Source organism: Spinacia oleracea, chromosome 1, assembly GCF_020520425.1.
Source record: "Spinacia oleracea cultivar Varoflay chromosome 1, BTI_SOV_V1, whole genome shotgun sequence".
Lineage (NCBI taxonomy): Eukaryota > Viridiplantae > Streptophyta > Magnoliopsida > Caryophyllales > Amaranthaceae > Spinacia > Spinacia oleracea.
Genome location: NC_079487.1, coordinates 21,041,187 through 21,105,090, shown reverse-complemented (window position 1 = coordinate 21,105,090; position 63,904 = coordinate 21,041,187). Strand labels below are relative to the sequence as shown.

General features: G+C 38.8%; 1 pseudogene; it reads right to left on the bottom strand.

Moving 5' to 3' along the window:
- Positions 1-12,537: 12,537 nt before the first annotated feature.
- LOC130466556 (uncharacterized) lies at positions 12,538-12,638 on the bottom strand (annotated as a pseudogene).
- Between the last annotated feature and the right edge of the window lie 51,266 nt (positions 12,639-63,904).

Genomic DNA, 63,904 nt, shown 5'->3' with positions numbered 1-63,904 from the left:
TGGTGCTTGTGAATTCAAAATACAATGTAGTTTTGAGATCATAAAGCATTGGGTTTAAACGCTCAGCTTTACCAATGGTTAACAACCTAAAATCTTTTTTCCATTTAATTCTCGAATGAGTCTAGTCCCTAGACATTCGAATAGATCGATGCTTAGAGAACTTTAGAAGCTTCTGGTAAGATCATCTAGTTGAAACAAAATATTCAACATAAATTAAAATGGTAAAGAACCTTGTTGGTGACATTGGACATGTCTAACAAAGTATAAAAGTCAACACTAAAGAATTCAATTCTTAAGACTATAAGAAAGGGTACAAGAAATAGGAAAACAAGGAACAAATGAAAGGAGTTTACGATTCCGTTTCTACCTATAAGTTTATGTTTAAAGAAAAGTGACCTAGCAATCAAACTTCCTTGGTATCATATACCGCTTGAGGTTCTTACTTCGGTAATAACTCAAACAATGGAAGCTAGGCTACACTAATGACCTACAAGTGGGAAATGAAGCATGGCAATGCTACATTAGTTGTAGGGTCATCTAGTTTGTTTTAAGTCCTTTCAAGGCTGGAACTAAATGGCTATTTTGTTCCATAATCAGCATACCTAAATTTCTGTTTTTCAAACACAGAAAGACTCACATTCAAGAAAAACAAAAACAATGTTTGTTTGTTTATTTGAGTGAAATGGTCAATTACGGGTTGAGTCAATATGCTTGATTAAAACAAACAAGTCTTTAACAATAAAAACTTTACTAGGTTCAAATCAACCCCTTGATTTGAGTTCCACTAATCTTTGGCATTGTTGCTTAGACCATATCAACAAGTTAACATTCAAAAGCTCTATTTTGATGGACTTTTGAAAGTTCATTGATTTCTAGATCAATTTAAGACGACTAGTCTTACTTGTTGTAAGTAACAAAAGATATGAACTATTGTTAGAACGCCTAGACAATAGAGTTCAAAGCTAAAGAAAGATTTTATGACTTTATTATTTCACATGGATTTGAGTGAATATAGGTTTATTTACTCAAAGTGATATAAGTTTGAATCTGTTTGACTAGTCCAAAGATTCAGAAGTATAAAATCCACTTGGCAAGAAATCATAAAGATCTAGGTTAGATCATGTTGATGATTACTTGAGACCAAATATGATCATCAATGATTGTGTGTTGTAATTTCACAATCTAGCTCCATAAGATATGGCATATCTACGTTGGAATGATCGAAGTCAATTAGTACTTGATTCGATCAATGATGAATCATAAAGACTTTTCCTATAATTTCTAAAACAAAATGCTCAACTACCACCAAACTAAACCAAATTCGTCAAAGCTATTGAAAAGTAATTTCAGAATAACTTTTCATAAAATATATCTAGAGAGTTGCAAAACTCAGTGGGACCTTAGTGTTTGTCATTCAAACTAAGGCTCAAGTATAGATATATGTTTCATTATGATTTATTCAAATGAAACACAAGGGTATTGTTTCTACCACGAATTTTTGAGAACATAATGTTTGTTTGCTCGAAATAATGTCCTTTTGGAAATTCGTTTCCAAAATGACAAGTGGGAGAAAATAGACCTCGAAAGTTTTCGAGGCGAACAACAAACATAAACGGACATTCCGGAGGCTTTTCGAAGTGCTTCAGAAAATCCGAACTTATTCTTTAAGGACTTTAGAAGTGGCTTTAAAGAATAGACATCTCTTAGAAGACTTTACAAGTGCTTCAAAGAGAATAGAATATTCAAAGGACCCTCAAAGTGCCTGTTGATATTCTATTGTTTGATGTTCTATACCCAAGTAGGCATAGAATTCAAGTCACTGAAACTATGAGATTCTTCTATTAGATAGTGAAGAAACATAGAGACCAGGTCAATGAAACTATGAGATTCTTCTATTAAATAGTGAAGAAACCTACAACTTGCAGTCAAACTATTATCATATAGGTTAATGAGTTTGTGACCTGTAAGAAAGCTATGACGAAACCCAGATTCCCTAAAATGGTTAGAGGCCATATATAGACTCAAATGTTTTAGATGGTTAAAGGCCATAAAACATAACCAATGTTTTGATGACAAAATTGAAATTTTGTTGATTTGCAAGAATAGTTTCACACCTATTGGTTGCAAGTTTGTTTTAAGGATAAAAACCATCAAACATGGAATTGTGTTCACACACAAAGCTAGATTAGTTGCTAAAGGTTACAAGAAAATTCACGGCGTGGATTGTGTTGAAACCTCATGCATAATCGTAATGCTCAAGTCTATAAATCAAGCAATGATTGCATATTGGTACATATGACAATTGGATGACAAAACGTATTCCTCAATCAAATGTTGGAAGAAAACTATGTACATGGCATGTCATAGGATTTGTGGATCCAAATAAATGCTTGAAAAAGGAATGCTAACTTATGAAATCTAAGTATAGATTTAAGCAAGCAATTGAGAATTGGAACTGTATTTTAAGTGAAGCTAATAAGCATTTTAGTTTCATAAAATATACATGATTCTTATAGATGTATAAGAAGTTTAGTGGGAGTACATAAAAACTTATTTGGTCCTATGTGTATCACACACATATCTCTCTATTGTGAAATAACATTCAAATGCTAATGACTTAGATTTGAAATTATTCATCAATAATGGACCATGGCAAAACTTAGTACATATTGGGTATTAAGATCTATTTACAAAGATCTTATAATATTGTTTTAGATTAAGTAATGGCATTTACTAAATCAAACACGAAAGTCTCCATTGGAGATATTCGACCCATGTGAATAAATCTAAGTAAAGGATGTTTGAACTATGTATAAGCATTTACTAAGTTAAACATCAAAGAGTCTAAATGAGATTCTTAACCTATATTATATGTCAAAGAATTTAGCTGAATTTAGTATCTACTGAAACTAGATAAGCTAAAGTTACACGAATAGAATTCAATTGGGAAATATTCTGCAAAAGAATTTATCATGTATGATATAATATGAGGATCGCCAAAAACGTATCGTATGACTTTAGGCATGACGAACATATACCAATCTCTATTGATCTAAGTGAAGATCAACTAGATTGAGATCAAGAATACTTATGGTACTTGAAATGGTACATAGGAATAGTTCTTGATTCAAGGAAATAAAGATATGCTAAATATTGATGCTACACGCATAAACACTGGAAAAGGATCAAGCAAGACCCTTTGGAGTTAACCATTGATAAGGACGAGCTATAGAGCATCGTGTTTTGAAATGGCAACATGGATTGGAGACCATGAGTTGTTGCGTGGGAAATTAAAATATTAATTTCTATGTTCTAAGATACAGCTTGAAAGTCTTCCACATATCTGTGAACTACTTGGATAAACAAATCCAAACAAAGCATCACTAGCAACCTAAACAGTTGAAGTAAAAGTACTTATTGCCTAAGAAGCAATAAAACAGAGTTGTTTATATTAATGAGTTCTTCATTGAACTTTGGTGGATCACATGTCTGCTAACTTGATGGCTCTTCATTGCAAAATGCGTAGAACCACTATCGAAGTAAGAAAGACTAGATCACATAATAAACAAACACAAAAGATCTTATCATCCTATCTCGAATATCATTCGATGAAAAAGATATTAAGATTGGCAAAGCATGATAACTAAACCTATGCAACAAGTGAAAAAGCAACACTCACATTGTAGCACTGGAAATCAAGCATGGCTTTGAATTCCATGAAATGTTTTAAAGATGGGTTCGAGGCCCATGGTTGTAAAACATTGGGGTTGAACATTTATCATATATGAAATGCATTTTCATATTCCATTTAATCTTGGTTTAGTATTAAATGATGAGTCCCTTCAATTTGACGATATATTCAAGATAGACTGTCAGGACCAGTCCTGTGACTAAGAAATGTCTATCAAGTGAACTTGAATGTCAAAAGTTGAAAATGGTCCCTAGTCGGAGTTTTCTATAAAATTGGACGCATAGAAAACGTTAGACGATTAGAATGCAAGATGACTAGTAGTTCTGTTTCTTGAACTATGTGGACATGGCAATGTCATAATCATTTGCATAGATACTTACTTTGGGAAGACTAGTATCGGACAAGACCTATGAAACTTTACTGTAAGAGATAAAAATCTGTCATAAGTAAATTTCATTAAAATTATTAGACACTAAATCCTCAATACCTGAGTGATTTGAGATTACTTGTTTGAGAACTGGTTGCTTTGACGTTGACCAACCGTCGCACCGTAAAAGGAGGCTATAAAGGCAACACTCAGGTAATCACCTATCAAACGAAGTCTAATCTCAAGATCGCAAGATTGGGATTGTCCTCCCATAAATCGGGATGAGATGCTTAAAAGTTGTACAAGGCCACTCGGAGAGCTAGAAACTGTGAAATGCATGGCCGTGCTCGGATAAATCATAGGCTATGATTATCTGTTTATTTGATCAGTTGAACTCTGAAACCGAGGAACACCTCTGGACATAATAAGGATGACAACTCTTACCTTATGTTCAAGAGCAAGCATCGAGCGACAAAGGAATTAGGAAATGCACACTTGTCCCTAAGGACAAGTGGGAGACTGAAGGAAATAGTGCCCTTGGTCCAAATATGCATTCGATGTTAAGTCTAATAAATGCGGTTCAGTATTAATTAACAAGTTAATAATTCAGTGAGATCAAGTGAGCTGAATGCCTAGCTAGAGGCCGCTTCAGTTCAAGTGGAATTAATGATATTAATCCACAGCTTACTCTTGACTGAGCCCGTAGGGTCACACAAATAGTACGTAAACGGATCAAGTATTTAATGGCATTAAATACTCCAACTATGGATATTCGGAATCGACGGATCTTGGTTTTAGTGGGAGCTGAGATCGTCACAGGCAAGAAAAGAATACTCCGGAAACGATGATATTCCCGGAAACGGAAATATGGATCGTATCGGAAATATAAATATTATCCAAGTCGTAGATGTTGCCGGAAACGGAAACATGGTACGTATCGGAAAATATTATCGGAAATAGAAATATTGCCGGAATCGGAAATATTGCCGGAAACGGAAATATTGTCTGAATCGGAAATATTATCGGAATCGAAAAATAATTCCGGAAACGGAAATATTAAATATTTGTTCGAAACGGAAATGAATTCCGGAATCGGAAATGTTAAATATTGTTCGTATCGGAAATGAATTCCGGAATCGGAAGCGCGTCGTACGAATTAGCATCGGACGAGCTTGCTAGACGAAGGCCCAGCACGAAGCCAGGCCCACGTCCATCAAGGGAAACGCGCGCCACAACACGCCAGCCCAAGGCTGCGCCAGGCTCACCGCAAGGCAGGCCCAGCGCGCGCCCAAGGCTGCGGCAGTCGTGGGCTGCGTTGCTCGGGCTGTGCGCGCGCGCGCATGGCGCCCCTCGTGGGCTGCTGTGCGTGCGTGTGTGTTTGTGTTCACATACGAAACCTAAAACGTACAGGATTCGTTTAATGATTAAATTCCTAATTCTATTTGATAAATTAATTAAATAAGAGTTTCACTAGGATTCTAATTTAATTAATTCGTATCCTAGTAGGATTCCAATTCTCTTTCCATACCCCTATAAATATGTGGCTTGGGTTCACAATTTATAACGAGTTTTCAAGTATTCAAAGTGAGTTTTTGAGAGAAAAATTCAGTCACATACCTTGCCTAAAAGTGCCGAAATTATTAGTACCTTCAGGGCGATTCTAGTTGGTCAATCTTAAGGCGGATCCGGACGTGCTGTGGACTATCTACGGAGGGACGACACTTGGAGTCCTAAAGACTTGTTCTTGTTCGGTTCGGGCGCAGCTAGGGAAGGCACGCAACAAAGAGTATGCATCTAAACTATGCTATATGATTATGTGTAAATAATATGTATTCCTGGCTAAATGGTTTTTCCGCATGATTTATGAATTGTCATATGTATCATAACCTAACACTATATTTGTTAGAGATGATTAGGATTTTTGAATTTTCTTTTCTTTTCCGGGGAACTCACGTGAATAGTGTTTTTAGTGGGTTTTGAAATTTAGGAGTTTATCTTTATCCTCTAATTCCCGTGATGTTTATCCTTTTCGAATATTTCGTGTATTTTTTGTTGGGTATAAATTTGACCAGAGTCTTTGGTTGCTTCACGCAATTTTTCTTCTTTTGTGATGTTAAATGCTCTTTTTCTTTTTGTTACCCATGTATGAATTTTGTTGTGTATTTGTAGTGATTTGCTCTGATTTGTTTGATATTGGGAGCTGTTAAAATTAGAAAGCTATTTTAAGGAGAAAGGGGATTTCCCCTAGATGTATGTATTAAAGAAACAGGGTTGGGGTTATATTTGAGAAACTTTTAGGGATGCAAAAATAGGGGGTTGTAGGTGGTTTTTGGGTTTTATTAATGGAGATGATATGCATTTATATGTTGTTTCAATTTTGAACATGACGTGATGGGTTTGAGGTGTTATTTCAGTGCTAAATGCTGATTGTGGAGATTGTCTTGAGCATTTTGAACACTTATATGTTTGTTTGAATTTTGAACATGATGACAGGTTTGAGGTATATTTGAGTGCTTAGTGCAGTAAGCGTACACGATATGAATCTCATGAGGGATTCGTTTTTTATGGGATATTTACTGATATCTTTATTGAACATGGAAGATTGTTATTTTTTTCCTAGGGGTAGGTAAGGACATATAGTTTTAGGCAAACATTTTGGAGTGGCGGGGACACAAAAATTTAAGATTCTTTCAGGTTAATGTGTGAAATGCTAGTTATAGGAATTTGGTCCAAACCCTTCACTAAGTTGATACATATTGCATTTATGGTTGTCTTTCCCCTTGATGCACGAGTCTATGTCTGGTATTGGTGTAGGACTGTAGGTGCTTGTTACTTAGAAATTACCAAGTGGGACTCCATCAAATTGCACATTAATACATGGATTTAGTAAGGGGTATGCTGGGAATGATGTAACTTGTAAGAGTATTATTCACCTGGTTGTCTTAAGTTTAGGAGAAGGCACACATGCAAAAGGGTTCAAAAGTTGGTCATGTTAGACTGATTTAGCATGACATGGATCTCGGATGAGTTGGATTTATGCAGCCTTAACCTAGATGAATGAATATTATAACAGACAGAGGTTGTTCTCGTTAAACTCCTGAATCATAGCATATAAACAGTTTAATGAGCCATCTGAAATTACATAATTCCAAGTGAATCTTTGTAAATCTCCATAAAACAAAACAACAAATATTTGCAACAAATGGAGTATGTATTAAGATACATGTGATTTCTACCGTTCAATGCGTATCGTACTGGTTGGGGTAGCATATGACTGGTTTCTTGCGAATACGATGTGCGTGTGTTTTTGTTGATTTCATGATTCACATATCATCCCTTTTTTCCCCTCAAGTTTTCTTTTAAGCTCACTGATATTATTAATTTCTTGTGCAGGTGTATGTTGTGATCCTCAGCGGAAAGCAAGGAACATATCCAGTTTGCATGTAAAGGGGGGCAAAAGAGTTGTTGTTTCAGTTGTGTTATTCTGCATATAATTGAACATCTGATTGAATGAGCTCTTGTTTTAATCCAAGTCCTTTAAAGCTCAGGTATTTCAACAGTAGAAAGCTGTTTGAAGATCTAGCTTTTCAACCTTTTGAATCCTGGACACCTTTGTAGCTTGTGCCCCACTTGAGCATTTTTTTGTGACCATTCAACACAGTGATAATAATGTCTAAGCATACCAAAAACCCTGGGAAAAAGAAAGGTGGATTCACCTGATTTTGTGTATATCTGGTGCAAACAGGAAATGGTGGCTAATGATGCTTGATTTTATTTGTGTCAGAACTTCTAGGAGTCAAAGTACTTCTGCTAGGTTATATTGGTAGAGATTATCGACTATATCAAGTCGAAGTTGGATGCTTTAAAAGGAGTTTGTTCATTGCTTCTCATTTCTTTCAGGGTCTTAGCCTTTCTGGGGTGTTTGCCTTTTCAGTTTTTGTACCTAGCAATACTCCTATATTTTTAGTATTTTAGTGAATGAGGCTAACATTAGCTTCTAGCTTGTATTGTTATTTTCAACGTACATGTGTATTCGGAATCTAAAATTTGTTATCTTTTGTGTTGGGAAAAAATGTTTCTTTTACTTCTTGGCACTACTGCTCTTAGCTTGGTAATCTTTTATTGATAATATAATATATACCGCTTTAGCTTTTATTACATACTTTTTACAGTGAAAACTTGTTTCTGCTGAAGGTTGCAACTCCGGTTCTGTTTAACTTGATGTCGACTTTGACACATTTGGGAGTTCTCATCATTGGTTCCCACCAGAATTCAGCATACAAAATGAGATGAGGTCCACTTCTCTCTCTCTATGTTCTATTTCTTTATCTCAGGCATGGTGGGATTTGCAGTTCACATACCTTGATACAATTCCCTGCCTTTAAGTTGCTGTGTGAATTTCCAGATACAGTGAATTGACAACTGGAACTTTGTATAATGTAGTTCTTTGTCTCCTTAGACCCCTGTATGACAACTTAAGCTTTGACATGTTTTTCTTGAAAAATAAAATGATATCTTGTTTTATAACACAATAGAGAGGGTATAGTTTCGAATTGGGACAACTATCTCGTTTATAGAACCTTCAACTGGGTCCATCCTTTTTGAAATAGTAGACTGGATAACATCCTAGGTGATGTAGGATTATAGAGGCTCAAGATGGTATCTACTGTTTATGCCCATCACTTGAAAATGGAGAATCACCTTAAACACATATCCTCTTAGGAGCATGACCTAATAGTTTACCTTGATGAAAAGTCGAATAAAGTTACTCCTACTAACTTGTCTACAAAAATGTAGTAAGTTACTAACCTTCTTTTAAGTAAAATGTGTCACGTGCTTCACTTTAGAGCTTTAATTGGAGCCAAAGCTCGCATATTTCAGAAGAAAGCTGAAGCCTTAGATGTTTGTATCAATAGAGTTCCCTGCAACTAGGCTATGGACAAGCCCATTTCATTACCATTTCCCCAAACTGATTGTTCATTTTGTATTGCAATTTATTTCCTTGTTGTCTTTACTGCAGGAGTGGACTACAATGATCGATGCACACAATAGAATGTTGTGACCTTCAACTCGTACTATCTTTAAAGAATTAAACTCAAGTTTTTGATAAGAAGTCACAGAATTCATAAGTTTTAGTCACCAGAAAGGTGCTTAGAGTCCTGAGTCACCAACTGTGTTGTTTGCTTAATCCACTAATTTTATCCAGTTTTTGGGTCTATAAAAGGGGGTAAAGGCAAAGAGAGAAAGTAGTGAGAGGAATTAAGACTTAGAGAGGGAAAGGAAAAAGAACATCATTGTTGTCTGTCAGAAAATGGGACACTCTGCAAACTTATATACTATGGACTGGAATGGTAATCCTCTTGACTCTTGTTGTTCTTAGGAATCCTGAAGGAGCTTCTGCCAGGGTAATAATTTCATCCCTTGTTTTTATTTTATTTGGTTTTAATAGTTGCTAATCTTGAATTATGTTTTGCCTTAGCACCCTCATTCTTCTCTTGTTTCCCTCTACTAATTTGGTTGTTTCTTGAGTCAATCAAATTGATGGTCATCCATGGGTCTACATAGAACTTGTCAGAAATTCAATTGTACTTGATTAGTAGTTTTTTCATGGGGAATTTTACTTCGCATGTACTTGATTAATTTATATCCTTTATCACATACCTATTCGAATAATTTTTATGTCTTGTATGTAGTACTTTCCTCAAGCTTCTGCCACTTATTCTCAAGCAATGATTGACGAGACACGGGATACTTTGGTTACGTATTTTTTCATGCAAAAACAAGTTATCAATGATTAGATTCGTGAAGATGAAGAAAATGATCTTCTGGATGTTCATCATGAATGATCTTTGTAGCTAGTGCATATTGAAACTTTCTAACAAATGTTTTGGGAATCTCGTAGCAAGTTAGCACATTTGAAGTACTTTGAAGAATTTTATGTTACAGTAGTTTTATTTAATTTATTGCTTTGGAGAACAAGAAGTTTGTACATTGGTCGGTTTGGAGAATTTTTTTGGATATATAGAGTTGAAGGATTATTTTTATACCATTGAGCAAATATGGATATTGGATGGAATCTAACTGGTATAGTCATGTAATTTGGAAATATATTACCTGATGAGCGACATTTATGTCGCTCTTAGCTTAGGATTTTATGTTAGTTTTTATGCTTTTTTTATAGTTTTTATAGCTTTTTGTGTGCATTTTATAAGTTTCGTTCCATCTTATGCTTTACAGGTGATTATGATGAAAAGTGATGACAAACAAGTAGAATCGAGCCAAAACAGGGCTTGTGCGATCGAGTGATGGTTTGTGCGCCCGAATAGAGCAGTGAAAATGGACTTAAGGAATTTCCAGTTTTGTGCGATCGAATGCCCTCTGTTGTTCGGTCGCACAGAATGGATTTCTGAGACAGAATGTCCCAAAATTGGAAAACGACCGCACAAGGCCTTATGTTCGACAGCACAGCATTTGTTCGACCGCACAGCTTTTTGAGTTCGACCGCACAAAAGTTGTGCGCCCGATTAGTTCTTCTTGTTCGACCGAATAGTGCTGCAAAGGAGACTTGAGCCAAAGAAACCCCATTCGACCGAACAGGATTTTACGTTCGGTAGCACAGGACGAAGGAAATGATCTTCGCTGTCTTCGCTCGCACAGGACTGCATTTGGTCGAACAAAGTCATTTACGTTCGGTCGCACAGTGGGTACGTGCGACCGAATCGCTGCGCGGGCTGCTATTTTTTGAATTTTGGCTTCTATTTGGGGAAACTTATAAATAGATTTTTTGATTTATTTTGTGGGAGGAGAATTTTAGTGGATAATTTTAGATTCTCAAAATTAGATTTTCAGCATTTCTAGAGAGAGAAACTCTCCTCCATTCAAGCTTCAATTTGTAATCCTTGTTAACTCTTCTTCAATTTTGCAATTTAATTCTTAGTTTCTTAATTCTTTCTCTTGCTTTGTTGTTGATTGTTCTTCAATTCCTTAATTTCTTGAATTCTTGATTTCATTTATTGAAGTTACTTTGATTCTTAATTCCTAGTTGATTGTGTAATTGAATTCTTAAATTCTCTTCTCTTACTCCTTCAATTTCATGCTTGCTAGCTTAGAATTAATGGATTGCTTAATTTCTAGAATGATTAGTGAGTAGAATTAGGTTAGGGAAAGGGGAGAATCTAGGGGCTCAATTAGGGGAAATTGATGATTTATTGTTGATTGATTCATGTGATTAAATATGATTTGATGATAGGACATCCATGCTAATTGATTGGTAGTTGCAAATGCTATTCGATTAGAATCACGTGGAACCATAGGTTAGGTTTGGCAAGAGATTGTGGGCCTATCTTGTGTGATCAAATGGCGGTGCCTATTATATGCTAGTTAGTTTAATCTAGGATTAGGCGAAAGCTCTTCCGTGGATTAGACGCTTAGCGTTCCCTATCCGAGAGGTGGCGGGTTCGTCTTTAGATGCTATTTGCCTAATCGTCACTTTGTTGCATGATCATCATTGCTAGATAGTTGAATTCATTTCCCCCGATTTCCCTAGTCTATCCCCGACTCCCTAACATCTCCCTTTCTTGATTCAATTTAGCATAATTCGTAGTTTTTAGATTCTTAAAAGTGACAATTCAAAACCAAATTCTTGTTCGAACTAGATTGACTTTCAAACTCGATAACCACCGTTTCTTTGGGACAATCCCTTTGCTTACCGCTAGCCGGTTAGTTGAGTGGTTTTATAAATATTGTTTGCATAGATTATTTTCTGTCAACGACGGAAAATACACTTATCAAAATGGCGCCGTTGCCGGGGAGCGGTTGATTGTTTTTGAGTTTTAGTTGAGACTAGTTCATCATTAGAAAATACAAAAACATTGCAATTTCGCTTAGCTTTCTTTTTCCTTGGCATTGCTCACGGTTTTTCTTGAGTTTGTATGCTTGTTAGGGGGCGTGCTCGTCAAAGGATCCTCCATCCTCTTGACCTTGAATTGGAGAGGACACATAGGAGACAAAGGCGTGTACGGTCTAGCTCATCAAGCAATAACAGATTTGCATCGTTGAGTGTTGGTGAGGAACAACAAGAGAGTGAGAAAGTGTTTGAGAACATGGCGCTCCGGTTAAGAACTTGGGAATTCTGGGGGCATTTGAAGCTACATGTGGTATTCAAGCCCCAACAACGGGTGCCAACAACTTTGAGATCAAGCCCGCCTTGATCAATTTGGTGCAAAGCCACCCCTTTTGTGGGAAGAGTAATGAATCACCTCACGAACATCTCAAACAGTTCGAGCACTATTGTGACACAATCAAGCACAATGGTGTCACATCGGATTATGTGAGGTTGACATTGTTTCGGTTCTCTGTACTTAAGCGAGCAAGTGATTGGCTTGACAAGGAGGTCAAGCCCAACTCACTTTGCACTTGGACCAAAGTGACAAGTGCATTCTTAAACAAGTTCTACTCGCATGGGAAGTTGGCGGAGTGTCGCCACAAGATCCAATCCTTTGAGCAAAAGCGAGATGAGTCACTCTTCGAAGCTTGGGATCGTTTCAAGGACTACCAAAGGGAATGCCCACACCATGGGATTCCGAAATGGTTGTTGCTCCAAACATTTTACTTCGGGTTTAGTCCAAGTTCGAAGACAAGTCTTGATGCGGGCGCGGGAGACCCATTATGAATAAAACTGAGGATCAAATAGAGGAAATCATTGAGGATGTAGTTCAAAACTACCAATCTTGGCATGTAGGCACAAGGAATTATGATTGGGAAAGGTAGAAATGAAGATGGTAAGGGTTTGGTGTACGCCATAGAGCAAGCACGGATGATAGAGAAGCTTACCTCACGCTTGGAGAAGCTCGAGAACACACCAAGCCAACCGCCATCACCGTCTACAATCCCACCTCCTCCGGCCACTCTTCTCAATAAGGGGAAGGGCAAGGTTAGTTCTTATGATACAATGCCTCCTGGCACCTCCTTTTGCGAAAATTGCCAAGACTATAGTCATTCCCCCAATATATGCCCCTTAGTTCATAACTTGTCATTTGTGGATTATGGCCCTTCATATGAAGGTGATTTTGATGTAGACTATGCTAATGCCGTCAATGAGAGGTCTAGGAATGATAACCCTAACAATCCTAATTTTGCTAGGCAACCTAGAGGGCCCTCCATGTATGGTCCCCACCAAGGCTATGGCCAAGAAAGTGGGTATGATAGCCAAAATCGAGGTGGCTATATAGCACAAGGCTATCAAAGCCAAGCGCCCTATGGTCAACCTCAAGGTTTTGGAAATCAAGGCCAATACAACCAAGGTAGTTACAATCCCAACCATCAAGGTGGAGGGGGTTATAGCTACTCTTATGGGCAATTTAGGGGTGCCTCTAGTGGGGGTTATCCGTGAAGGAAATAATGCCCTTGGTCCAAGTATGCATTCTATGTTAAGTCTAATAAATGCGGTTCAGTATTAATTAACAAGTTAATAATTCAGTGAGATCAAGTGAGCTGAATGCCTAGCTAGAGGCCGCTTCAGTTCAAGTGGAATTAATGATATTAATCCACAGCTTACTCTTGACTGAACCCGTAGGGTCACACAAATAGTACGTAAACGGATCAAGTATTTAATGGCATTAAATACTCTATCTATGGATATTCGGAATCGACGGATCTTGGTTTCAGTGGGAGCTGAGATCGTCACAGGCAAGAAATGAATACTCCGGAAACGATGATATTACCGGAAACGGAAATATGGATCGTATCGGAAATATAAATATTATCCAAGTCGTAGATGTTGCCGGAAACGGAAACATGGTACGTATCGGAAAATATTATCGGAAATGGAAATATTACCAGAATCGGAAATATTGCCGGAAACGAAAATATTGTCAGAATCGGAAATATTACCGGAATAGGAAAATAATTCCGGAAACGGAAATATTAAATATTTGTTCGAAACGGAAATTAATTCCGGAATCGGAAATATTAAATATTGTTCGTATCGGAAATGAATTCCGGAATCGGAAATTTAATCAGAAGCGTATCGTACGAATAAGCATCGGACGAGGCCTGCCGGACGAGGGCCCAGCACGAAGCCAGGCCATCGCCCAGCAAGCCAAGCGCGCCACACAAACAGCCACGCCAGGCCCAGCGCAAGGCCAGGCCCAGCAGGCCATGGCAGCGCGCACAGTGGCGCAGCGCGCGCGGGTGCTTGCGTGGGCTTGTGGCTCGCGCAGGCCTCGCTGCGTGGGCTGCTGCTCGCACGCACGCATGGGCGGCCCATCGTGGCTGCCGTGTGTGTGTGCGTAAGTGTTTGTGTTCGTGCACGTTTCCTAAAACGTGCAGAGTTCGGTTAATGATTAAATTCCTAATTCTATTTGATAAATTAATTAAATTAGAGTTCTTGTATGATTCTAGGTTTAATTAATTTGTATCTGAATAGGATTCCAATTCCCTTTCCATACCCCTATAAATATGTGGCCTGGGTTCACAATTTATAATGAGTTTCAAAAGTATTCAAAGTGAGTTTTTGAGAGAAAAATTCAGCCACACATCTTGCTCAAAAGTGCCGAAAATTCTAGTACCTTAAGGGCGATTCTAGTTGGTCAATCTTAAGGCGGATCCGGACGTGCTGTGGACTATCTACGGAGGGACGACACTTGGAGTCCTAAAGACTTGTTCTTGTTCGGTTCGGGCGCAGCTAGGGAGGGCACGCAACAAAGAATATGCATCTAAATTATGCTAAATGATTATGTGTAAATAATATGTAATCTTGGGTTAATGGTTGTTTCCGCATGATTTATGTAATATCATATGTATCATAACCTAACAGTGGTATCACGAGCCCCTTATTATTTTCATAATCTAAATTGCATGAACATGGTTAAATATTACAAATTTGCAAGAATTAAAAGGGGTGATTAATTTTCGTAATTGTTAATTAATTGCAAATTGCGTTTATTTAATTATACGTACGCAGTTTTTCGGCAGTTTCTTCGTTACTCATCCAAATCGAGTGATTTTTGTGTCAATTCCGCATGTAAAAGGCATTCTAAAATTTTGACAAAAATAATATTTTTCTGCCGAACCCAGAATTCTCAAATTCGAAGCCTAACTATGACTTTTCGAAGGTTTTAGTTTTTCGAATGCAAAATTTCGTAAATTTAAGATGTTAAATTAAATATTTGCGATTCTTGTTGATAAATCTTGAATTTTTGATTGACCTACTGCATATGTTTAACAAGTTTGAATGCCTAGTCTTGTTAATTATGCAATCTAATTTGTAATTATGATTAATTTGTTGAAAATTAGAATAATTTAGAATTAATTTGATTTTCATAATTAATTGTAATTTAATTAGAAACCTATGATTAAAAACCACCATAAAAATTGTAAATTTATGATAAATTTTAAATATTTATGACCTACACTTGAATCCATAACAATCGGAAATCAATTGGATAATAAATTTTCGATTTTTCGCCCTAAAATTATGAAATTAATAATATTTATTAATTTGTCATTAATTTTATAAATTTTAAATTTTTTATGCGATTCGTTCATATAACTTGCACGAACAAAGCAATGGACGCTTCGTGTTACCCTTAAAGGGTGTTGTAAAATGCGGGCATGCGACGACGAGCAAGGGAGCTCGTCGCCCGTGCGGCACGAATGCAATGAGCAAGGGCGTAGTGCACGAGCACAAGGCAACAGCCCTGCCTTGTGTCGTGGGCCACGAGCAATGGACGAATGGGCATGGGCGAAGGGCGAGCCAAGGCAGTCGCGTGTGGGCAGCAAGCGAGCTGCGCCACAACGCGCACTGCCTCGCGCAAGAGCGCGCAGCGAGCGCAAGCTCGCGTGCCACGAGCGCTGCGCCCAGCGTTGCTCACGCGCACAGCGAGCGATGTCGCGCGCCCAGCGAGCGATGTCGCGCGCACAGCGAGCGATGGCTCGCGCGCCCAGCGAGCGATGTCGCGCGCCCAGCGAGCGATGGCTCGTGCGCACTGCGAGCGATGGCTCGCGTGCGACGAGCGCAGGCGCGCGCGCAGCAAGCACCACAGCGTGCGATGGCTTGCGATGGAGATGCAGCAGCTATGCGACGAGCGCATGGGCTGCGCGCACATGGCCAGCGATGGCTGTGTGCGAGCGGCCCATGGGCGTGAAATGCGTAGGGTGTTTGCGTTACGATTAGATCGTTTTGAATGTTTAATTTGAAAATTTCAGTTCACGTAATTTTAATTAGTTTTAAAATTAATAATTTAAATTATTTTCTTGGATTTTAATTTTGAATATTGTAATTATAATAAATGTTATTTATTCTAATTATTTTACTAAAATTAAAATCATGAATTAATTTAAATACGACTGAAATTAAATTAAATTTTTGGATTCAATTATAAATTTATATGAGCTTTAAATTTTAATTAAATTTGTATGTTTCCGGTTAGACTAAAATACATTTTTATGTTTAAAATTAGTAAAGCATATGAATTTATTGGTTTAAGTGGGAGCGCTTTTTAGTCATAAACTCTTGATTAGGTCTACAAATCCTTAAGGTTAAAACAACTTGATTAGAATTAATAAGGACTGAATAATTGGTAGATTATTGGTGCCCTTGATTAATTGCTGCAAATGTTTACGTGATGCATAATGTGTTTTACTAACCAGCTATGTGGGCCATTCATGATAATGAATGGGTGAATGGTATATATTGTATATGTACTGTTTTGCAGGTTATGAAGTGACTAGTATGGCCCAAATAGGATAGAAAATATGGTCTGCGTACCATTAATTTGAATGTAATTGGTCTGAAGTACCAAAGTTATTTTTCAATTCAAATATGGTCTGCGTACCATCAAATAGTTGTAATTAGTTATAGCTTATCCTATTTGAAGAAAATGGTGCCTCCCACGGAGATTTTCAAGACGGACTTTGAAGTTAAAGCTTCAAGATGAAGTCGGGCCATACTAGATCACAAATATCTTATGAATGTTTTAAGTTATTTATTGCTTTTAAATATGTCTTAAAATGCATGAGATCAAAAGCTTGATTATGTTGCATGATTAAGGATTTTAGTTCACTTAAAATCTAACCAACATAGTAAGAGCCTTAAGTTCCAAACTTAAAAATTGAGTTAAAAGGTGCCATGCCAAAATATACACTTGCTTGGATATCCTTTACATCAATCTAGTAATAGTTTTCGCTCAGCGAGGTGTTACTTATTGGTCCTAAAGGGGCAAGGTACACAAATAATTGTGAGTACATGTTAGTTTTGGTGAAACTCAACGATATAAGTAAGGAGTCCTTTTATGTCGTGGCAAATTCGATAGGTTTACCTAATAAGTTCTTAGACGTACCTATCAACCAAGAATAGTTTCTAGACTATTAGCAAAAGGCTTTTGCTTACCTAAGATGTTCTAGGATTAAGTCGACAAACTGTGCTTAGTTCTTCAATGATTTTAGGATCTTGGAATCATTTTATTCACACCTGCCGGAACACATAATTTGAATAAAATGCTTAATAAACATTGAATTATGCATGTATGCTAGAATTTAAGTTTATTAAGAGAAACTGTGAATGGTTATTTATTTGTTTATTCTTTTCAATTGTAGTTTTTAATATGGCAAACAACAATTCATTCAACATTCGATCAATTCTCGAAAAGGAGAAGTTGAACGGGAAAAACTTCCTTAACTGGCAAAGGAACTTGCAAATAGTTCTTATGCAGGAAGAAAAGGAGTATGTCCTAGATGAGGCGATGCCCGAAGCTGCAGGCGACGGGGTCACTCAGGCAGCCCTCAATCGTTGGATTGATGCCAACAAGGATGTGAAATGTCTAATGCTCGCCACCATGAGTGCGGATCTGCAGAAAACGTTCATCAACTCAGATGCTTTCACAATCATCAGTGAGTTGAAGAACATGTTCCAAGATCTGGCTCGAGTCGAAAGATTCGAGACTCATAGGCAAATTCTTGAGACCAAACTTAAGAAAGGCGAGCCCGTAAGTCCACATGTTCTCAAAATGATTGGACTCATTGAGAATATGAGTCGGCTGGATCAGCAATTTTCTCAGGAAATGGCTATAGACACCATCCTCCATTCTCTTCATAGTGGGTATGATCAGTTCAAACTGAACTACAGTAGGAATAGTCTGGACAAAACGCTCACTGAGCTTCACGGTATGCTGAAGACCGCTGAAAAGACGCTCAAAAGTGATAAGCAGGATGTGCTTATGGTGCGTGGGGGCAAGTTCAAGAAATCTGGAAAGAAGAGGAATGCTAAGAAAGGTGGCAACAAGGCCAGCCCAACTAAGCAAACTGGCGCCAAATCTGCAAAGAGGAAGGTCAGTCAACCCACTTCTGAATCCGAATGCTTCTACTGCAAGAAGAAGGGGCATTGGAAGAGAGATTGCTTGAAGCTAAAGGAAGATCAGAAGAACGGAACAGTCGTTCCATCTTCAGGTATTTTCGTTATAGACTGTATACTTGCTAATTCAACTTCTTGGGTATTAGATACAGGTTGTGGCTCACACTTATGTTCCAATCCACAGGGACTAAGAAGAAGTAGAAAGTTAAGCAAGGGTGAAGTCGACCTACGAGTGGGAAATGGAGCACGGATTGCTGCATTAGCTGTAGGAACTTACTATTTGTCGTTGCCCTCCGGGCTAGTTTTGGAACTGGAAGAATGTTTCCATGTTCCAAGTCTTACTAAAAACATCATTTAAGTTTCTTGCTTAGATGCTAAGGGATTTTCCTTTTTAATAAAAGACAATAGTTGTTCGTTTTATTTTAAAGAGATGTTTTATGGATCTGCTAGATTAGTCAATGGACTTTATTTATTAGATCACGACAAACAAGTATATAACATAAATACCAAAAAGGCCAAAAAGGATGATTCAGATCTCACCTATCTGTGGCATTGTCGATTAGGCCATATAAACTTGAAACTCTTAGAAAGACTTCAAAAGGAAGGAATTCTAGAACCATTTGACTTAGAGGATTATGGTAAATGCGAATCATGTTTACTTGGCAAAATGACAAAGAAACCTTTCTCTAAAGTTGGAGAAAGAGCAAATGAACTATTGGGTTTAATCCATACAGATGTATGTGGACCAATGAGTACAAATGCTAGAGGTGGTTTCAGCTACTTTATCACTTTCACTAATGACATCAGTAGGTATGGTTATGTCTACCTAATGAAGCATAAGTCTGAATCCTTTGACAAATTCAAGGAATTTCAGAGTGAAGTAGAGAATCAATTAGGCAAGAAGATTAAGGCACTGCGGTCTGATAGAGGCGGTGAATATCTGAGCTATGAATTTGATGACCATCTGAAAGAATGTGGAATTCTATCTGAGTTGACTCCTCCTGGAACACCACAATGGAACGGTGTGTCGGAACGGAGGAACAGAACCTTGCTAGACATGGTCAGGTCAATGATGGGTCAGGCCGAACTTCCATTAGAATTTTGGGGACATGCACTAAATACAGCTGCACTCACTATAAATAGAGCTCCGTCTAAAGCTGTCGAAAAGACTCCATACGAATTATGGTTTGGAAAGCCTCCAAATGTGTCTTTTCTTAAGATTTGGGGATGTGAAGTATACGTCAAACGATTAATTTCAGACAAACTTCATCCAAAATCTGACAAATGTATCCTTGTGGGCTATCCAAAGGAAACAAAGGGGTATTACTTCTACAATACATCTGAGAACAAAGTGTTTGTTGCTCGAGATGGTGTCTTTTTGGAGAAAGATCACATTTCCAAAATGACAAGTGGGAGAAAAGTAGACCTCGAAGAAATTCGAGTCGAACAACAAACTCTAGAGAATGCTCAAGATGACATTCAGGATGAAACTCAGAGATCTTTAGAAGAATCTGGTGAGAATCATGGTCAATCTAGAAATGTTACCCCGCGTAGATCGCAAAGATATAGATCTCAACCGGAAAGGTACTTAGGTATTTTGACGAACGAGAGCTATGACGTTCTATTACTTGAAAGTGATGAACCTGCGACTTACAAACAAGCTATGACGAGCCCTAGCTCCAAGCAATGGCAAGAAGCCATGCAATCTGAATTAGACTCCATGTCTGAAAACCAAGTATGGGATTTGGTCGATTTGCCAGATGGCTATCAAGCCATTGGAAGCAAATGGGTTTTCAAACTGAAAAAGGACAAGGATGGGAAACTTGAAGTTTTCAAAGCTAGATTGGTTGAAAAAGGTTACAGGCAAGTCCACGGTGTGGATTACGATGAAACCTTTTCACCAGTTGCAATGCTAAAGTCTATTCGGATAATGTTAGCAATCGCTGCATATTACGATTACGAAATATGGCAGATGGATGTCAAAACTGCTTTCTTAAACGGCGTTTTAACAGAAACTGTGTTTATGACACAGCCTGAAGGTTTTGAGGATCCAAAGAATGCTAAGAAGGTATGCAAGCTAAAGAAATCAATCTACGGATTGAAGCAGGCATCCAGGAGCTGGAATATACGTTTTGATGAAGCAGTCAGTGACTTTGGTTTCGTCAAGAACGCAGACGAATCTTGTGTATACAAGAAGGTCAGTGGGAGCAAAATTGCTTTCCTAGTATTATATGTCGACGACATATTGCTTATCGGAAATGACATTCCTATGTTGAACTCTGTCAAGATTTGGCTTGGGAAATGTTTTTCGATGAAGGATCTAGGAGAAGCACAGTACATATTGGGCATCAAGATTTACAGAGATAGATCTAAAAAGATGATTGGACTTAGTCAAAGCACTTATATCAATAAGGTGCTTGATAGGTTCAAGATGGCGGACTCCAAGCGAGGCTACCTACCCATGTCTCATGGAATGACTCTAAGCAAGACTCAGTGCCCAAAAACACTTGATGAGCGTAGACGAATGAATGGGATTCCATATGCATCATTGATTGGTTCAATAATGTATGCTATGATATGTACACGCCCGGATGTTGCGTACGCACTCAGTGCTACGAGCAGATACCAGTCAGACCCAGGAGAGGCACATTGGACTGCTGCCAAGAATATTCTGAAGTACCTGAAAAGGCACAAAGATGACTTCCTGGTCTATGGTTGAGATGATGAATTAATTGTTAAAGGCTATACGGACGCAAGTTTCCAAACCGACAAAGATGATTTCAGATCACAGTCTGGGTTTGTCTTCTGCCTCAACGGAGGAGCAGTAAGCTGGAAAAGTGCTAAGCAAAGCACCATTGCGGATTCTACAACTGAAGCGGAGTACATTGCTGCACATGAAGCAGCAAAGGAAGCTATATGGCTAAGGAAGTTCATAGGTGAACTTGGTGTAGTCCCCTCCATTAAAGGACCTATAGCCCTGTATTGTGACAATAACGGAGCTATTGCACAGGCAAAAGAGCCTAGACACCACCAGAGAGTCAAGCATGTACTTCGTAGATTTCACCTTCTACGAGAGTTCGTTGAAAGAAAAGAAGTCGAGATAAGCAAAATTGGAACTGATGACAACATATCAAATCCATTAACTAAACCTCTGCCGCAGGCGAAGCACAACTCGCACACTGCAGCTATGGGAATCAAGCATATTGGCGAATGGCTTTGATGTCTCTATTTAATGTTTTAAAGTTTTAGAGTTTAAATCTTTGTAAAACATTATTGGTTAATCATTCACAATAAATGAAAAGAATTCATTTTTCCATTTAATTTGTGGTTTATTAAATGATGAGTCCCTTCAATTTGACGATATATTCAAGATAGACTGTCAGGACCAGTCCTGTGACTAAGAAATGTCTATCAAGTGAACTTGAATGTCAAAGGTTGAAAATGGTCCCTAATCGGAGTTTTCTATAAAATTGGACGCATAGAAAACATTAGACGATTAGAATGCAAGATGACTAGTAGTTCTGTTTCTTGAACTATGTGGACATGGCAATGTCATAATCATTTGCATAGATACTTACTTTGGGAAGACTAGTATCGGACAAGACCTATGAAACTTTACTGTAAGAGATGAAAATCTGTCATAAGTAAATTTCATTAGATTATTAGACACTAAATCCTCAATACCTGAGTGATTTGAGATTACTTGTTTGAGAACTGGTTGCTTTGACGTTGACCAACCGTCGCACCGTAAAAGGAGGCTATAAAGGCAACGCTCAGGTAATCACCTATCAAACGAAGTCTAATCTCAAGATCGCAAGATTGGGATTGTCCTCCCATAAATCGGGATGAGATGCTTAAAAGTTGTACAAGGCCACTCGGAGAGCTAGAAACTGTGAAATGCATGGCCGTGCTCGGATGAATCATAGGCTATGATTATCTGTTTATTTGATCAGTTGAACTCTGAAACCGAGGAACACCTCTAGACATAATAAGGATGACAACTCTTACCTTATGTTCAAGAGCAAGCATCGAGAGACAAAAGAATTAGGAAATGCACACTTGTCCCTAAGGACAAGTGGGAGACTGAAGGAAATAATGCCCTTGGTCCAAGTATGCATTCTATGTTAAGTCTAATAAATGCGGTTCAGTATTAATTAACAAGTTAATAATTCAGTGAGATCAAGTGAGCTGAATGCCTAGCTAGAGGCCGCTTCAGTTCAAGTGGAATTAATGATATTAATCCACAGCTTACTCTTGACTGAACCCGTAGGGTCACACAAATAGTACGTAAACGGATCAAGTATTTAATGGCATTAAATACTCTATCTATGGATATTCGGAATCGACGGATCTTGGTTTCAGTGGGAGCTGAGATCGTCACAGGCAAGAAATGAATACTCCGGAAACGATGATATTACCGGAAACGGAAATATGGATCGTATCGGAAATATAAATATTATCCAAGTCGTAGATGTTGCCGGAAACGGAAACATGGTACGTATCGGAAAATATTATCGGAAATGGAAATATTACCAGAATCGGAAATATTGCCGGAAACGAAAATATTGTCAGAATCGGAAATATTACCGAAATCGGAAAATAATTCCGGAAACGGAAATATTAAATATTTGTTCGAAATGGAAATTAATTCCGGAATCGGAAATATTAAATATTGTTCGTATCGGAAATGAATTCCGGAATCGGAAATTTAATCGGAAGCGTATCGTACGAATAAGCATCGGACGAGGCCTGCCGGACGAGGGCCCAGCACGAAGCCAGGCCATCGCCCAGCAAGCCAAGCGCGCCACGCAAACAGCCACGCCAGGCCCAGCGCAAGGCCAGGCCCAGCAGGCCATGGCAGCGCGCACAGCGCGCGCAGCGCGCGCGGGTGCTTGCGTGGGCTTGTGGCTCGCGCAGGCCTCGCTGCGTGGGTTGCTGCTCGCACGCACGCATGGGCGGCCCATCGTGGATGCCGTGTGTGTGTGCGTAAGTGTTTGTGTTCGTGCACGTTTCCTAAAACGTGCAGAGTTCGGTTAATGATTAAATTCCTAATTCTATTTGATAAATTAATTAAATTAGAGTTCTTGTAGGATTCTAGGTTTAATTAATTTGTATCTGAATAGGATTCCAATTCCCTTTCCATACCCCTATAAATATGTGGCCTGGGTTCACAATTTATAATGAGTTTCAAAAGTATTCACAGTGAGTTTTTGAGAGAAAAATTCAGCCACACATCTTGCTCAAAAGTGCCGAAAATTCTAGTACATTAAGGGCGATTCTAGTTGGTCAATCTTAAGGCGGATCCGGACGTGCTGTGGACTATCTACGGAGGGACGACACTTGGAGTCCTAAAGACTTGTTCTTGTTCGGTTCGGGCGCAGCTAGGGAGGGCACGCAACAAAGAGTATGCATCTAAATTATGCTAAATGATTATGTGTAAATAATATGTAATCTTGGGTTAATGGTTGTTTCCGCATGATTTATGTAATATCATATGTATTATAACCTAACAATCCGTTGAACTCTGGAGGTCCGTATGGTGTGTCTCAATTTCCACCTCCCGGACTCAATGGACCAAGGACCTTTGTAAATCAATTTCAATCAAACCTTATGAAGGAAATAGTGCCCTTGGTCCAAGTATACATATAATATTAAGTCTAATAAATGCGGTTCAGTATTAATTAACAAGTTAATAATTCAGTGAGATCAAGTGAGCTGAATGCCTAGCTAGAGGCCGCTTCAGTTCAAGTGGAATTAATTATATTAATCCACAGCTTACTCTTGACTGAACCCGTAGGGTCACACAAATAGTACGTAAACGGATCAAGTATTTAATGGCATTAAATACTCCATCTATGGATATTCGGAATCGATGGATCTTGGTTCCAGTGGGAGCTGAGATCGTCAAAGGCAAGCAAATGAATACTCCGGAAACGATGATATTGCGTGAAACGGAAATATGGATCGTATCGGAAATATAAATATTATCCAAGTCGTAGATGTTGCCGGAAACGGAAACATGGTACGTATCGGAAAATATTAATTGAAATGGAAATATTGCCGAAATCGGAAATATTGCCGGAAACGGAAATATTGTCTGAATCGGAAATATTATCAGAATCGGAAAATAATTCCGGAAACGGAAATATTAAATATTTGTTCGAAACGGAAATTAATTCCGGAAACGGAAATGTTAAATATTGTTCGTATCAGAAATGAATTCCGGAATCGGGAAATTAATCGGAAGCGCGTCGTACGAATTAGCATCGGACGAGCTTGCTAGACGAAGGCCCAGCACGAAGCCATGCCCACGTCCAGCAAGGGAAACGCGCGCCACAACACGCCAGCCCAAGGCTACGCCAGGCCCAGCGCGTGCCCAAGGCTGCGGCAGTCGTGGGCTCCGTGGCAATTGGGCTGCGTTGCTCAGGCTGTGGGCGCGCGCGCATGGCGCCCCTCGTGGGCTGCTGTGCGTGCGTGTGTGTTTGTGTTCACATATGTTTCCTGGCATTATGGTTTTCCCGCATGATTTATGTTTATTCATATGTATCATAACCTAACAGTGGTATCACGAGCCTCTTATTATTTTCATAATCTAAATTGCATGAACATGGTTAAATTTTACAAATTTGCAAAGAATTAAAAGGGTGATTAATTTTCGTAATTAATTGCAAATTGCGTTTATTTAATTATATGTACGCAGTTTTTCGGCAGTTTATTCGTTACTCATCTAAATCGAGTGATTTTTGTGTCAATTCCGCATGTAAAAGACATTCTAAAATCTTGAGTTTTTGATTGACCTACAGTATATGTTTAACAATTATGAATGCCTAGACTTGTTAATTATACAACCTAATTTGTAATTATGATTAATTTGTTGAAATTCGAATAATTTAGAATTGATTTGATTTTCATAATAATTAATAATTTAATTAGGTATCCATGATTAAAATCCACCATAAAAATTGTTAATTTATGTTAAATTTTTAATTTTTATGACCTAGATTTGAATCCATCTTAATCGGAAATTAATTAATTAATAAATTTTCGATTTTTCGCCCTAAAATTATGAAATTAATATGTTTTTTATTAATTTGTCATTAATTTTGAATTAAAAATTTTAAATTTTTATGAAAACGCTCATGAATGTTGCACGCACAAAGCAATGGAAGCTACGTGTTATCCTTAGGGGGTGTTGTATAGTGCGGGCACGCGACGACGAGCAAGGGAGCTCGTCGCCCGTGCGGTACGAATGAGCCGAGCAACAAAGCGTGGCGCGCGCGCGAAGCAAAGGAGCTGGCAGTGTGTGCTATGCGATGGACGAGGGCGAGGGGAAAGGCAAGCGAGCAGTCGCGTGTGGGCAGCAAGCGAGCTGCGCCACAACGCGTACTGCCGCGCACAGCGAGCGCTGGCTCGCGTGCAGCGAGCGCTGGCTCGCGTGCAGCGAGCGCTGGCTCGCGTGCAGTGCTTTGCGAGGGTGAGCAGCATTAGACGCGACACAGCACAGAGGTTGCGCGCATCGTGGCCAGCGAGGGCTGCGTGTGCGTGTGGCCTATGGCTGTGCGTTGCGTGGTGATGTGCGTACCTTGTGTTACGATTAAATCGTTTTAAATTTTAATTTGAGGTTTTCAATTCATGTAATTTTAATTAATTTTAAAATTAATAATTTAAATTGTTTTCTTGGATTTTAATTTTGAATATTATAATTATTATAAATTTCAATTTATTCTAATTATTTTACTAAAATTAAAAACCTTGATTTAATTTAAATCCAACTGAAAAATAAATTAAATAAGTGGATTCAATTATAAATTTATATGAGCTTTAAATTTTAATTAAATTTGTATGTTTAAAATTAGTAAAGCATATGAATTTATTGGTTTAAGTGGGAGCAATTTTAGTCATAAACTCTTGATTAGGTCTACAAATCCTTTAAGGTTAAACAACTTGATTAGAATTAATAAGGACTGAATAATTGGTAGATTATTGGTGCCCTTGATTAATTGCTGCAAATATTTATGTGATGCATAAAGTGTTTTACTAACCAGCTATCTGGGCCATTCATGATAATGAATGGGTGAATGGTATATATTGTATATGTACTGTTTTGCAGGTTATCAAGTGACTAGTATGGCCCAAATAGGATAGAAAATATGGTCTGCGTACCATTAATTTGAATGTAATTGGTCTAAAGCACCAAATTTGTTTTTCAATTAAAATATGGTCTGCGTACCATCAAATAGTTGTAATTAGTTTAATTATAGCTTATCCTATTTGAAGAAAATGACGCCTCCCACGGAGATTTTCAAGACGGACTTTGAAGTTGAAGCTTCAAGATGAAGTCGGGCCATACTAGATCACATTTATCTTATGCATGATTTAAGTTATTTATTGCTTTTAAATATGTCTTAAATATGAATGAGATCGAAGCTTGATTATGTTGCATGATTAAGGATTTTAGTTCACTTCAAATCTAACCAACATAGTAAGAGCCTTAAGTTCCAAACTTAAAAATTGAGTAAAAAGGTGCCATGCCAAAATAACACTTACTTGGATATCCTTTTTCATCGATCTTAGTAATAGTTTTCCGCCATAGCGAGGTGTTCCTTATCGATACTAAAGGGGTAAGGTACACAAATAATTGTGAGTACATGTTAGTTTTGGTGAAACTCAACGATATAAGTAAGGACTCCTTTTATGTCGTGGCAAAATCGATAGGTTTACCTAATAAGTTCTTAGACGTACCTATCAACCAAGAGTAGTTTCTAGACTATTAGCAAAAGGCTTTTGCTTACCTAAAAGATTTTAGAATTGAGTCTAAATACATAATGTGCTTAATTCTTCAATGGTTTTTAGGATCTTGGAATCATTTTATTCACACCTGCCGGAACACATAACTTGAATAAAATGCTTAATGAACATTGAATTATGCATGTATGCTAGAATTTAAGTTTATTAAGAGAAACTGTGAATGATTATTTATTTGTTTATTCTTTTTCAATTGTAGTTTTAATTATGGCAAACAACAATTCATTCAACATTCGATCAATTCTCGAACAGGAGAAGTTGAGCGGGAAAAACTTCCTTGACTGGCAAAGGAACTTGCAAATAGTTCTTATGCAGGAAGAAAAGGAGTATGTCCTGGAAGAGGCGATGCCCGAAGCCGCAGGCGAAGGGGTCACTCAGGCAGCCCTCAATCGTTGGATTGATGCCAACAAGGATGTGAAATGTCTAATGCTTGCAACCATGAGTGCAGATCTACAGAAAACGTTCATCAACTCAGATGTTTTCACGATCATCAGTGAGTTAAAGAACATGTTCCAAGATCTGGCTCGGGTCGAAAGATTCGAGACTCATAGGCAAATTCTTGAGACCAAGCTTAAGAAAGGCGAGCCCGTGAGTCCACATGTTCTCAAAATGATTGGACTCATTGAGAATATGATTCGGCTGGATCAGCAATTCTCTCAGGAAATGGATGTAGACACCATCCTCCATTCTCTTCATAACGGGTATGATCAGTTCAAACTGAACTACAGTATGAATAGTCTGGACAAAACGCTCACTGAGCTTCACGATATGCTGAAGACCGCTGAAAAGACGCTCAAAAGTGATAAGCAAGATGTGCTTATGGTGCGTGGGGGCAAGTTCAAGAAATCTGGAAAGAAGAGGAATGCTAAGAAAGGTGGCAAGAAGGCTAGCCCAACTAAGAAAACTGGCGCCAAGTCTGAAAAGAGGAAGGTCAGTCAACCCACTTCTGAATCCGAATGCTTCTATTGCAAGAAGAAGGGGCATTGGAAGAGAGATTGCATGAAGCTAAAGGAAGATCAGAAGAACGGAACAGTCGTTCCATCTTCAGGTATTTTCGTTATAGACTGTACACTTGTTAATTCAACTTCTTGGGTATTAGATACTGGTTGTGGCTCACACTTATTTTCCAATTCACAGGGACTAAGAAGAAGTAGAAAGTTAAGCAAGGGTGAAGTCGACCTACGAGTGGGAAATGGAGCACGGGTTGCTGCATTAGCTGTAGGAACTTATTATTTGTCGTTGCCCTCTGGGCTAGTTTTGGAACTGGAAGAATGTTTCCATGTTCCAAGTCTTACTACAAACATCATTTCTGTTTCTTTCTTAGATGCTAAGGGATTTTCGTTTTTAATAAAAGACAATAGTTGTTCGTTTTATTTTAAAGAGATGTTTTATGGATCTGCTAGATTAGTCAATGGACTTTATTTATTAGATCACGACAAACAAGTTTATAACATAAATACCAAAAAGGCCAAAAAGGATGATTCAGATCTCACCTATCTGTGGCATTGTCGATTAGGCCATATTAACTTGAAACGCATGGAAAGACTTCAAAAGGAAGGAATTCTAGAACCATTTGACTAGAGGATTATGGTAAGTGCGAATCATGTTTACTTGGCAAAATGACAAAGCAACCTTTCTCTAAAGTTGGAGAAAGAGCAACTGAACTATTGGGTTTAATCCATACAGATGTATGTGGACCAATGAGTACAAATGCTAGGGGTGGTTTCAGCTACTTTCACTTTCACTGATGACTTCAGTAGATATGGTTATGTCTACCTAATGAAGCATAAGTCTGAATCCTTTGACAAATTCAAGGAATTTCAGAGTGAAGTAGAGAATCAATTAGGCAAGAAGATTAAGGCACTGCGGTCTGATAGAGGCGGTGAATATCTGAGCTATGAATTTGATGACCATCTGAAAGAATGTGGAATTCTATCAGAATTGACTCCTCCTGGAACACCACAATGGAACAGTGTGTCAGAACAAACCCTTGCTAGACATGGTTAGATCAATGATGGGTCAGGCCGAACTTCCAATAGAATTTTGGGGACATGCACTAAATACGGCCGCACTCACTATAAATAGAGCTCCGTCTAAAGCTGTTGAAAAGACTCCATACGAGTTATGGTTTGGAAAGCCCCCAAAAGTGTCTTTTCTTAAGATTTGGGGATGTGAAGTATACGTCAAACGATTAATTTCAGACAAACTTCATCCAAAATCTGACAAATGTATCCTTGTGGGCTATCCAAAGTAAACAAAGTGGTATTACTTCTACAATACATCTGAGAACAAGGTGTTTGTTGCTCGAGATGGTATCTTTTTGGAAAAGGATCACATTTCCAAAATGACAAGTGGGAGAAAAGTAGACCTCGAAGAAATTCGAGTCGAACAACAAACTCTAGAGAATGCTCAAGATGACATTCAGGATGAAACTCAGAGATCTTTAGAAGTTTCTGGTGAGAATCATGGACAATCTAGAGATGTAACCCCGCATAGATCGCAGAGATATAGATCTCAACCGGAAAGGTACTTAGGTATTTTGACGAACGAGAGCTATGATGTTCTATTACTTGGGTGATGAACCTGCGACTTACAAACAAGCTATGATGAGCCCTAGCTCCAAGCAATGGCATGAAGCCATGCAATCTGAATTAGACTCCATGTCTGAAAACCAAGTATGGGATTTGGTCGATTTGCCAGATGGCTACCAAGCCATTGGAAGCAAATGGGTTTTCAAACTGAAAAAGGACAAGGTGGAAAACTTGAAGTTTTCAAAGCTAGATTGGTTTCAAAAGGTTACATGCAAGTCCACGGTGTGGATTACGATGAAACCTTTTCACCATCTGCAATGCTAAAGTCTATTCGGATAATGTTAGCAATCGCTGCATATTACGATTACGAAATATGGCAGATGGATGTCAAAACCGCTTTCTTAAACGGCGTTTTAACAGAAACTGTGTTTATGACACAGCCTGAGGGTTTTGAGGATCCAAAGAATGCTAAAAAGCTATGCAAGCTAAAGAAATCAATCTACGGATTGAAGCAAGCATCCAGGAGCTGGAATATACGTTTTGATGAAGCAGTCAGTGACTTTGGTTTCATCAAGAACGCAGACGAATCTTGTGTATACAAGAAGGTCAGTGGGAGAAAAATTGCTGTTCTAGTATTATATGTCGACGACATATTACTTATCGGAAATGACATTCCTATGTTGAACTCTGTCAAGATTTGGCTTGGGAAATTTTTTTCGATGAAGGATCTAGGAGAAGCATAGTACATATTGGGCATCAAGATTTACAGAGATAGATCTAAAAGGATGATTGGACTTAGTCAAATCACTTATATCAATAAAGTACTTGATAGGTTCAAGATGGCATACTCCAAGTGAGGCTACCTACCCATGTCTCATGGAATGACTCTAAGCAAGACTCAGTGCCCAAAAACACTTGATGAGCGTAGACGAATGAATGGGATTCCGTATGCATCATTGATTGGTTCAATAATGTATGATATGATATGTACACGCCCGGATGTTGCGTACGCCCTCAGTGCTACGAGCAGATACCAGTCAGACCCAGGAGAGGCACATTGGACTGCTGCCAAGAATATTCTGAAGTACCTGAAAAGGCACAAAGATGACTTCCTGGTCTATGGTGGAGATGATGAATTAATTGTTAAAGGCTATACGGACGCAAGTTTCCAAACCGACAAAGATGATTTCAGATCACAGTCTGGGTTTGTCTTCTGCCTCAACGGAGGTGCAGTAAGCTAGAAAAGTGCTAAGCAAAGCACCATTGCGGATTCTACAACTGAAGCGGAGTACATTGCTGCACATGAAGCAGCAAAGGAAGCTATATGGCTAAGGAAGTTCATAGGTGAGCTTGGTGTAGTCCCCTCCATTAAAGGACCAATATCCCTGTATTGTGATAATAATGGAGCTATTGCACAGGCAAAGGAGCCTAGACACCACCAAAGAGTCAAGCATGTACTTCGTAGAATTCCCCTTCTACGAGAGTTCGTTGAAAGAAAAGAAGTCGAGATAAGCAACATTGGAACTGATGACAACATATCAGATCCATTGACATAACCTCTGCCGCAGGCGAAGCACAACTCGCACACTGCAGCTATGGGTATCAAGCATATTGGAGAATGGCTTTGATGTCCTTGTTTAATGTTTTAAAGTTTTAGAGTTTAATTCTTTGTAAAACATTATTGGTTAATCATTCACAATAAATGAATAGAATTCATTTTTCCATTTAATTTATGGTTTATTAAATGATGAGTCCCTTCACGAAATATTCAAGATTGACTGTCAGGACCAGTCCTGTGACTAAGAAATGTCTATCAAGTGAACTTGAATGTCAAAAGTTGAAAATGGTCCCTGGTCGGAGTTTTCTATAAAATTGGACGCATAGAAAACGTTAGACGACTAGAATGCAAGATGACTAGTAGTTTTGTTTCTTGAACTATGTGGACATGGTAATGTCATAATCATTTGCATAGATACTTACTTTGGGAAGACTAGTATCGGACAAACTTTACTGTAAGAGATGAAAATTTGTCATAAGTAAATTTCATTAAAGTTATTAGACACTAAATCCTCAATACCTGAGTGATTTGAGATTACTTGTTTGAGAACTGGCTACTTTGACGTTGACCAACCGTCGCACCGTAAAAGGAGGCTATAAAGGCAACGCTCAGGTAATCACCTATCAAACGAAGTATAATCTCAAGATCGCAAGATTGGGATTGTCCTCCCATAAATCGGGATGGGATGCTTAAAAGTTGTACAAGGCCACTCGGAGAGCTAGAAACTGTAAAATGCATGGCCGTGCTCGGATGAATCATAGGCTATGATTATCTGTTTATTTGATCAGTTGAACTCTGTAACCGAGAAACACCTCTGGACATAATAAGGATGACAACTCTTACCTTATGTTCAAGAGCAAGCATCGAGAGACAAAAGAATTAGGAAATGCACACTTGTCCCTAAGGACAAGTGGGAGACTGAAGGAAATAATGCCCTATAATATTAAGTCTAATAAATGCGGTTTAGTATTAATTAACAAGTTAATAATTCAGTGAGATCAAGTGAGCTGAATGCCTAGCTAGAGGCCGCTTCAGTTCAAGTGGAATTAATTATATTAATCCACAGCTTACTCTTGACTGAACCCGTAGGGTCACACAAATAGTACGTAAACGGATCAAGTATTTAATGGCATTAAATACTCCATCTATGGATATTCGGAATCGACGGATCTTGGTTCCAGTGGGAGCTGAGATCGTCAAAGGCAAGCAAATGAATACTTCGGAAACGATGATATTGCCGGAAACGGAAATATGGATCGTATCGAAAATATAAATATTATCCAAGTTGTAGATGTTGCCGGAAACGGAAACATGGTACGTATCGGAAAATATTAATGGAAATGGAAATATTGCCGAAATCGGAAATATTGCCGGAAACGGAAATATTGTCTGAATCGGAAATATTATCGGAATCGGAAAATAATTCCGGAAACAGAAATATTAAATATTTGTTCGAAACGGAAATTTATTCCGGAAACGGAAATGTTAAATATTGTTCGTATCGGAAATGAATTCCGGAATCGGGAAATTAATCGGAAGCGCGTCGTACGAATTAGCATCGGACGAGCTTGCTAGACGAAGGCCCAGCACGAAGCCAGGCCCACGTCCAGCAAGGGAAACGCGCGCCACAACACGCCAGCCCAAGGCTACGCCAGGCCCACCGCAAGGCAGGCCCAGCGCGCGCCCAAGGCTGCGGCAGTCGTGGGCTCCGTGGCAATTGGGCTGCGTTGCTCAGGCTGTGCGCGCGCGCACATGGCGCCCCTCGTGGGCTGCTGTGCATGCGTGTGTGTTGGTGTTCACATACGAAACCTAAAGCGTATAGGATTCGTTTAATGATTAAATTCCTAATCCTAAAAGATAAATTAATTAAATAAGAGTTCTACTAGGATTCTAATTTAATTAATTCGTATCCTAGTAGGATTCCAATTCTCTTTCCATACCCCTATAAATATGTGGCCTGGGTTCACAATTTATAACTAGTTTTGAAGTATTCAAAGTGACATTTTAGAGAGCAAAAATTCAGTCATATTATTGCCCTATAATACCCGAAAATTATAGTACCTTAAGGGCGATTCTAGTTGGTCAATCTTAAGGCGGGTCCGGACGTGTTGTGGACTATCTACGGAGGGACGACACTTGGAGTCCTAAAGACTTGTTCTTGTTCGGTTCGGGCGCAGCTAGGGAGGGCACGCTACAAAGTGTATGCATCTAAATTATGCTATATGATTATGTGTAAATAATATGTTTCCTAACATTATGGTTTTTCCGCATGATTTATGTTTATTCATATGTATCATAACCTAACACCTTAGTGGTTATGGAAATGCACCTCCACCACTCCCGCCTCTCAAGTCTAACCTTGAGGCTCTCATGGAGTCGTTTGTGGGGGCGCAAGTCAAAAAGAATGTTGAGTTTGAGGATGGATTCAAGCGATCCAATACTCATATGAGAATGATTGAGACCCAATTAGCTCAACTCGCTAATACCTTAAAGGAACAACAAGTGCATACTAGTCTCCCACCCCAAGGTCAACCTCCTAAGCAAATATATGCAATCACGACACGGAGTGGGGAGACTTTAGATGACGTTCCTAGAGCTAATGAGGTTTCTAAGTCCAATGGGAAGGATCAAGAGGGTGTCGTTGAGTCTAGAGACAATGATGTGGTAGAAGAGGAGCCTCCCATCGATAATGTGGGTGATACCCCTATACCAAAAGAGGCAACTCTTCTACCTCTTCCCACTCCTAAACTCCCCTATCCTCAAACATTTTTAGGCAAAATATTGGATGATCAGTTTTCTAAGTTTCTTGATGTGATTAGCAAGTTACATGTCACATTATCTCTCACCGAGGCACTCAAACAAATGCCCCACTATTCTAGATTCATGAGAGATATTCTTAGTGGCAAGAGAGGGTGTGAACCAAAGGAGACCGTGCAACTCACGGAGAGTTGTAGCGCTCTAATTCAACACCCCTTTCCCCCAAAAATGATCCCGGGAGTTTTTCTATCCCTTGTAGCATTCAAAAGCTCAAATTTGAGAATTCTCTTTGTGATTTGGGGGCAAGTGTGAGCATCTTGCCATATAAGATCTGTGAGAAGCTCAATCTAGGTGATCTCTCTCCTACCGCTATGTCATTGCAACTAGCCGATCGATCGGTTATGTTACCATTGGGTAGGATTGAGGATGTTCCCCTCGTGGTTGGCAAGCATACTTTCCTTGTTGACTTCGTTGTCTTGGACATCGATGAGGATGCCCATACTCCCATTATCTTGGGGAGGCCATTTTTGGCCACCGCGGGTGCTCTTATTGATGTGCAAGGGGGACTAATCACCTTGAAAGCGGGAGATTCAAAAGCTAGCTTCAAGCTTCCCCTTGGTGAAGGGTGTTTTGCAAAGATGAAAACTTGTATGAAGGTAGAAACTATTGCTTGTATTGAGAGATATTGCTCACATGCTAACCCTTCTAACAACTTTCGTGTTTCTAAGTGTGATGATGAGCCTTCTAGGTCCTCTCCCGATGACAAGAAAGTCCATGTGATCCCAAGGGTGTTTGGTGATAAGTTTGATGATGTCATAACCATCCCCGAGATATTTGGAATGCATGTTGATGGTGATGTTGGGGCTACAACCTCCAAAGTGATTCATGAATCAGCAAACAAGGCAAAGAGACCCAAGAAAGCTAAGAAGCCCAAGAAAGCCAAGGAGAAGCTTGGTGGCGGATAGTTTGGTTGACACCTTATGAATGGTGATGTCGGTACATTGTTTGTGCCCATGGGGGCAAAAAGAAACTTTTTGACTAATGATGACACCAAGTTAGTTGCATTTAACCCCCCATGATTTTTGGGGGGATTCGTCAAGCTAATGACGTTAAACGAGCGCTACCGGGGAAGCAACCCGGTTGCCTAACTCTTCGATTTCATTTGCTTTCGTTTCGTAACTATTGTTCCATTTGTGCATATTTGTGGTGTATTTCATTGCGGTGGGTTCATACTTTCCACCATTTTCCATGCCCGTCTATATTTTGGGGAGTTTGTTCGGGTTTTAACGGTTCTTTGCGGGACTTGCTCACACAAAATTTCCGGTAACATCCTTCTAACTCTATTGCATTCTTTAGGGGACGGGCATACATCTTGTTGGGGAATTTGGTTGGATGGGTAGCTGTGCCCCTCCTTGCTTGGTTTTAGGCCTTGAGGACATGGCCTAATTCTAGCTTGGGGGGAGTTTTGTTGTGTAGTTGCCTATTTGTGATGCTCATGTCTTGAAACCATACCATTATGTGCACTTGTATATGTTAGTTTCTTTGTTTTTAGCTTGATTTAGTTTGATTTTAGTTGCTTTTCTTTTCGTTTGTTTTGATTGTTTCCTTTTGTTTTGACTTTTGGTGTGTTTTTCCTATTTGTTTCCTTTTTCCTTTCCTTTTCTTTCTCTTTCCTTTCCTTTTGTCAAGGCAAGTTTTTCTAGGTTTTCTTAGGCAATATTCTTGATTTGGGCAAATAAAATTGGAACTTGTAGACTAGAATGCTTTTATTCCCAATTGGTAGATGTTTACACGGTTTTTAATGTCTTGGGTCGAATCTAGGATTTGGTGTCAAGGAAGTTGGTTAGAACTTTGGGTAGCATGCGTCTTGAACTCTTGGCTTGTGGTAAGATGGTGTCGATTTCTCTAGTGATTTGAAGCCGGAGAGAATGGTATTTGCTCCCTTGTGAGGTTCATGCTAAAAAATAAGCCCAAACACATTTTCATATATTGAGTGGCATGGATCCTTAGCATTGACTTTCTTGTCTCCCGAGTTTGACCATTTCCTTCCCGAGACCGCGACCGAACTACTTTAGGGAACGATAGAGGCATTTCTTTCGGTGACTATTTTTCTTTTTAGTTTAGGACTCTATTTTCTTATTTTTCTCATATGTTTTTGTTTGCATTTGCCCCTTTGCTAGCCATTTGAGCCTTGACCCTTCATTTCTTATGAGCACATTACAAGCCTAATAGCCTTTGTTTTGTTTTCACCCTTAGAAGTGATAGTGAAGCTTAGAGTTATGATGCTTGTTGTTTTGGAGTAATTATGCAAAGTTGAGGAATGAATGTTGTTTGGTATGAATGGCAAATTTTTGGAAGAATGTTGTATATAGTGAATAATTGTTGCAAAAGCAAAAAAAGAGAGTAAAGTTTTGAAAAAAAAAGCCAAAAATAGAGAAAAAAAACAAGGCATGAAAAGTTTCATTCGAAACACAAAAAAAAGAGGAAAATCAAATCAAGGAAAAAAAGCAAAAAAGAGTTGTAGTTTAGAATTGTTGTTGAATAAGCTTGGGGGTACCCCAAATAAGTGGTACGAGTTTGTGTTTGGTTCAAAATGCTTGAGTTTAGTTCTATCATTGCGCTTCACTTTAGGTATGAGCACCAAATGGCCAAATTTGTTCCGCGCCTTACCCCTAGCCTACGTTACGCCCTAAAAGCCCTCTTGACCCTTTAGAGTTGAGTCATTGTCGATGGAGGGAGGATTTGGTCAAGCTTAAGGAACAAGGTGTTCATGCTAAGTTGTCGGGTAGCCTAATGTTGATTTTCTAGCGCCTTCGCGGTGTTTTGAGACGCTATTCTCAAGGGTGGATAAGATCTAGAGATTTGACGTGGTATGCCCGGATGTAGGGGGATTGACTAGTGCTTTCCCTTAGTTCACTTTGCTTGATGCTCGAATCTTTCACTCGGTTTAGGATATTAATTAGCGTGTACTCATTTATTTGATTAGTAGTATTAGTGTTCTTCTATACTTGTTCCATAATAAAGCCCATCTTGAATTTTGTAGTTTAATTTCTTTTCTTCTCTTTTCTTTTCTTCTTCTTTTCTTTCTTTCTTTTCTTGGTTTGTGTTTTCCATTTTATTCTTGCCTTGATTAGATTTGCTAGATTTTGATTTTGGTAAATTTTTAGAATCTCATTAGTTGCTCATTCTTCCTTAGTTGAGTTTAGTTTGCTAGAGACTAGACAACGCTTAGCTTGGGGGAGTTTCATGAGCGACATTTATGTCGCTCTTAGCTTAGGATTTTATGTTAGTTTTTATGCTTTTTTATAGTTTTTATAGCTTTTTGTGTGCATTTTATAAGTTTCGTTCCATCTTATGCTTTACAGGTGATTATGATGAAAAGTGATGGAAAACAAGTAGAATCGCGCCAAAACAGGGCTTGTGCGATCGAGTGATGGTTTGTGCGCCCGAATAGAGCAGTGCAAATGGACTTAAGGAATTTCCAGTTTTGTGCGATCGAATGCCCTCTGTTGTTCGGTCGCACAGAATGGATTTCTGAGACAGAATGTCCCAAAATTGGAAAACGACCGCACAAGGCCTTATGTTCGACAACACAGCATTTGTTCGACCGCACAGCTTTTTGAGTTCGACCGCCCAAAAGTTGTGCGCCCGATTAGTTCTTCTTGTTCGACCGAATAGTGCTGCAAAGGAGACTTGAGCCAAGAAACCCCATTCGACCGAACAGGATTTTACGTTCGGTCGCACAGGACGAAGGAAATGATCTTCGCTGTCTTCGCTCGCACAGGACTGCATTTGGTCGAACAAAGTCATTTACGTTCGGTCGCACAGTGGGTACGTGCGACCGAATTGCTGCGCGGGCTGCTATTTTTCGAATTCTGGCTTCTATTTGGGGAAACTTATAAATAGATTTTTCGATTTATTTTGTGGGAGGAGAATTTTAGTGGATAATTTTAGATTCTCAAAAGTAGATTTTCAGCAATTCTAGAGAGAGAAACTCTCCTCCATTCAAGCTTCAATTTGTAATCCTTCTTAACTCTTCTTCAATTTTGCAATTTAATTCTTAGTTTCTTAATTCTTTCTCTTTCTTTGTTGTTGATTGTTCTTCAATTCCTTAATTTCTTGAATTCTTGATTTCATTGATTGAAGTTACTTTGATTCTTAATTCCTAGTTGATTGTGCAATTTAATTCTTAAATTCTCTTCTCTTACTCCTTCAATTTCATGCTTGCTAGCTTAGAATTAATGGATTGCTTAATTTCTAGAATGATTAGTGAGTAGAATTAGGTTAGGGAAAGGGGATACTCTAGGGGCTTAATTAGGGGAAATTGATGATTGATTGTTGATTAATTCATGTGATTAAATATGATTTGATGATAGGACATCCATGCTAATTGATTGGTAGTTGCAAATGCTATTCAATTAGAATCACGTGGAACCATAGGTTAGGTTTGGCAAGAGATTGTGGGCCTATCTTGTGTGATCAAATGGCGGTGCCTATTATATTCTAGTTAGTTTAATCTAGGATTAGGCGAAAGCTCTTCCGTGGATTAGACGCTTAGCGTTCCCTATCCGAGAGGTGGCGGGTTCGTCTTTAGATGTTATTTGCCTAATCGTCACTTCGTTGCATGATCATCATTGCTAGATAGTTGAATTCATTTCCCCCGATTTCCCTAGTCTATCCCCGACTCCCTAACATCTCCCTTTCTTGATTCAATTTAGCATAATTCGTAGTTTTTAGATTCTTAAAAGTGACAATTCAAAACCAAATTCTTGTTCGAACTAGATTGACTTTCAAACTCGATAACCACCGTTTCTTTGGGACGATCCCTTTGCTTACCGCTAGCCGGTTAGTTGAGTGGTTTTATAAATATTGTTTGCATAGGTTGTTTTCTATCAACGACGGAAAATACACTTATCATTACCTGATAATAATTTTTTTGTTGTAGTAGCCATTTAACATAAATATTTTTTTTTAAAAAAAAATCTAAGAAACCAGATTTATTAGTTCATACCAGGGGAGTATCAAAGAAACCGTAGATTCTAAAAATACAGTTTCTTAAAAAAAAAAAGGAACCGCACTTTGTAACGAAATGGTTTCCTAGTACAGTCAAAGAAACCGCATATTTCATCAATTCGGTCCCTTATTCTTTGTATTTAAATTCACAGAAAATGATCTAAGAAACCAGTTTTCCATCAAAATCGGTTTATTTGATATATCAAAGAAACCAGGAAAAAACTCCGGTCTCTTATGCTAAGAGACCTACTACATAGGCACCGTATAAAATGAGGTTTCTTTGCCTTGTTTTGCATGGTTTCTTAGGTTATTTTTGTAGTAGTGACATAAGCAGCAATACCAATAATATGCCTTCTGTTTCCACAACATCCACGACAACAGCCTACAACAGCAGTTCGCAACACAAAGAAAGAAATAATAGTCCCTCTCCCTTTGTGTCCGCTTCGGAATGTGTGACTCAAATTGTTTTGTGTTGCAACTTCCAATATTAACAAAATATTTGAGACAGATGGAGTACTAAATTGTAGCTACCACATTTACACGTACCTCAAGCCGCTCTAGTCGTTCTTTCTCCTCCTCGGCAATCTCCTCTTCAGTCTTTGTCCTATCTGATGGACGAGCATGCATCTCAAATGCCATTTTGCTAACCAATTCTTCATAACTATCAGGCTCAACCTAAGGAGGACATTGATTACATGTTTCAGTTAGCTGAAAATCTGAAAACGAGACAAAGACCAAATGGTCTCATGCTCTTTCTTCTCAAGAAGTAATTTTGAGGGGGAGGTTAAAAACCAAAATATCATTTCAAATCAAAGATCACATATACCCTGAGTCTCTGCAATCCACAAGTGCCTCACAGGGACAAACGTTTCAAAAAAATAATTCAATGGGAACTTTAAAAAAAAAACACTTATCAGACAAGCGATTGGGGAATTCATGGCTTCAAGACTAGCCATACTTAGAGTCATCATAAGCAAAGATTGGAAAGATTGCCTCCCTCTCTACATTTTTAAACAATAACTCTTGTCTAAGATTCATGAAATTCAAATAAAACAATTCTTAATTCCCAGTATTTTTGGTTTTTCTTTTAAGAGAATCCAGAAAATAACCAGATAAAAAGAAATGCCAATGGTACTGCTTTGCTAACACAGTCGCCTAATAATTGGATCAAATATATTTTCACAACAGAATTATTATTTTTTTTAAAAAGGAAGAAAATAATTGACCATTTGACCCAACAAAACACATGTCCATTTAGTCCTATCCAACCACAACCTGTGTTGTAGCTACTAACGCTGATTCTTAGCAAGCTCAGCTTGCACAAGCGCATAAGCAACAACAACAATAATACGCCTTCTGTTTCCACAACACCCACGACAACAGCCCGCAGCCGCAGTTCACAACAACAACAAATAACAGCAACAACATGCCACAATTAAACCACTGAACATTGGAAGAACAAACACAACAACAATAAATTTAAACAGCACAATAAGAGCAATAAAAAACCCACAACACCCACGACAACATCAATAACTATACTAACAAAAGATAGAACTCCAGGAAGTGTCTAATTACCTTTGCTCTTTTATTTTTCCTATTTGCTCTTTCTTTTTCCCTCGCTGCTTCCACTCCCGCTTTGAAATGTTTAAATAGGAAGCGTCTAATTACCTTTGCTCTTTTATTTTTCCTATTTGCTCTTTCCTTTTTCCTCACTGCTTCGGTTTCTGCTTTCGCTTTGAAATGTGTACATAGGAACGCCAACTGATCAGATAGAGATTTTAGGATTTTTTCATTAAGTTTTCTTACCACACGTTTTACCACAGGTCTTACCACCCGTCTTATATGGTCAATGGAAAGACCATATTTTACTACACCTGCAGTATGCCCTATTTCCTCTTCACATGAGCTTTCTCTCCACTTACTTGGAAGTGCTACTATCTCCACCGTTCTATTGACAACAGAAGCTCCCGAAGAACCTGTCCCTACAGACATATCGTAGGCGATAACATAAGAAGATACCTCGTTGTCAATATATCCATGTGAAACCCTACCCATGACTGAACTTGGCTTTGTCACCCCATACAGATACGAAGAGAAGTACAAGGTCTCGAAAGTTTCCCAGCCTACATATGCAAAATTGCATATGGCCTTCACATCTCTTGTCCTTATCTCGATTTCTGGATGATAGAACACTAATCCTATATCTTCCATTGCCTCAGTAATGGTGGAAATAATCTCGCAAATCAGCAAAACCGACGAAAATCTTACAATTACCTGTGAACGCACGTGATAGAATATGGCCACAAGTTAAGACCAAACAATTTGGCCCCGAGTTCTGCACTATGGTACCAGAACCACAAATGTTTTCTTTCGGCGAAGCTATAAATACAATATCTATGAAAACAGAGGCGGGTTGTACTAGCTTTATATAATACCTCGTATTTTTATATAATTATAAATATATTTTATTATATTTATAAAGCATTTCGTCGTATTTATAAAGTATTTTTATAAATTAATTATATTTAATGAAAACTAAATGCTTTTTATTTTCAATTGATTTAAATATTAGATATTTCGAAAAACGTATTTTTATTAAATAAATTCAATGAATTTATTTAATCGGAATTTGTTGGGTCGTATTTGGAAAACGAATTTAATTTAATTAAAGACCACTTGATTTCCCATGATCAAACCCAACAAAGCTTGCAAGCAGTTTAATGAATTGAGCCCGGAAATAAGCCCAACTCAAACTACCATAACCTAGCCCACATGGGAGAGAAAAACTATAAATAGACCCTCTCAATAAACCCTCACAAAAATTTCAGCACTCCCTCTCTCTCTCCTCTCTTTCTCTCTCCTTGCGGCACCCCACTCTCCTTCGCCCGACCTTTGCTTGCAGCCCAAGGCAAGCTGCCGTGCCGTGTGTGTGCTCGCCCAGCCTCACACGTCGTGCCGTGCGCGCCAGGCCTCGCGGCCGCAGCGTAGCACACAAAGTGCCTGCGTGCTTGCGCCCCTTGCTGCCCCTCTCCTTGCCTCGTCCCACAGCGCAGCCCTTGCTGCTGTGTGTGTCGGGTGTGTGCCTTGCGTGAGCTGTGTTGCGGTGCGTGCGGTGCTGTTGTGTTGTCGTTGTTGTTGCGTTGTTTGCTCGGCGCACACACACACAACACAATTAATTGTTGTGTGTGTGTGTGTTGTTAATTGGGTTAATCAAATTTTATTTTCAAAAATATTAATTTTTAGTTTTTAAATTGATTTAATTGTTGTGATTAGTTTAAATATTTGGGTTGTTTAAATTAATTAAAGCGGTTATAAACACCGTATTGGGTTAGTATTGTGTTTTAATTAAAGAGATTGGGTTTGATGATTGAATTTATAATTTTCAGATTTAATAAGTTTATAAAGTGTTGATTTTGAAGTCAAAACATGTTTTTGGAATAAACTATTGTTAGGGTTTTGGTTTCAAATTAATTAAGCGATTGATTCACATAATTTAATGACAATTTAAATTATGGGAATCAACTAAAATTTTCAGATTGTTTATAAGCTTTAAAAAGTTGGTTTTTAATGGTTTTATAGTTAAAAAGTCAATGTTTTTAGGTTAGGGCTTGAGTTGACTCTTTGAGGCTATTAAATTAACGATTAATGATTAATTTCTAATTAAACTAAGAGTTTTAGAATCTTAAATAGTTGCTGGAAATTTAATAAACATGGATAATAATTTAGTTCTCTTATTTTGTTTATAGGAGTTGATTTCTAGTGAGTCGTTATTCGCATAGTGGCCCCCGTACTTAGGTATTCCAGGTACGTACAAGACTTTAGTGACCACCCATCCCTTGATGACTTTGTGAAGTGAATTGAATGCGAATCATGTGAACTTATATGTTATTATGAATTCATGTTTGATGATTGGGAATGAATATGTTATTATGAATTCATGTTTATTGTTGAGAACGAGCATGTTATTATTATTATTATAGAATCTATGTGAACGAGCATGTTATGAATTGAATTATGCTTTATAGATTCTGTTGAACTATCATGTTATGGACTTTTATAATCGTTGAATTATGTCAAGCGTGTTGTTCAAGTTGGTTTGCATGTATGAGTAGTGCGCATGCAAGTGTTATTATTATTATGCTATAGTACAGGATGTCTAGCATAATTATTGAGCCAGACGAATATTGCCAGTGAGCAATATATATTCTACTAAAGGGGTAGAATATGTTAGAGAGTCTATGTGAATTGAATTAAGGACAATTCGTGCTAAGGGCACACCCCGCTTGTTAATAGGCAATGTCGGGTTATCTCAAACAGTGTTTTTGAGAAGGAACAATGGGAGTAATTTCACTTGAGTCTATGTTTGATCACAAGTCCTAAAGAAGTAAAATAATGAAGTGTCATTGTTGAATTGTTTAATTGCTCAATTGTTTGTATGTTGTGTCTTGAGTAGAGTCTTGAGTCGCCTTGAACATAATACTAATTAACGTAAAGTGTAACCCAAAGAGCTTCAAAACTCTTGGAACGTATATACCTTGAGTATGAAAAATGAGGGGAGTCTTGCCCGAAAACTTGTACTCCTAGAATGATACAAGACGTTGTTTCATTCTCTTTTATGCCGTTGTGCATTGGAATTCCCATCGGTATGGCCCGACTGTCGGTAGTAGCCCGACTTATTTTGGTGTATGGTTGGCTCCCATCACCCTTTCTTTCCTTTTGAGGATACTTTACTTTACCCGTTCCAAGCTACTTTTTATTAATCGGTGAGTCAAGAGTCGTGTCAAGTGTCGAGTCTTGTCTCCATGTTTTTTTGTCTATTCGTTTATTATATGGCTTTTGCATGTGGACTATTTAATCTGTCGAGTGAAGCATGTTAGGATAGAATGTTATTCTAGCTTGTTCGTACTCAGCTTTCGCTGACTCCGCGCTTCATGTCTTCTGGTCATGGCCATTGCCTTAATGACCCTATGATGATCCATCAATTGCAATTGCGTTGTTGGGGAGTAGATTTTTAATAAAGCAGGTTTGTAGAGATAACTTGCAGGAGAAGTTATCATGGGATTCGAGTTGAGAGTTTTATTCTTCCGTAATTTATAAACTCTATTTTATTTAGTCATGACTACTATTACTAATACTATTTTCAGTTAATGGATTTTAAATGGTTTAATACTTTGGTTTTGGGCCTCGATGGTTCCAGTTTGTTTTAATGACCATTAACTACTTATTTAATATGTTTTTAAACTTAGTTAATTCCGCTGCGTAATTCTGGTAAATAGCCTTAGCCGTTATCACGGCGGCGGTAATATCTTGGTAATTCTTGTGTTTTAAGTTGGAAAATGTTTTATAAAAAGCAAGGAATTATTAGGGTGTTACAAAGTGGTATTTTCAGAGCTCTAGTTTGAGAGCTGCTTTGCATTAATTAATAGTGCAAAGTGGTAAATCCTTAAACTACGATTGCGGAACTTTAGGATTTTCGAAAACTATTTTCCTAAAGTCAAAATGTTGTTTTTTAGTACTCAAAATTTTGAAAAGCCAAATACCAATTATTTCAAGAATTTGAAAATCATTTAATTATTCGATTATTTTTTAAAAAATTCTAATTATTTGTTTTAATTCCGAAATATTTTCGGATTTTCAAAAAAAAAAAAAAAACATATATATATATATATTTTTTCGAAATTTTCCGACTTTTCAAAAAAAAATATATATATTTTTTCCAGAAATAATTAATTATTTAGTCATTTATTTGCTTATTTATTTTAATTATTTTCGAAAACAATCGAATTAATTAATTAAATTATTCGATTACTCATTTTTAATTTTCGATTTTAATTTTAATAATTTCGTATATATTTGAAGTTATTTATTTAAATTAAATTCGAAATTTTTTATTTACTCTAAGTGAGGAAAGGGTAGATTAAGAAGGGTATAATTAGACTAAGTATGCGTTTAAGTTAAGTATGCATTGCTAATCAAATGTTTATGTGATTATGCCTTGACTATGTGATCTTTTACTTAAAGTTTGATCATGTCTTGTTTTGCTTTATGTGATTAATTGCATCACGATTCATGATTAAGCATGTACTTGTGCATTGAAATTGTATGGCTCAACGAACTTACTTTGTTTTTGGAACACTTTAGTAAGACTTTGTAGTTGTTAACTTTCAGGATTTAAGATGTTGATTTCAAAGTACGCAAATCTAGGGAACCTAGAGAAGCTAGATTGTGAAACCCCACACATTTATGTGAAGAAGATCGAGTTTGCTTGCAAATACTTTGCTACAGTAAAGAACCTACCTGAACTAAGGAAGAAAGATGTTATGGCAGAGATGGTTATTCATTGCTTACCTTCCAAGAACCCATACATAGAGCTTAAGAACCGATTTCGTGATATGCATATGGAAAATAGTATTCCTAATTAATACAAGTATGGTGCTCCAGATGGTAGATGGAGATATGATTTGGAGATTATGACCACGATTATAGAGCTTGCGGAGGAATGTTTTGATAATGGTAAAACAGTGGAAATCATCAACCTTACAGGATTAGATAATGATACAGAAACTCAGATGGATGAGGATAGGGATGATGATGTTGTTGAGATTGAGAACCCTAATCCCATCATTCCTGAACCTACTATTGAGATCTCCAGTGATACAGAAATTGAGCCTGAGACTAACAATGATGAAGTAAACACTGAGCTACAACAGAATAATGAGGATAAGGAGTATGAGTCTGATCCAGAGGAAGACTTTGATGACTTTGAAGAACATGAGCACTCTTCACCAGTTTGTAGAGGTGGTTGGATAGTAGAGTAGCATTTTAAAGACTTTTCTAATGTAATGGCTAGCGCTTAAATTTTATTGAAGTAATAAAGTAGTAAGCTACTATTTATGGTTTTAGTAGTTCATTTTTGTGGTTTCTCGAATAAAGTACGATCCAAGGGATGTATTATTTTCTCATTGAAGTAATAAAGTTAGAGTTCTTTCTTTTACCTCTAATTCTAAGTTTACGTTCTCTTTGAGCAATTATCGCAAAAGAAATTCATGTATTTCTTCAATGAAATTATACTTGAAAGGTGGTTCAATTTTCACCACTTGAACTTTGTGATACGGACTAAGAGGAAAAGCGGCCCATAACAGGCGCCTATCTTGCTTACGGTCCGAAATTTCTATGTATGTGTAATAATTGTATGGCTAGTTGGTGCAATGTTTTAGCAAGGCAGTGTCCAAACTCAGTTGTTAAAGTTAGGCTTTTGTTTTATTCAGGAGAAGGGAGATGACTACCCAAGGAATTGCCGATGTGGTTAGGCAACTAGCTGAAGTAGTGCAGAACTTAGCACAGAATAGGAACAATCAGGGAGTTGATCTAGCTGGTGATATGTTTAAGAAGGTGGCCTAAAGTAAGCCTCCTTTGTACCAAGAGGATATATACCCAACTATACTTGAGAACTGGCTAAGGGAGTTCGATAAGCTTATCGTAGCTGTCAATTGCCCGGAAGACCTTAGGGTTAATAGTGCTGTTTATTACCTTAGGGGAGAAGCTGATCTGTGGTGGCAAAGGTGTGAGAATATTTTGAGAGCTACACCTGGATTTGGATGGGAATCATTCAAGGTAGCCTTAAGGAACAAGTTTTACCCACCATATCTGAAGAAGCAGAAAGCCCAAGAGTTCATCGAGTCGAAAATGGATGGTATGTCTGTGACAGAGTATTAATCTAAGTTTATAGAGCTGTCTAGATTTGCACCGGAAGTGGTTGCAACGGAGGAGCTTAGAGCCCAAAGATTTTAGAGAGGATTGACTATGGATTTGCAACTGATGCTTGCTAGAAAGACTTTTACATCTCTTGACACCCTATATGGAAAAGCTGCCCATTTGTATGGCCTGCAGCAAAGGAAGAATGGAATTGGTGTTGGTAACCAAAACCAAGGTGGTGGCCAGCAGAATCAGGGGAACTTTAAGAAAAACAAAGGAAACAACCATTTCCAGTTCAGGGGAAACCAGGGCGGAAACAGGAACAATTTCCACAATAACAATGGAGAGAAGAATCAGTCTGTAGGGAATGGAACGAGAGTCTATGAGTGTAGAGGTTGCCATACTAATCACCCAGGTCGAGACTGTAATGGAAACCAAGTTGTCTGTAGGTTTTGTGAGAAGCTAGGCCATGGAGAATTTGAGTGTTGGGCCAAGAATGGGAAACCCAACCAAGTCAACCAAGGCAACCGCCAGAACAACAATCGGAATAACCAGAACCGGAATGGAGGGAACAATGGTGGAAACCAAAGAGGGAACCATAATGGTAACAATGGCAATAATGGCCAGGGTAATGGAAAGCCCGGAGGGAACTATCAGCAGAATGGGAACCAAAATGCCAATGGAAATGCCAATGGAGGTGGCTATAACAAGGGAGTTGCCCAAGGAAACCTGAATGTGATCACTAGGCAAGAAGCCGAAAACTCGTCTGACGTCATAGCTGGTACTTTTTCTATTAACTCCATTTTAGTTAAAGTACTATTTGATTCTGGTGCGACTTATTCGTTTATATCAAAGGGTATCTTAGAGAAGTTAGGTTTGGAAGAACCTGAAGAGATTGAAGTACCCATAGTGATACCAACCGGTGAGATTGTGAAATGCACTGAGATCCATAGGAATGTACCGTTAACCATAGCCAAGACCATATTCTTGTCTAGCCTAATTGAGTTTGAGTTAGGAGATTTAGATGTGATTTTGGGAATGGACTGGTTGGCCATGTTCAAAGCTAAGATTGACTGTGAGAAGCAGAAGATTCACTTGAAGTCTAGTCTAGGAAAGGTTGTGTCGTATCGCCGTTTTGGGAAGGCTAGGAGTGTAGGAATCGTCACGGCAATGGAACTCGTGAAGTTAATACACAAAGGGAACCCTGTTTTCTTATGCAATGTAAGAGACCTAGACCATGTGATGAAAGAGCAACCAGGGGATATTGCAGTGGTGAGTGAATTCCTGGACGTGTTTCCGGAAGAGATCCCGGGAATGCCGCCCAATCGACCAATCGATTTTACCATAAATTTAGCACCCGGAACTGCACCTATCTCGAAAGCCCCATACCGGATGGCTCCAGCAGAAATGAGTGAGTTAAAAGGTCAACTTGAGGAATCGCTAGGGAAAGGTTATATCAGACCAAGTGCATCGCCTTGGGGAGCGCCAGTCTTGTTTGTGAAGGAGAAGGACGGAAGTATGAGACTCTATATAGACAACAGGGAGCTTAATAAGGTCACAATCAAGAATAAGTATCCTTTGCCTAGGATAGATGATCTATTTGACCAGTTGAAAGGAGCGGGAATGTTTTCAAAGATTGACTTGAGGTCAGGTTATCATCAGTTGAGAATCGCAGAGCACGATATACCAAAGGCTGCATTTAGGACTAGATACGGTCATTATGAGTTCACAGTTATGCCTTTTGGGTTAACCAATGCACCTGCAATCTTTATGGACTTAATGAACCGAGTATTCCATGCATTCTTGGACAAGTTTGTAGTGGTTTTCATAGATAATATTCTGGTCTACTCTAAGAATGAGGAGGATTATGCGGAACACTTAAGGTCAGTGTTGAGTACCCTGAGTGACAACCAGTTGTACGCCAAATTCTCTAAGTGTGAATTTTGGCTGGAGAGAGTTGCGTTCTTAGGACATTTCGTATCCAAGGAAGGAGTTGCAGTAGATCCTGCAAAGATAAAGTGAAGGAAATAATGCCCTTGGTCCAAGTATGCATTCTATGTTAAGTCTAATAAATGCGGTTCAGTATTAATTAACAAGTTAATAATTCAGTGAGATCAAGTGAGCTGAATGCCTAGCTAGAGGACGCTTCAGTTCAAGTGGAATTAATGATATTAATCCACAGCTTACTCTTGACTGAACCCGTAGGGTCACACAAATAGTACGTAAACGGATCAAGTATTTAATGGCATTAAATACTCTATCTATGGATATTCGGAATCGACGGATCTTGGTTTCAGTGGGAGCTGAGATCGTCACAGGCAAGAAATGAATACTCCGGAAACGATGATATTACCGGAAACGGAAATATGGATCGTATCGGAAATATAAATATTATCCAAGTCGTAGATGTTGCCGGAAACGGAAACATGGTACGTATCGGAAAATATTATCGGAAATGGAAATATTACCAGAATCGGAAATATTGCCGGAAACGGAAATATTGTCAGAATCGGAAATATTACCGGAATCGGAAAATAATTCCGGAAACGGAAATATTAAATATTTGTTCGAAACGGAAATTAATTCCGGAATCGGAAATATTAAATATTGTTCGTATCGGAAATGAATTCCGGAATCGGAAATTTAATCGGAAGCGTATCGTACGAATAAGCATCGGACGAGGCCTGCCGGACGAGGGCCCAGCACGAAGCCAGGCCATCACCCAGCAAGCCAAGCGCGCCACACAAACAGCCACGCCAGGCCCAGCGCAAGGCCAGGCCCAGCAGGCCATGGCAGCGCGCACAGCGCGCGCAGCGCGCGCGGGTGCTTGCGTGGGCTTGTGGCTCGCACAGGCCTCGCTGCGTGGGCTGCTGCTCGCACGCACGCATGGGCGGCCCATCGTGGCTGCCGTGTGTGTGTGCGTAAGTGTTTGTGTTCGTGCACGTTTCCTAAAACGTGCAGAGTTCGGTTAATGATTAAATTCCTAATTCTATTTGATAAATTAATTAAATTAGAGTTCTTGTAGGATTCTAGGTTTAATTAATTTGTATCTGAATAGGATTCCAATTCCCTTTCCATACCCCTATAAATATGTGGCCTGGGTTCACAATTTATAATGAGTTTCAAAAGTATTCAAAAGTGAGTTTTTGAGAGAAAAATTCAGCCACACATCTTGCTCAAAAGTGCCGAAAATTCTAGTACCTTAAGGACGATTCTAGTTGGTCATTCTTAAGGCGGATCCGGACGTGCTGTGGACTATCTACGGAGGGACGACACTTGGAGTCCTAAAGACTTGTTCTTGTTCGGTTCGGGCGCAGCTAGGGAAGGCACGCAACAAAGAGTATGCATCTAAATTATGCTAAATGATTATGTGTAAATAATATGTAATCTTGGGTTAATAGTTGTTTCCGCATGATTTATGTAATATCATATGTATCATAACCTAACAGTGGTATCACGAGCCCCTTATTATTTTCATAATCTAAATTGCATGAACATGGTTAAATATTACAAATTTGCAAGAATTAAAAGGGGTGATTAATTTTCGTAATTGTTAATTAATTGCAAATTGCGTTTATTTAATTATACGTACGCAGTTTTTCGGCAGTTTCTTCGTTACTCATCCAAATCGAGTGATTTTTGTGTCATTTCCGCATGTAAAAGGCATTCTAAAATTTTGACAAAAATAGTATTTTTCTGCCGAACCCAGAATTCTCAAATTCGAAGCCTAACTATGACCTTTCGAAGGTTTTAGTTTTTCGAATGCAAAATTTCGTAAATTTAAGATGTTAAATTAAATATTTGCGATTCTTGTTGATAAATCTTGAATTTTTGATTGACCTACTGCATATGTTTAACAAGTTTGAATGCCTAGTCTTGTTAATTATGCAATCTAATTTGTAATTATGATTAATTTGTTGAAAATTAGAATAATTTAGAATTAATTTGATTTTCATAATTAATTGTAATTTAATTAGAAACCTATGATTAAAAATCACCATAAAAATTGTAAATTTATGATAAATTTTAAATTTTTATGACCTACACTTGAATCCATAACAATCGGAAATCAATTGGATAATAAATTTTCGATTTTTCGCCCTAAAATTATGAAATTAATAATATTTATTAATTTGTCATTAATTTTATAAATTTTAAATTTTTTATGCGATTCGTTCATATAACTTGCACGCACAAAGCAATGGACGCTTCGTGTTACCCTTAAAGGGTGTTGTATAATGCGGGCATGCGACGACGAGCAAGGGAGCTCGTCGCCCGTGCGGCACGAATGCAATGAGCAAGGGCGTAGTGCACGAGCACAAGGCAGCAGCCCTGCCTTGTGTCGTGGGCCACGAGCAATGGACGAATGGGCATGGGCGAAGGGCGAGCCAAGGCAGTCGCGTGTGGGCAGCAAGGGAGCTGCGCCACAACGCGCACTGCCTCGCGCAAGAGCGCGCAGCCTCGCGCGCAGCGAGAGCAAGCTCGCGTGCCACGAGCGCTGCGCCCAGCGTTGCTCACGCGCACAGCAAGCGATGTCGCGCGCCCAGCGAGCGATGTCGCGCGCCCAGCGAGCGATGTCGCGCGCACAGCGAGCGATGTCGCGCGCACAGCGAGCGATGGCTCGCGCGCACAACGAGCGATGTCGCGCGCCCAGCGAGCGATGGCTCGCGCACACTGCGAGGGATGGCTCGCGCGCACTGCGAGCGATGGCTCGCGTGCGACGAGCGCAGGCGCGCGCGCAGCAAGCACCACAGCGTGCGATGGCTTGCGATGGAGATGCAGCAGCTATGCGACAAGCGCATGGGCTGCGCGCACATGGCTAGAGATGGCTGTGTGCGAGCGGCCCATGGGCGTGAAATGCGTAGGGTGTTTGCGTTACGATTAGATCGTTTTGAATGTTTAATTTGAAAATTTCAGTTCACGTAATTTTAATTAGTTTTAAAATTAATAATTTAAATTATTTTCTTGGATTTTAATTTTGAATATTGTAATTATAATAAATGTTATTTATTCTAATTATTTTACTAAAATTAAAATCATGAATTAATTTAAATACGACTGAAATTAAATTAAATTTTTGGATTCAATTATAAATTTATATGAGCTTTAAATTTTAATTAAATTTGTATGTTTCCGGTTAGACTAGAAATACATTTTTATATTTAAAATTAGTAAAGCATATGAATTTATTGGTTTAAGTGGGAGCGCTTTTTAGTCATAAATTCTTGATTAGGTCTACAAATCCTTAAGGTTAAAACAACTTGATTAGAATTAATAAGGACTGAATAATTGGTAGATTATTGGTGCCCTTGATTAATTGCTGCAAATGTTTACGTGATGCATAATGTGTTTTACTAACCAGCTATGTGGGCCATTCATGATAATGAATGGGTGAATGGTATATATTGTATATGTACTGTTTTGCAGGTTATGAAGTGACTAGTATGGCCCAAATAGGATAGAAAATATGGTCTGCGTACCATTAATTTGAATGTAATTGGTCTGAAGTACCAAAGTTATTTTTCAATTCAAATATGGTCTGCGTACCATCAAATAGTTGTAATTAGTTATAGCTTATCCTATTTGAAGAAAATGGTGCCTCCCACGGAGATTTTCAAGACGGACTTTGAAGTTAAAGCTTCAAGATGAAGTCGGGCCATACTAGATCACAAATATCTTATGCATGTTTTAAGTTATTTATTGCTTTTAAATATGTCTTAAAATGCATGAGATCAAAAGCTTGATTATGTTGCATGATTAAGGATTTTAGTTCACTTAAAATCTAACCAACATAGTAAGAGCCTTAAGTTCCAAACTTAAAAATTGAGTTAAAAGGTGCCATGCCAAAATATACACTTGCTTGGATATCCTTTACATCAATCTAGTAATAGTTTTCGCTCAGCGAGGTGTTACTTATTGGTCCTAAAGGGGCAAGGTACACAAATAATTGTGAGTACATGTTAGTTTTGGTGAAACTCAACGATATAAGTAAGGAGTCCTTTTATGTCGTGGCAAATTCGATAGGTTTACCTAATAAGTTCTTAGACGTACCTATCAACCAAGAATAGTTTCTAGACTATTAGCAAAAGGCTTTTGCTTACCTAAGATGTTCTAGGATTAAGTCGACAAACTGTGCTTAGTTCTTCAATGATTTTAGGATCTTGGAATCATTTTATTCACACCTGCCGGAACACATAATTTGAATAAAATGCTTAATAAACATTGAATTATGCATGTATGCTAGAATTTAAGTTTATTAAGAGAAACTGTGAATGGTTATTTATTTGTTTATTCTTTTCAATTGTAGTTTTTAATATGGCAAACAACAATTCATTCAACATTCGATCAATTCTCGAAAAGGAGAAGTTGAACGGGAAAAACTTCCTTGACTGGCAAAGGAACTTGCAAATAGTTCTTATGCAGGAAGAAAAGGAGTATGTCCTAGATGAGGCGATGCCCGAAGCTGCAGGCGACGGGGTCACTCAGGCAGCCCTCAATCGTTGGATTGATGCCAACAAGGATGTGAAATGTCTAATGCTCGCCACCATGAGTGCGGATCTGCAGAAAACGTTCATCAACTCAGATGCTTTCACAATCATCAGTGAGTTGAAGAACATGTTCCAAGATCTGGCTCGAGTCGAAAGATTCGAGACTCATAGGCAAATTCTTGAGACCAAACTTAAGAAAGGCGAGCCCGTAAGTCCACATGTTCTCAAAATGATTGGACTCATTGAGAATATGAGTCGGCTGGATCAGCAATTTTCTCAGGAAATGGCTATAGACACCATCCTCCATTCTCTTCATAGCGGGTATGATCAGTTCAAACTGAACTACAGTATGAATAGTCTGGACAAAACGCTCACTGAGCTTCACGGTATGCTGAAGACCGCTGAAAAGACGCTCAAAAGTGATAAGCAGGATATGCTTATGGTGCGTGGGGGCAAGTTCAAGAAATCTGGAAAGAAGAGGAATGCTAAGAAAGGTGGCAACAAGGCCAGCCCAACTAAGCAAACTGGCGCCAAATCTGCAAAGAGGAAGGTCAGTCAACCCACTTCTGAATCCGAATGCTTCTACTGCAAGAAGAAGGGGCATTGGAAGAGAGATTGCTTGAAGCTAAAGGAAGATCAGAAGAACGGAACAGTCGTTCCATCTTCAGGTATTTTCGTTATAGACTGTATACTTGCTAATTCAACTTCTTGGGTATTAGATACAGGTTGTGGCTCACACTTATGTTCCAATCCACAGGGACTAAGAAGAAGTAGAAAGTTAAGCAAGGGAGAAGTCGACCTACGAGTGGGAAATGGAGCACGGATTGCTGCATTAGCCGTAGGAACTTACTATTTGTCGTTGCCCTCCGGGCTAGTTTTGGAACTGGAAGAATGTTTCCATGTTCCAAGTCTTACTAAAAACATCATTTCAGTTTCTTGCTTAGATGCTAAGGGATTTTCCTTTATAATAAAAGACAATAGTTGTTCGTTTTATTTTAAAGAGATGTTTTATGGATCTGCTAGATTAGTCAATGGACTTTATTTATTAGATCACGACAAACAAGTATATAACATAAATACCAAAAAGGCCAAAAAGGATGATTCAGATCTCACCTATCTGTGGCATTGTCGATTAGGCCATATAAACTTGAAACGCTTAGAAAGACTTCAAAAGGAAGGAATTCTAGAACCATTTGACTTAGAGGATTATGGTAAATGCGAATCATGTTTACTTGGCAAAATGACAAAGCAACCTTTCTCTAAAGTTGGAGAAAGAGCAAATGAACTATTGGGTTTAATCCATACAGATGTATGTGGACCAATGAGTACAAATGCTAGAGGTGGTTTCAGCTACTTTATCACTTTCACTGATGACTTCAGTAGGTATGGTTATGTCTACCTAATGAAGCATAAGTCTGAATCCTTTGACAAATTCAAGGAATTTCAGAGTGAAGTAGAGAATCAATTAGGCAAGAAGATTAAGGCACTGCGGTCTGATAGAGGCGGTGAATATCTGAGCTATGAATTTGATGACCATCTGAAAGAATGTGGAATTCTATCAGAGTTGACTCCTCCTGGAACACCACAATGGAACGGTGTGTCGGAACGGAGGAACAGAACCTTGCTAGACATGGTCAGGTCAATGATGGGTCAGGCCGAACTTCCATTAGAATTTTGGGGACATGCACTAAATACAGCTGCACTCACTATAAATAGAGCTCCGTCTAAAGCTGTCGAAAAGACTCCATACGAATTATGGTTTGGAAAGCCTCCAAATGTGTCTTTTCTTAAGATTTGGGGATGTGAAGTATACGTCAAACGATTAATTTCAGACAAACTTCATCCAAAATCTGACAAATGTATCCTTGTGGGCTATCCAAAGGAAACAAAGGGGTATTACTTCTACAATACATCTGAGAACAAAGTGTTTGTTTCTCGAGATGGTGTCTTTTTGGAGAAAGATCACATTTCCAAAATGACAAGTGGGAGAAAAGTAGACCTCGAAGAAATTCGAGTCGAACAACAAACTCTAGAGAATGCTCAAGATGACATTCAGGATGAAACTCAGAGATCTTTAGAAGAATCTGGTGAGAATCATGGTCAATCTAGAAATGTTACCCCGCGTAGATCGCAAAGATATAGATCTCAACCGGAAAGGTACTTAGGTATTTTGACGAACGAGAGCTATGACGTTCTATTACTTGAAAGTGATGAACCTGCGACTTACAAACAAGCTATGACGAGCCCTAGCTCCAAGCAATGGCAAGAAGCCATGCAATCTGAATTAGACTCCATGTCTGAAAACCAAGTATGGGATTTGGTCGATTTGCCAGATGGCTATCAAGCCATTGGAAGCAAATGGGTTTTCAAACTGAAAAAGGACAAGGATGGGAAACTTGAAGTTTTCAAAGCTAGATTGGTTGCAAAAGGTTACAGGCAAGTCCACGGTGTGGATTACGATGAAACCTTTTCACCAGTTGCAATGCTAAAGTCTATTCGGATAATGTTAGCAATCGCTGCATATTACGATTACGAAATATGGCAGATGGATGTCAAAACTGCTTTCTTAAACGGCGTTTTAACAGAAACTGTGTTTATGACAGAGCCTGAAGGTTTTGAGGATCCAAAGAATGCTAAGAAGGTATGCAAGCTAAAGAAATCAATCTACGGATTGAAGCAGGCATCCAGGAGCTGGAATATACGTTTTGATGAAGCAGTCAGTGACTTTGGTTTCGTCAAGAACGCAGACGAATCTTGTGTATACAAGAAGGTCAGTGGGAGCAAAATTGCTTTCCTAGTATTATATGTCGACGACATATTGCTTATCGGAAATGACATTCCTATGTTGAACTCTGTCAAGATTTGGCTTGGGAAATGTTTTTCGATGAAGGATCTAGGAGAAGCACAGTACATATTGGGCATCAAGATTTACAGAGATAGATCTAAAAAGATGATTGGACTTAGTCAAAGCACTTATATCAATAAGGTGCTTGATAGGTTCAAGATGGCGGACTCCAAGCGAGGCTACCTACCCATGTCTCATGGAATGACTCTAAACAAGACTCAGTGCCCAAAAACACTTGATGAGCGTAGACGAATGAATGGGATTCCATATGCATCATTGATTGGTTCAATAATGTATGCTATGATATGTACACGCCCGGATGTTGCGTACGCACTCAGTGCTACGAGCAGATACCAGTCAGACCCAGGAGAGGCACATTGGACTGCTGCCAAGAATATTCTGAAGTACCTGAAAAGGCACAGAGATGACTTCCTGGTCTATGGTGGAGATGATGAATTAATTGTTAAAGGCTATACGGACGCAAGTTTCCAAATCGACAAAGATGATTTCAGATCACAGTCTGGGTTTGTCTTCTGCCTCAACGGAGGAGCAGTAAGCTGGAAAAGTGCTAAGCAAAGCACCATTGCGGATTCTACAACTGAAGCGGAGTACATTGCTGCACATGAAGCAGCAAAGGAAGCTATATGGCTAAGGAAGTTCATAGGTGAACTTGGTGTAGTCCCCTCCATTAAAGGACCAATAGCCCTGTATTGTGACAATAACGGAGCTATTGCACAGGCAAAAGAGCCTAGACACCACCAGAGAGTCAAGCATGTACTTCGTAGATTTCACCTTCTACGAGAGTTCGTTGAAAGAAAAGAAGTCGAGATAAGCAAAATTGGAACTGATGACAACATATCAGATCCATTAACTAAACCTCTGCCGCAGGCGAAGCACAACTCGCACACTGCAGCTATGGGAATCAAGCATATTGGAGAATGGCTTTGATGTCTCTATTTAATGTTTTAAAGTTTTAGAGTTTAAATCTTTGTAAAACATTATTGGTTAATCATTCACAATAAATGAAAAGAATTCATTTTTCCATTTAATTTGTGGTTTATTAAATGATGAGTCCCTTCAATTTGACGATATATTCAAGATAGACTGTCAGGACCAGTCCTGTGACTAAGAAATGTCTATCAAGTGAACTTGAATGTCAAAGGTTGAAAATGGTCCCTAATCAGAGTTTTCTATAAAATTGGACGCATAGAAAACATTAGACGATTAGAATGCAAGATGACTAGTAGTTCTGTTTCTTGAACTATGTGGACATGGCAATGTCATAATCATTTGCATAGATACTTACTTTGGGAAGACTAGTATCGGACAAGACCTATGAAACTTTACTGTAAGAGATGAAAATCTGTCATAAGTAAATTTCATTAGATTATTAGACACTAAATCCTCAATACCTGAGTGATTTGAGATTACTTGTTTGAGAACTGGTTGCTTTGACGTTGACCAACCGTCGCACCGTAAAAGGAGGCTATAAAGGCAACGCTCAGGTAATCACCTATCAAACGAAGTCTAATCTCAAGATCGCAAGATTGGGATTGTCCTCCCATAAATGGGGATGAGATGCTTAAAAGTTGTACAAGGCCACTCGGAGAGCTAGAAACTGTGAAATGCATGGCCGTGCTCGGATGAATCATAGGCTATGATTATCTGTTTATTTGATCAGTTGAACTCTGAAACCGAGGAACACCTCTAGACATAATAAGGATGACAAATCTTACCTTATGTTCAAGAGCAAGCATCGAGAGACAAAGGAATTAGGAAATGCACACTTGTCCCTAAGGACAAGTGGGAGACTGAAGGAAATAATGCCCTTGGTCCAAGTATGCATTCTATGTTAAGTCTAATAAATGCGGTTCAGTATTGATTAACAAGTTAATAATTCAGTGAGATCAAGTGAGCTGAATGCCTAGCTAGAGGACGCTTCAGTTCAAGTGGAATTAATGATATTAATCCACAGCTTACTCTTGACTGAACCCGTAGGGTCACACAAATAGTACGTAAACGGATCAAGTATTTAATGGCATTAAATACTCTATCTATGGATATTCGGAATCGACGGATCTTGGTTTCAGTGGGAGCTGAGATCGTCACAGGCAAGAAATGAATACTCCGGAAACGATGATATTACCGGAAACGGAAATATGGATCGTATCGGAAATATAAATATTATCCAAGTCGTAGATGTTGCCGGAAACGGAAACATGGTACGTATCGGAAAATATTATCGGAAATGGAAATATTACCAGAATCGGAAATATTGCCGGAAACGGAAATATTGTCAGAATCGGAAATATTACCGGAATCGGAAAATAATTCCGGAAACGGAAATATTAAATATTTGTTCGAAACGGAAATTAATTCCGGAATCGGAAATATTAAATATTGTTCGTATCGGAAATGAATTCCGGAATCGGAAATTTAATCGGAAGCGTATCGTACGAATAAGCATCGGACGAGGCCTGCCGGACGAGGGCCCAGCACGAAGCCAGGCCATCGCCCAGCAAGCCAAGCGCGCCACACAAACAGCCACGGCAGGCCCAGCGCAAGGCCAGGCCCAGCAGGCCATGGCAGCGCGCACAGCGCGCGCAGCGCGCGCGGGTGCTTGCGTGGGCTTGTGGCTCGCACAGGCCTCGCTTCGGTTAATGATTAAATTCCTAATTCTATTTGATAAATTAATTAAATTAGAGTTCTTGTAGGATTCTAGGTTTAATTAATTTGTATCTGAATAGGATTCCAATTCCCTTTCCATACCCCTATAAATATGTGGCCTGGGTTCACAATTTATAATGAGTTTCAAAAGTATTCAAAAGTGAGTTTTTGAGAGAAAAATTCAGCCACACATCTTGCTCAAAAGTGCCGAAAATTCTAGTACCTTAAGGGCGATTCTAGTTGGTCAATCTTAAGGTGGATCCGGACGTGCTGTGGACTATCTACGGAGGGACGACACTTGGAGTCCTAAAGACTTGTTCTTGTTCGGTTCGGGCGCAGCTAGGGAGGGCACGCAACAAAGAGTATGCATCTAAATTATGCTAAATGATTATGTGTAAATAATATGTAATCTTGGGTTAATGGTTGTTTCCGCATGATTTATGTAATATCATATGTATCATAACCTAACATAAAGGTCGTTAGTGAGTGGCCTACACCTAAGAGTGTCACCGATATTCGGAGTTTTCTTGGTTTAGCGGGTTATTATAGACGCTTTGTGCAAGACTTTTCTAGAATCGCCAAACCAATGACAACCGTTGATATCAGAGCCAAGGTTCAAATCTAGGCATCAAGATACCCGAGCAAGCAATCTGAGATGGGATCAATCAAAGAAAGACTAGCCTGGCTAGAGGGCAAGTTAGAGAAGTGAACCCGACTCGAGAAAATTTTGATCGGCTAAGCCAAAGAAATAGAGAGACTCGAGAATGTGGTCGACGAGCTTATGCAAGAAAGATAAGGAATGTATGAGCAACTTAGGTTTATCCAAGGGAATTAAAGATAAAGATGCCAAGACAAGTGCACAACCCTGATGCGCGTTGCAATGACTGACTCGATTAAAGGTGGTGTGATGAAGATCAAACCTCTAACGCCTTGAGACTACAACGATGCCAGAGACTCGAAGGAAGTTGATAACTTCCTCTTCGACATGGAGCAATATTTTAGAATATGTCATCTGAGTGACAATCTAAGGTGGATACCGCAACCATGCATTTGTCGGATGATGCGAAGCTATGGTGGCGTACAAAGCACGCCGACATCGAAGAGGGGAAAGTAAATATAGATACCTAGGAAGAGTTCAAGAAAGAACTCAAAGATAAGTTCTTCCCCTAGAACACCGAGTTTGTTGTAAGAATGAAGCTACACGAGATCATCCCCAAGGGCTCCATACGCGACTTGTGAAAGAATACTCGGCTTGCATGTTGGATATTCGAGACATGAATGAGAAGGATTTGATGTTCAACTTTGTTCACTGGTTGAAAGAATGGGCGCAACGTGAAGTTCTGAGGGCGCAGGTTGACACCCTCTCGCACTACAAGAAAAACTGAATTTTACGACTTGTTTTTTGCGACTACCATCAAATCAGTCGCAATATTTTCTGCGACTGATAAATTTGTAGTCTCTAAATTGTGACTGCCTACAAATTATTACGACGCTAATATATATGTCAGACATTATAATATCAAAATAATTAAAACAAAATTTGATCGTCTTATCTCTTATGACTTTGCGACGCACGCTTCCACTTTTAGCGTAGTTTGAAATTAAAACTTCCCCACCATTTACACTAATATTTATCATTTAAGTGAAGAGGTGAGGTTATTTTAGTAAATCCACTTTTGGTGTCCCCTTGGATTACTGAAATACCCTTTTCACACATGTAGAATAGAGAAAATAATGACAACCTATCCAACAGGTAAAGCTCAAAGAAGCATTTTAATCAATCTAGCCCCTTAAATAAATTAACCTGACAGCAGAAGCAATGGAGGCCCATTTTCCTACGCGCCTGTCAGACTGCCTGACGGCCACGCGCCTGTCTGGCGGCCCATATGCCCACACGCAAGTGGTTTCACGCGTAGTATAAATAGATTTTTTTTCTCTCTCCTTCATTCACTTTCTTTTTCCGTGAAACGCAAAAACCAAGTTACTATCTCCTCTCAATCTCCTTCTCGCGAACCCTAACATCGCACTCTTCTACTGCGTCGCTAGCCTTCATCTGCTCCGCCGGAGTCCTTCATCACCTATGGCAGCATGGACTACGGCGGCGAAAATAAGGCTTTTCCTCCTCCGCGATTTCTCAACTTTCCGCGATTTAAAACTCCTCCACGATTTGAAGCTCCTCCACAGTCACAACCTCCTCCAAGATTTCAACCTCCTCCGAGATTTGAAGCTCCTCGGCAATTTCAAGCTCCTCCGAGATTTCAAGCTCCTCAGCGATTTGAAACTCCTCGGCAATTTCAAGGTCCTCCGCGATTTGAAGGATTTGATAACCCTAATCAATTTGCTACAACTAATAGATTTGATGAACCTAATAAATTTGGTGCTCCTAATACATTTGGTAATTCACCTCGTTTTGATAATCCTCATTGTGGTGCTAATTCTTTTCGATTTGTGACTCCTTCTCTAGAACCAACGATGGAATTCCAGCAAGAAACTTCTGCAACAAATTCAACAATAAATACTACGTTAGAGACAAGCGCTGCAATAAAGGGAGAAACTGTAGGGGAATACAGTTAAATACATATAACATGTGCGGAACAATCCCCAAAGCCAGGAAACATGTATAAAGCACAGATTAAGCAAACTTACATTCATAGCATGTTTTCCTGAGTTTATGATTCACGAACACGAACAAAGAACTCCAATCATTGTTCCTCTATTCGGTTCACTGACAAGTTCAGATCCGTCTTGAGATTCGTAGCTTAGACAGTGCTCAAGAGTGTTTTGCTTTTTGGGAAGAACAGTTTAGAACGGAAGCAAAAACTGAACGTACATAATTTTCTGAATTAGGTTTAGGTTAGGAAAAACATTAGTTGGAGTGTGGAATATCACCTTAGGTTATATTGTGTAACCGGCCAAGGCACAAGGCCTTAATCGGCCACGCTAGCACACACTCACCGAAGCCACATAGTAGCCGAAGCCCACAGAGCATCCCAACCGTGGGCTTGGGCCTCGCTGCTTTGCTCGCTGCACTACTGCCCCATTGCTGCGGGCACACTCGTGCCTGCGGGCTGGCTGCTTGCTGCACACGAGCTGCTGGCTCGTTGGGCCTTGCGCGCATGCGCGCTTGGCTCAACGGGCCGGTAGCTCCATTGCGGCTCGTATTCGCGACTAACGCCTTACGGCTATTATTTATCGTATCGTACACGATGAATCACCATCGTACGATACGATTATTTGTTTCTCCTAGCTTACGAATATTCGCCATACGATATACGATCCCGATCCAACGTCATATCGTATAAGAGTAAGCCGAAAAGCTATTAAATGAATTTCCGATTCATATAATCCGATGATCTGTTACATGCCATTGGTGTGACCTTATAGGTTCAGTTAAGAGTAAGCCGTGAGCCTAATACAGATTAGAACTCATTGATCGGAAGCATTCCTCCAGCTAGCTGTTCCGGTCACTTGATCTCAATGAATTAATTTTTCGTAATTAATCTGAACCTTGGTATTAGATTAATGCACCTTGGGTGAAGGACACATTTCCTCAAGTCTCCCACTTGTCATTCAGACAAATTTGCATTCTGATTCCTTTTTCTCTTGGTCTTACTTACTGAATATAAGGTAAGATCTAAGTCATCCTTATTAGGTCCAGAAGTGTTTCTCGAATTACTGAGTTCAAATGCTAAACTTTTACAGAAGGTTAAGCCTTAACCATTCTGAGCACGGCCATGTATTTTCACAGTATCTAACTCTTGGAGAGGCCTTGTACAACAACAACACCATATCCTATCAGAGATAGGAGGAAAATCCCTTCTTGTAACTTGCGAACAACTTACTTTGATTCATAGTACGCCCAATAACTGCTTTTATAGCCTCCTTTTACGGTGCGACGTTTTGCGAGCATTAAAGAGAACTAATTCTCAAACAAGCAGCCATAACTACTCAGGTTCTGAGGAATAGGTTCCAATCACCATTATTGAGAACTACTTATGACATGACTTTAATCTCTTAAAGTGTTCTCATGGTCAATCCGATACAAGATCCAATAAGTATCTATGCAAATGATTTCTGACATCCAGTCCATCTAGTTCAAGAAATAGAACTATAAATCACCATGCAATCTAATCTTCATAAGTCATTGGTCGTCCAACCTTTCAATGACCTGGATTAGGGATCCTTTTGTTATTTCAATATTCAAATTCACTTATGGGTGTTTATCAAAGAATCTATCTTGACATCCCATTTGAATGTTTTGAATCACTTGGACTTCATGATTTAATACTAAATCAAGATTAAATGATCAATGAAATGTAATTTCATAAATGATAAATGTTTAAACCAAATGCTTACCAATTTGTGGGCCTCTAACCCAAAATCAAGCATTTAATGTTTTACAGATATAGGCCTTTCACCCAATACTTAAAACATTCATGGAACTCAAACTTGATTCCATTTCTGCATATGATTGTTGTATCTCATTCGATGCAGAGGCTTAGTTTATCATACTTTGCTATTCTTAGCATCCTTTCTATCGAAAGCCTTTCGACGTAAGATGAAAAGATCTTTGAATATGTTCATAGAATGATCTAGTCTTTCATTGCTGTTAGAATGATTCTCATATTCAAAATAGAAAATTATCTAGATAGCAGACTGATAAGGTGTTTTTCCGTCGTTGAAAAGAAAACCTCCAAATCAAACAAAATTTATAAACTCCTAACTAACCGGCTATATTGGCTATAGCGGCAAGCATAGGGATCGTCCCAAGAGAATGAATATGTTAGACTTTTCAATCTAATGCGTTCAAAAGCTAATTCGAATGGAAATTGAGTTTTTGTATTAATCTAATGAAAGCAAGAAAAGCACGAAATACAAACAAGCAAAGAAATTCTAGAGATTTTGGGAATCGGCAATGGAAATTGAATCAAAGGAAGAACAAGGTAAAAACAATCATGAATATGCAACGACTTAGCACATAGGGGAATAGAATCGAATGACGTGCTCGCCACCTCTCGGATGGAGCACGCGAAGCATCTAATCTTTGGAAGAGCTTTCGCCTAATCCTAAACTAGATAACTTGCATATAATAGGAACCACTATTCACTTGCATAAAAAGCATCTAATCTTTGGA